We start from the raw sequence: 72089 nt of genomic DNA, 5'->3' as shown, positions 1-72089 counted from the left end.
TGAATTTACTTTTGTGTATGGTGTCAGAAAGTGGTCCAGTTTCATTCTTTTGCATGTTGCTGTCCAGATTTTCCTACACCATTAGTTGAAGTGACTGTATTTTTCCCACTAGATATTCTTTCCTGCTTTGTCGAAGATTAATTGACCATATAATTATGGGTTCATTTCTGGGTTTTTTACTCTGTTCTATTTATCTATGTGTCTATTTTTGTGCCAATACCATACTATCTCAATCACTACAGTTTTGTAATATAACTTGAAGTCTGAATTTCTGATGCCTCCAGCTTTGCTTTTCTTTTTTCAAGGTTGATTTGGCTATTTGGGGTCTTTGTGGTTCCATACAAATTATAGGGTTGTTTGTTCTAGCTCTGTGAAAAATGTTGGTGTTATTTTGATAAGGATTGCATTAAATGTGTACATTGATTTGGGTATTATAGACAGTTTATCATTTGTTCTTCCAATCCATTAGCATGGAATGCTTTTCCATTGCTTTGTATCCTCTTCAATTTCTTTCATTAGTGTTTCACTATTTTCAGAGTACAGATCTTTTACCTGTTTCAATAGGTTTATTCCTAGGTATCTTATTTTTGGTGCATTATTTTTTTTAAGAGTTTATTTATTTGACAGAGAGAGACACAGCAAGAGAGGGAACACAAGCAGGGAGAGTGGGAGAGGGAGAGGGAGAAGCAGGCTTCCCGCTGAGCAGGGAACCCGATGTGGGGCTTGATCCCAGGACCCTGGGATCATGACCTGAGCCGAAGGCAGATGCTTAACCATCCGAGCCACCCAGGTGCCCCTTTTTGGTGCATTTGTAAATGGAATGGTTTTCTTAATTTTTCTTTCTCCTGATTCCTTATCGTTTTATAGAAATGCAGCAGATTTCTATACATTGATATTGTATCTGCGACTTTACTCAATTCCTTTATCTGTTCTAGCAGTTTTTTGGTGTAGTCTTTTGGGGTCTGTTTGAGTCCTAGAAAAACATTGTAGCTTTTTATTTTTTTTAATTATGTTCAATTAGCCAACATATAATATAGAGTATCATGTCATCTGCAAATAGTAAAAGTTTGACTTCTTCCTTGCCAATTTGGATGTCCTTTATTTCTTTGTGCCCTGGTGGTATTTTCATAGGGATTGCATTAAATGTATATATTGCTTTGGGTAGTATAGACATTTTGACGATGGTTGTTCTTCGATTCCATAAACATGGAATGTTTTCCCATTTCTTTGTGTCATCTTCAATTTCTTTCAACAGTATTTTATAGTTTTCAGAATATAGATCTTTTACCTCTTTGGTTAGGTTTATTCCTAGGTATCTTATTGTTTTTGGTGCAATTGTAAGTGGAACTGATTCCTTGATTTCCTTTTCTGCTGCTTCATTATTAGTGTATAGAAATGCAACAGATTTCTGAATGTTGATTTTATATCCTGTGACTTTGCTGAATTCATATGTCCATTCTAGCAATTTTTTGATAGTCTTTTGGGTTTTCTAAATAGGGGATCATATCATCTACAAATAGTGAAACTTTGACTTCTTCCTTGCCAATTTGGATGCCTCTTATTTATTTTTGTTGTTTGATTCCTGAGGCTAAGACTTACAGTACTATGTTAAAACAAATGGTAAGAGCGTATATCCCTTTTTTATTCCTGACCATAGAGGAAAATTTCTGTTTTTCCCCACTGAGAATGATAAATAGCTGTAGTTTTTTGTATATGGCCTTTATGATGTTAAGGTATGTTCCACCTATCCCTACTTTGTTGAAGTTTGTTTTTTTTTTTTCAATCAAGAATGGATGCTGTATTTTGTAAAACACTTTTTTTTTTTTGCATCTATTGAGAGGATCATATGGTTCTTATCCTTTCTTTTATTAATGTGGTTTATCACATTGATTACTTTGCAAATATTGAACCAACTCTGCAGTTCAGGAGCAAATCCCACTTTATTGTGGTGAATAATTTTATCAATGTATGTAGGATTTGATTTGTTTGTAACTTGTTGAGAATTTTTGCATCCTTGTTCATCTGGGATATTGGCCTGTAATTCTCTTTTTTAGTGGGGTGTTTGTCTGGTTTTGGAATCAAGGTAATGCTGGCCTCATAGAATGAGTTTGAAAGTTTTTCTTCCATTTTTTTGGGGGGAACATTTTAGAAGAATAATTGTTAACTCTTCTTTAAATGTGTGGTAGTGGGGTGCCTGGGTGGCTCAGTTGGTTAAGCATCTGAGTCCTGTTTCAGCTGAAGTCATGATCTCAGGGTTGTGGGATCAAGCCCCATGTTGGACTCCATGCTAAGGAAGGACTCTTCTTGAGATTCTTCTCTCTCTCTCCCTCTGCCCCTCCCCCCTACAGTTTCTCTCTCTCTCTAAAATAAATAAATCTTAATAAATAAATAAATGTCTGGTAGAATTCCCTGGGAAGATATCTGGTGATGGACTTTTATTGGGAGATTTTTGATTACTTATTCAACTTCCTTGCTGGTTATGGATCTATTAAAATTTTGTAATTCTTCCTGTTTCAGTTTTGGTAGTTTGTAGGTTTCTAGGAATTTGTTCATTTCTTCCAGATTGCCCAGTTTGTTGGCATATAATTTTTCATAATATTCTCCTATAATTGTTTGTATTTCTGTAGTGTTGGTTGTGAATTTTCCCCTTTCATTTTTGATATTTGTATTTATTTTTATTTTTTTTAATATTTTATGTATTTATTTGAGAGAGTGAGTGACAGAGAGAGCACAAGCAGGGTAAAGGAGCAGGGGGAGAGAGAGAAGTAGAATCCCTGCTGAGTAAGGAGCCCGAAGTGTGGCTCGATTCCAGAATCCTGGGATCATGACCTGAACCGAAGGCAGACACTTAACCTATTGAGCCACCAAGGTGCCCCCATTTGTGATATTTTTAAATTTGAGTCTTTTCTCATTTCTTTTTGATAAGTCTGGCCAGAGGTTGATCAGTTTTATTAATTCTTTCAGTGAACCAGCTCTTACTTTTGTTGATCTGTTATGCTGGGTTTTTTTGTTTCTATATCATTTATTTCTGCTTTTATGTTTTCCCTTCTTCTGCTGGCTTTAGGCTTTATTTGCTGTTCCTTTTCCAGCTCTTTAAGTTGTTAGGTTAAGTTGTGTATTTGAGATTTTTCTTGCTTCTTGAGGTAGACCTGTATTGCTATATACTTCCCTCTTATGACTGCCTTTTCTGCATCTCGAAGTTTTTAGACATTGTGTTTTCATTTTCTTTGCTTATAATATATATATTTTATATACAATTATATATATATAATTAATAATATATATCATTTTATTTGCTCTTATGTTTTATTTTTTAAATTTTCTTCTTTAATTTCCTGGTTAACCCATTCATTCTTTAGTAGGATGTTCTTTAATCTCCATGTATTTGAAGTCTTTCCAAACTTTTTCTTGTGGTTGAGATTCATAGCTTTGTGGTCAGAAAATATGGATGGCATTATCTTAATCTTTTTTATACTTCTTGAGGACTAATTTATGCTTTAGTATGTGATCTATTATGGAGAATGCTCCATGTGCACTTGAAAAGAATATGCATTCTGCTGCTTTAGAATGAAATGTATATATCTGTTAACGCCATCTGGTCCAGTGTGCCATTCAAAGCCATTGTTTTCTTGTAGCATTTCTTCTTAGATAATCTGTCAATTGATGTAAGTGTGGTATTAAAGTCCCCTGTTTTATTGTATTATCAATGAGTTTCTTTATATTTGTTATAAATTATTTTTTATATTTGGGTGCTCCCACATTGGGTGCATACATATTTACAATTGTTACATATTCTTGTTGGATAGTCCCCTTTATTATGATACATTGCCGTTCTTCATCTCTTGTTACAGTTTTTGGTTTAAAATCTCATTTTTCTGATATGGGTATTGCTACTCCAGCTTTCTTTTGACGTTCATTGGCATGATAAACATTTCTCCATCCCCTCATTTGCAATCTGTAGGTGTCTTTAGGTCTGAAATGAGTGTCTTGTGGGCAGCATTTAGATGGGTCTTTTTTTTTTTTAATCCATCCTGTCACCCTATGTCATTTGATTGGAGCATTTAGTCCATTTATATTCAGAATAATTATTGGCAAATATGTATTTATTGCCATTTTATTACTGTTTTGTTGGTTCTTGAGATTTTCTCTGTTCCTTTCTAGTCTTTGTCACTTTTGGTTTTTCCTTGTCCCTCAAAGAGTCCCCTTTAATATATCTTGCAGGGGTTGTTTAATGGTTATGGAATCCTTTAGTTTTTGTTTGTCTGGGAAACTCTTTATCTCTCCTTCTATTCTGAATGATAGCCTTGCTGGCTAGAATATTCTGGGCTACTGATCTTTCCCATTCAGCACATTGAATATATCATGTCATTCTCTTCTATCTTGCCAAGTTTCTGTGGAGAGATCTGCCACTAGGTTTATGGGTCTTCCCTTGTAAGTTAGGGACTTCTTTTCTCTTGCTGCTTCTAGGATTTATTTTTCCTTACCACTATATTTACCAAATTTAACTAAAATATGGCTCGGTGTTGGCCTACTTTTGTTGATTTTGGTGGGAGTTCTCTGTGCCTCCTGGATCTGGATGTCTGTTTCCTTCCCCAGATTAGGAAAGTTTTCTGTTATTTCCTCAAATAAATTTTCTGTCCCCTTTTTCTCTCTTCTTCTGAGACTCCTATAATGTGAATGTTATTACATTTGATGGAGTCACTGAGTTCCCTAAACTTATTCTCATGTTACATAATTTTTCTCTCTTTTGTTCATCTTCATTATTTTCCACTATCACTTATTTCCCCCTTGCTTCTCCCATACTCTTACTCATTGCATCAAGTCCTTTTCAAATTTCAGTTAATGTATTTTTCATTTCTGACTGATTTTTTTTTAACTCTTTTATCTCTGTGGTAAGGGCCTCCCTGAAGTCTTCCATTCTTTTCTTAAGCCCAGCTAGTATCCTTTTGATGGTTGTTTTAAATTCTCCATCAGTTGGAGCACCTGGGTGGCTCAGTTGGTTAAGCATCTGACTCTTGATTTTGGCTCAGGTCATGATCTCGGGGTCATGAGATGGAGCCCCACATCGGGCTCCACACTCAGTGTAGAGTCTGCTTAAGAGTGTCTCTCTCCCTCTCCCTCTGCTCTAACCCCCGTCTTGTGCATTCTTTCTTTCAAAAAAACAAAAATCTCCATCAGGTATATTACTTATCTCTGTTTCACTTAGGTCTCTGTCCATGACTTTGTCTTGTTCTTTCACTTGGGATGAATCCCTCCATCTTGGCGTTTTGTCTAAGTCTCTGTTTTCTTCTCTGTGTTAGAAAATCTCCTTATGTTTCCTACTCCCGAGAGTATTGATTTTATGAAGAGGTCATATACTGTTAGGGCCTGGCACTTCAGGAAGTTCTCTGTTGTGTGCTGCTTTCACTCTGTTGTTGTTTTGGCTGCTGTATCTTCAGGCCAGTCATCTGCAGAGTCTCTCCTTGTGTACAGTGGGCAGTGCTTGGTCCTTGGCCAGAATGTGGCAAATTTTAACCAGGTGTGCTCTGATCTGCTTTTCAAATGAGACCTGATACTATTTCTGGTAGAACTGAGGCCTTGCAATTCTCTCTAGTCAGGAGACATGGTGTCGGCAGGGTTTTCTGTTGGTCTTCTAGGGAAGAGCCCATTGCACTGAGACTGAAGCATCCTTGACTGAGAAGGGCAGTATTGCCAGAGCACACATGTATGGGTCTTGGTGTAAGTAGATTAGACATCCAGTGCTGGCTCTATGCTGTTTACCTTAGGTGGTTCTGTGTTCGTGCAGAGGGGCTGAGGAGGGAATTGTTGTCAATCAACTACTTTGTCCCTAGATAGGAGTCTCCATGAATGTTGTCTCTCAGGGAATCTGAGAAGAGCAAATAATATCCCCCATGTGTGCCCCAGGCATTTTTCAGATCACTGTTCCACATGGTTTGCCTCCAGGTTGTTTGCCTGCCTTCTTTCCAGGAACAGCACAATGCCCTCCAGTGCTCTATCCCAGCCAAGCTGCTGAGTTTTAAAACTTCAGGCTTTAGGTATGCAGTGTGGGCATAAGCCTGAGCTATTCTTCTGGAGGAGGGTCTCGCAGTGTGGGGACTGAGGTAGGCTTGACCAGGAAGGGCAGACACACCAGAGCACATAAGTGTGGGACTTGGTGTAAGTGGGTTAGGTAGCCAGTATTGTGGTTGAGCTGAGCTGCTTTCTGCAGGTGGCTCTGCATTTATGCTGAGGGGCAAGGGAAGGAAATGATACCAGCTGTCTCTTCTGTCCCAAGAGAGGAGTCTTTGTCAACACTACCTCTCAGGAATGCACTCCATCAAGAAAGAATCATCTCCCCCATGTGTGCCCCAGAGATTCTTCCGATTGCTGTTACCATGTTGCCTACCCATGGCTTGCTTGCCTGCCTTCTCTCCAGGAACAGGGAAGCACCCTCAGGGCTCTATTCCAGTCTTGCCTGCTGACCTTTAAAACTCTAGTCTTTAAGCCCTGCAGCTGCAAAAACTCACTAAAATCTGCCCCTCTCACTTCCTCAAACAATTGCTTTGAGGAAATGTTCTCCTTGTGCTTCACCCTTCACCCCGACATGACATGTGCTCCTCTCTGTCTCTGTGACCACAGTTCCCTCCTTTCCACAGGACCTGCCATCTATTTCTCCCTTAAACCAAGTCTCTGCACTTCCTACTTCTTTGATGTGGCTTCTTCTCTCCTTTTAGTTGTGGAGTTTGTTCTGTCAGTCTTCAGGTTGATTTCTGGGGTATTTAGAATGATTTTATAGTTATTGAGTTGTGTTTGAGGGATAACACTAGCCTAGGGTCCTCCTACTATGCTGCCATCTAAGTTCCCCTTATCCATAACAACTTTTCATAAGCAACCTAAGCAGTAAACATTAACATTCCTAATTTAGTGTTACCTGATTTGATGTATAAAGAACTCTGCATTTGAGAGTAAGTAATATAGTTTCATATAAACTATAGAAACATAATTTGAAGATTGTTCAGAAATACTGGTTCTAACATATATAGAAAATAAACGTTAAATTTAATTTGGAACAATGTAAATAATATTTTTTAGTAGCATGCTATCATTAAGCTTTTTCCTATTTATTATTTATTTGTCATAATGTAAATTGTCACAGCAGGGAATAAATTTCCAGATGGTCTCTTCCATCTAGCTGTTAAAATGAGTTAGACTGACCAAAACCACTTTGTTACTTTTATTATCTAAGTAGTTGAATATTATTGACCTTCCAGTATCCCATTCAATTCTTGGTGATCTTCTATCAGCTGAACCTCTAGTTAAGCTGAATAATAGCCCAAACTTTGATTAATTTATAACATCACATTGACAGATAAGAGAAAGAAGACCCTTAGAAAGTAAATAAAGTACCATCTGGTAAATTCTGATTAGAGTGAGGAGAACAACTAGAGATGGGAATGGGACCAGTAAGCACCTAAAATAAGAAGGTCTGAAAAGAGTTCAGGATACATGCAGAAGGTTGTGCTGAAAACTACAGATGAACTTCACTCATAGTATAATTTTTGCAGGTCAGTTCAATAACCAAGTCAGAATGTCTCACAATTCCCCAAATGATCAAATGATTAAAACTTAATTGTATTTTAGAATGTGATACAAAGAATGTTCTACTAAGGCTCTTCAGTGTAGCATACCTCCTTCTCCTTTTAAACATGAACACAAATATCTTTGTGTCTATATATGCAGGCATTCACTACTTACATATTTATATATTCCTTCACCCTCTGTTCATCTGTTGGTCCAACCAACTATGCAGCTACCCTTTTGTCTATTCTAATTCATTTGTTTATAGAAATACAGAGCCACTTGGGGAAGGGGGAAGAAGAGTTCAGGTGCCCTAGCGAGGATATAATGGTGGGGTGGGAGTAGAGGTATAAAGGAATTTATTTCCTAAGATCATGCTATGAACTGAACTGTATCTCCTCCAAATTCATGTATTGAAGTTCTAACCCCCAATACCACTATATTTGGAGATAGGGCTTTTCGGAGGTAATTAAGTTTAAATGAGGTCAAAGAATAGAGTCTTAATCTCATAAGGTTGGTGGCCTTATAAGAAGAGGAAGATATATATATATATATATATATATATTTCTCCTTCTCCTACCCCCATCTTTCCCCCTTCCTCTCCCCCACAACCTGTCTCTCTAGCTCTACCTATCCCTCTCGCTTTTTCTCTCTCCCGTGTAAGGACACAGTGACCCATCTGCAAGCTAAGAAGAGAGCTCTCACCAGAACCCAACCATACTGGCACGCTGATCTCAGATTTCCAGCTTCCAGAACTGTGAGAAAAGAAATTTCTGTTGTTTAAGCCACTCAGTCTATTGTACTTTGTCATGGCAAGCTGAGCTAATACAGACTGGGACTCAAATGGTAATTCTTTTAGAGCCACAATCTCAAGCTGACTTTTTCTCTGCCTGAAATTGCAATCTGTGGGGCTACATTACCCATTTTATCAATACATCCCACTGTTTTCTTCTATTAAGAAGTGGAGACCAAGTCATCCACTGTTTATTTTACCTATATCTTTTCATGACCCTCCCTCTGCCTTACATAGGAAGATATTGATGATGAAGAAGTGTAACTAATTTCCTGTATTTTAACTTCTCACTGAATTAGCTTATGTAATTCAAGTTTCATTACACCCAAGTTTTGTATATACAAACCAGAGAAAATAAGTTATATAATGGAAATTCCGACAGATATTTAACTATGGAACCATGAGTTCTGACACTATTATTATAGTTAAAGATGTATTAAACAGTTCACTTATGAAGTGTCAAGCAACGAGCTGCATGAATCAGATTACTGCTTATGCACATTACTGGAAATCAGTTCTGCTGAAAACAAAGCTGAATGACAGTAAGCTTCTTAGTTTAGGAGGCCAAATATGACAAGAGACTTTTATTTAGTAAAAATAAGATATGCACTATCTCTCATCCCTTGTATCTATCTGGAAGATTAAAAGGACAGAGTGAGAAAAGTCTTGTTGATTACACAGCTTTTGGTTTTGATTTGCTGAGAAAGAAATTAATATACACAGTTCTTTCATAAATCTAATATTTTTATCTTTGTGACTTTGCTTATAGCATGTACTAAAACAGTAATAAAATAAAACAAGCATTTCTCCAGAAGAATAGGTCCATGCCTGTTTGCTCAGCACTATATTCTTTAGTTGGAAAAACCTGAATTCAAATCGAGATTCTTATATTTAAGAGCTATGTGAAAATGAGTAAATTATCAACTTTTGCACCTCAGCTTTCCGGTTTGTAAAATAGGGATATTATCCCCCTCACAGAGATCCTGTAACAATATGGGCAAAACATGGTAACAGGCATACAGAAGTGACCCAATGTTGATTCTGTTGTTCTGTTCTGTTAGATAATTTTATGTTTTTTATGTCCTGCTGCAAAGCCAACTCAATTATCAAATGAGCTATGAGATATTTGTGGCCCAACCTTCAAGATCCCTGATTCAAACTGGATGTGCCAATGCCCAGGGATTAGAGCCTCAGACATCCCCAGTTCTAAGAAGCACTGATAGGGTAGTCATAGCCTGCACTCTGAATGGATTGAATTATATAGCATCCCTGGCAAAGAATGGGTAGAGGAAATTGGCACAAGGGTGACTCTATGTGGGGAGTACAATATACTGTAGATATAATGTTTTGATGAGGGGGTAAGCGGCCTTGGCCATCTATTTTTTTTTCCTTGCACAAAACACTACATTTTCTAAATAATTCCTAGGACCTGAACAATTGATAACATTATATAAAATTGCTCACCTCAACAGAGAAAAGGTCTTGTCCATTGTGCTTAACTGTGGGCAACCCTCTTGTTCTCTATTCCTCAAGAAAGTGGCAATGTGGCCTTGAATCTCTGCTTAAAACTGAAAGTTTGTGATGGTTACTTTTTGTTTCATTTTGAAGTATAATTGACAATGCTGTACTAGTTTCAGGTGTACAACATATTGTTTAGACAATTTTATACATTACTCAATGTTCAACACAATAAGCATGGTCACTATCTGTCACCATATATTATGACATATTATTGACTATATTCTTTATGCTGTACTTTTCATCTCCATGATTTTTTTTTTATAACTGGAAGTTTGTACCTCATAAACCCCTCAATACCATAAAAGCAATCTGATTTAAAAATGGGCAGAAAACCTGAATAAACATTTTTTTTCAAAGAAGACATACAGATGATAAACAGTCACATGGAAAGATGCTCAGTATCAGTCATCATCAGGGAAATACAAATAACCACAACGATATATCATCTCACACTAGTCAGAATGACTAGTATCAAAAAGACAAGAAATAACAAGTGTTGGCAAGGATGTGAAGAAAAGGGAACATTTGTGCACTGTCAGTAGAAATGTAAATTGGTGCAACCACTGTGGAAAATAATATGGAGTTTCCTCAAAAAATTAAAAATAAAAATACCATATGATCCAGTAGTTCCACTACTGGGGATTTGCCAAACAAAAATATGGAAATACTAACTTGAAAAGTTATATGCATGCCTATGTTTATTGCAGCATTATTTACAATAGCTAAGATATGGAAGCAACACAAGTGTCCATCAATAGATAAATGAGCTAAGGAGATGTTATACACAAAGACACACAAAATTGAATATTAGTCAGCCATAAAAAAGAATGACATCTTGCTATTTGTGAACACATGGATGGATCTAAAGGGTATTATGCTAATTTATTTTTTATTTTTTTATTTGTTCATATTGCCTTTTATTTTTTTTATTTTTTTATCTTATGTTAATCACCATACATTACATCATTAGTTTTTGATGTAGTGTTCCATGATTCATTGTTTGCATATAACACCCAGTGCTCCATGCAGAACGTGCCCTCTTTAATACCCATCACCAGGCTAACCTATCCTCCCATTCCCCTCTAGAACCCTCAGTTTGTTTTTCAGAGTCCATAGTCTCTTGGTATTATGTTAATTTAAATAAGTTAGAGAAAGGCAAATCTAAAAAAAAACAAAACAAAACAGTGACACCCGGGTGGCTCAGTCAGTTAAGCGTCTGCCTTCAGTTCAGGTCATGATCTTGGAATCCCAGGATTGAGCCCTGCATTGGGCTCCATGCTCAGTGGGCAGTCTGCTTCTCCCTCTTTTTTCTGCCCATCCCCCTACTCCTGTGCTTGCTCTCTCTCTCAAATAAATAAATTATTTTAAAAATAAATAAATAATAAATAAAATAAATAAAATTAAAAAAACCAAATAGACAAAAAAACAGACTCTTAAATATAGAGAACAAACTGGTGGTTGCCAGAGAAGAGGTGGGTGAGCAAAATAGATGTGGTGGTTATTTTTATGTGTTAAATTGGTTAGGTCAGGGTACCCACATATTTGACCAAACACCAGTCTAGATATTGGGGTGAAGATATTTTTTAGATAAGTTTAAAATTTAAATCAGTGGACTCTGTGTAAAGCAAATTATCCTACATAATGTGGGTGGGCTCATCCAATTAGTTCAAGGCCTTAACAAAAGAAGACTGAGGTCCCTCAAAAAGCAAGGAATTCTGCTTCCAGATTGCTTTCAACATCAACACGCCACCCTGTATCACCAGCCTTTAAGCCTGCCCTGCAGAATTTGGATTTCCCAGGCCCCTCAATTACATGAGCCAATTCCTTAAAATAAATCTCTGCCTCGCCTTCTTTCACTCTTTCCCTTCACCCCTTTCTCTCCTTCTTTCCCTCTCCCTCTTCCTCTGTCTCTTTCTATAAATAGATAAGTAGGTAGGCATATAGATAGATGATAGATAGATGATAGATAATAGATAGATAGGTGGATAGATAGATGATATAGATATACACATGTCTTATCTACATCCTATTTTGTTGTTGTTGTCACTCTGTTCTCTGGAAAGCCCTAATAGAAAGTTCAAGAGTTAAATAGAGAAACTTTACTATTGAAGGGCCAAGAAACCCATCCAGGTAATATCTGAGCATTTCTTCATCTTACCTCTGGTAGAAACTAAAGAGAATCTACTGAAAAATTTTTGACTGATATCTACCTTGGTTGTGAACCTTTCACTCACTGAGTCCTGGAAAAGAGGAGTCTCCCAATATTGTCCTAAAATTTAGAATAAAAAGTTACTATTTTAATAAATGTTTATTGAATAAAAAACATCATTTTGCTGACATTTTTTAAATTTGAAACTTGCAATTCGTAAGTGATGTGAAGGTAAAAGTCTCAAGGATTTCATGTCATATGAGGATATTAATTTTAAAAACCGACCTTGATTTTTTCAAATAGCCTTTGTTTGAAAGAAAAAAGGAAAGGTAAAGTACCATCTGTAAGGTAACAAAGTTCGTGTCACCATTTTTCTCCATTTAGCCATAAAAAATCTTAACAATACCTCAGTATTCTCAGTCATTCTAATAACATCCTTACAGTAGGCACAGAGAGGATAAGTAATTATCTTTACAAGTTAGAGGAGAACCAGGAAATTATATTTCTGGCTTCCAGCCCAGTAGACCTGAACACCTCTCCAGAAAAACCTTATCTCATTCAGAGGTGCTCATTCACATTCAGAATTTAAAAGGAATCTTTATATCCTCAAAAGAGTACATTAGATTTTATAGCTTTAGCTAAAAATGTGAATTAAAAATGTATAAATGTATTTCAGCAATTAGTTTTTTTTCTAATTAAAACTATTAATTTATCCTTCTCAGTATAAAGATTTGAGAGCATGTTATTCTGTTATTTTCCTCACTTTGGAACTTATCTTGCATCAGGCCTTGAATATCATTAATTTTAATCCTTTTATAGAGATTTGTTTGCAATGTGTAAAAATTGATGGCCATAACACAGAGCAGCCCAGTAGGAATTATTAAAAAAAAATCAAAGAAGTATGTAGGGAACAAGGACAGGCCACTCCAAAATGTACAACTTTGGCCTATTGATTATTCTAAATAAAAGTTACATAAAAGATAGACAATGCAAAAAAAAAAAAAAGCACAAAAAACAAAAAACAAAACAAACAAACAAACAAACAAAAACACTCTGATTCCCCTTTTTTGTCTCCGGAAAGCAAGAGATAAATCTCCCATATAAAAGGTACCCTCTCCATACCAGAAAGTAAAGAGACATCCTTATCACTAGAGATGGGAAATTTAGAGCAGAGAAGGCTGTATAAAAAACCTTAATTACTTTTTACCAATTTATTACTCCAGGTCAAATTCTGTTTAGAATTCCTTATTAATTGAAGCTCCCAGAGTTTTCATTTTCCTGTCAATTCCTCACAGATTTATTCTCTTTGCCTAAAAAGTATAAAAATTACCTGCTATAGTCATTTATATGGGTCTCGATTTCATTATTGGGCCTCTGTGCACATATAATTAGACTTTGTATTTTTTTTCTCCTCTTAATCTGCCTCATGTCAACTTAACTCTTAAACCAGCTAGAAGATTTTGAAGGGTAGAACTAAAATTTGTCTCTTTCCCTACAGGTATTTCTCATTAGGCCATGATATTGTTAAGTGTGGCATTACAAAAACACATGAAACCTGATATTATTAAAAAATATTTTCCAAATTTGTTTTTTTAAAGATTTTATTTATTTATTTGACAGAGAGCACAGCAGGGAGAGCAGCAGGCAGAGGGAGAGGAAGAAGCAGGCTTTTTGCTGAGTGGGGAGCCTGATGTGGGGCTCGATCCCAGGACCCTGGGATCATGACCTGAGCTGAAGGCAGACACTTAACTGACTGAGCCATCCAGGTGCCCCTCCAAATTTGTCTTAAGGAACATATTTAGAAGAGAGGGGGAAGGAACCAACCCAAGTTTATATAAATCTTAAGTACTATGAAAACAATTTTATTGATCTGAAACTCTTGTCATGTACTTTTGACTTTAAAGGCTCACTGCCATTTTCCAATAAAAACAGCCTGAAAACATTCCATCTTTCTAACCTATGATGGATGAGCTTTAATTAAAAGTAACTAAAAGAAGAAAAGCCACTAATGCATTTTATACAGTCACTGATCAGTAATTGATATGTAATATTTCATTTTCTTGAGGACATTAAGAGATGTTGTGTACCTAAAAACAAAAGCTTGCATGACAGTACATCTATCATTATATGCATCTTAAAAGCAAGAAGGACATAAATTCATTTCTGCCTGTTAAAGTCTAATTATTTGTAAAATCACTATTTGGCCCTTTAACAAATTGATACAGTGAAGTTAATGATCCTCAACATATTAAAATTTGCAGTGTGTTTTTACTTACTGAATTCCTAAACCTTAGTAAATGTTTAATGGTGTGGATGACATCATATGGATGATATTTAAGTAACTTAAATTTCTCTGCCAAGTAATAGTAGTGCCACTACTATTATTCATACATGCATGTGTTTATACAACTCTTAATGAAAAGGTCAGTGTTCATTTTACATTACATTGCTAACCCTTATTGATAATATAATTTCATGGATAATCACAGTATAAACTCTAAATGAGGGTATTATCTTGGCATAGAAAATAACCAGGAATAAAAGATTTTTAAATATTATGAAGTAGATTTTTAAATTTTTAAATTCATTTTGAGACAATATGAATTTTAAAAAGACAATAGAGCTAAATCTAAAATTAAAATATACAAAGTTTCTGTACACATTTGGCTTAAATGCAGAAGGTATAACATCTTACCACATGTATTTACTGGGTTTTGGGGTTCAAAAACTCAAAGTTCAGCATTTGTACAACTGATTAGAAAATGTCTGATCTTAACAAATGTCCAAGAATTTAAGTGTGAATAATCTGCTCAACCATATATAATAGATATATTTGAATACAGTTCCAAAGTTTTAGACTGTGCCAAGTATATTAATAGTGTTAATGAACTCTAGATTTTCTTAGAACCTTAGATTTCTTTCAGAATCTGTGGTACTATTGTTTCAGGTCCCACAGAGGTTTAGTTTGAAATCTATAGTGATGGATCACATAGAGAGAAAAGCAAATTTTTTTCCCTATTACAGGAAGGCAATGTGGAGTAGAAACAAAGAATGAGTGCCAGGCTGCGTATGTTCAAATCCTAGTTTTGACACTTACCAGTTTATACAAGTTAATATTCCTGTATCTCAGTTTCTTTATATGTAAAATGGCAATGAAAGTACCAATTTCATAAGGTTATATAGACTCAATGAAGTAACACAATCAAGTTGCTCAATAAATGTTTGCTTTATTTTACTGCTCTGCTCTACAGACAATTTGCAAATATTCTTTTACATAAACCTATTAGAATAAAACAAAATAAGATACAAGAAGACCTATATAGTGAAAAAAAATATTTTGTCACATGTAAATTATTTTTGGGAGCAACCAGAAAAGGACATAATACCCTTTTACAGTTTAAAGAATTATTAGAAAATTAGGGAATTATTGTTGATTTCCTAAATTTGGGTCCAAGGTCGATTCTCCATTGATACATATGTACAAGAATTCCCCAAACAGGATGAACAGTGAGTAATTTGGAGAATTCATCTCAATTCGTTTTAATAACCCCTAATTCTTGGGCGCCTGGGTGGCTCAGTTGGTTAAGCGACTGCCTTCGGCTCAGGTCATGATCCTGGAGTCCCTGGATCCAGTCCCGCATCAGGCTCCCTGCTCGGCAGGGAGTCTGCTTCTCCCTCTGACCCTTCCCCCTCTCATGTGCTCTCTCTCTCTCTCAAATAAATAAATAAAATCTTAAAAAAAAAATAACCCCTAATTCTTACTAATTTTTATATGTAAAAAATTAACAGTACATCAGCAAACTTCCATCAGTCAATTCAAGACAGAACAGTAATAGAGTGTTCTTTCATTTTGCTCTAAACGTGACATTTTCCTACTGATAGTTCAATTCTTGAAAATTTTATTAGCCCCCAAATTTAGCATACCTCAGACATGCCAGGGACATCTAAGGTTTAAGCTGCTGGTATTTATTCTAAAGTAAAATTTTAATACCAGAAATAAGCAGTAACAAGCCTAAAGAATTTTGACATTACCACAGGAGATAATGAACAGTTTTTTAAATAGTTAAAAAAAAAAAAAAAAGCACAACACCTTAAAAAAGCCCAACCAAACTGTTACAGCAGTGTATCCACTTGGAGATTTTTTTTAAATATCCCCCCTCCCTCTCGGGCTTGCCCTAAAAAAGAGAAAGCACAGACATGTGTGCACGCACACACACACGGAAGGTGGGGAAAGGTGGAAGAGAGAAGGTAAAGAGAGGGGAGGGGTGGGGGTGGGGGGAGTAGAGGTGGTGAGTTAGAGATAAAAAAAAAAGTAAGGTCAGAAAAAGACCACTGAATTACCTGCTTTTTACTGCCTGCAAGCATATTTCTTGTCTCCAAGCAGCCCACTGAGCAGTTATGGCTGCTGCCCTTGGCCACCTGAGGCAAGGAACTTCTGGGTTTAGGGACCAGACATAGACGTCATAAAGGCTGCCCTACGCACGTGGCGCCTACGCACATGACGTCAAAGAATCACAGATTGCATCACAATCTGGGATGCTGGGTATCTATTGGCAATGTTCGTGACTCACCATAACCTGGGGTCTATAGTCTGTTTCCGAGGGCTGAGCTCCCCCCTGGGACTGTGGCTGGGGCCAAACAGAGTGTTCCCGGCCTCCATTCCTCCTTTCATTGACTGTTTCAATGAAAGAGATCCTGTCTTGGTGCCTGCTTGAGACCTCCCTCAAGATTTTGCTCGAGATCTAACTTAAGATGAGTGCTTCAGTTCCCCACTTTGAAATGTCCACACTCTATGTCGGAGACCTGCACCCTGAAGTGAATGAGGCAATGCTGTATGAGAAATTCAGCTCTGCTGGGCCAATCCTTTCCATTCGGGTGTGCCGTGATCTGGTAACGCGCCGCTCTCTGGGCTACGCTTACGTGAACTTCTTGCTGCGGGCTGATACTGAGCGGGCTCTGGACACTATGAACTTTGATATTATCAATGGCAAGCCACTGCGTATTATGTGGTCCCAGCGTGACCCATCACTTCGTAAGAGTGGAGTGGGCAATATATTCATCAAAAATCTTGCCAAGTCTATTGATAATAAGTCCCTTTATGATACATTTTCTGTCTTTGGAAACATTCTTTCTTGTAAAGTAGTAACCGATGAAAATGGATCAAGGGGTTTTGGATTTGTGCATTTTGAGAAATCAGAAGCTGCTAAAAGGGCCATTGCAAAGATGAATGGTATTCTGCTGAAAGGTAGCCGAGTTTTTGTTGGGCAGTTTAAACCTCGCAAAGAAAGGGAAGCAGAGCTGAGAGCTAAAGCAAACATATTTACCAATGTTTACATCAAAAATTTTGGAGATGATGTAGATGATGAATGTCTTAAAGAGGTTTTTGGTGAGTTTGGTTCTGTATTAAGTGTAAGCGTTATGACTGATGGAAGTGGAAAATCCAAAGGGTTTGGATTTGTGAATTTTGAGAATTTTGAAGATGCCAAGAAAGCCATTGAAAAGATGAATGGAAAAGTCCTTAATGGAAATCAAATTTATGTTGGTAGAGCCCAGAAAAAACTAGAGAGACAATCTGAACTAAAACATAAATTTGAACAAATAAAACAGGGTAAACTGACCAAGTGCAAGGGTGCTAACCTTTATGTGAAAAATCTTGAAGATGATATTGATGACAGACGACTGAGAGAAGAACTCTCCCTCTTTGGCACAATCTCTAGTGCCAGGGTCATGATGGAGGCAGGTCACAGCAAAGGCTTTGGTTTTGTTTGTTATACATCTCCTGAGGAAGCTAATAAAGCTGTCATGGCAATGAATGGAAAAATTGTGATCACCAAACCACTGTATGTGGCTATTGCACAAAGTAAGGATGAGCGCCAGGCTTTCCTCACCAAGAACTATATGGAAAGAATCTCAGCTGTGAGAGATGGAGATAATGCTATACTCAACTATCGAAAGATAACATCATTCAATAACTTCATACCAATTCTTCCTCAGTCTCAATGTGGCAATGTACATCTTTACAAGCCTGTGGTAAGGGCCAAATATCATCCATCTCAGAATTTACATTATGCTACCCACTCAGTAGGAGCGCCTAAGCCATCAATCAGCACTTTCATACAGCCACAAGTGCCAGGGGTCAAGTCAACTTATCAAATCACCAATATGACAACCCCGAAAATGGCTGTTTACCCTCAAACTTCTGCTTTAAGACCACCTGCAAACCAAAGATTCAAAAAAGTTACAGCTATTGCAAATGTCCGCAGGCCTCTTAAATTTAAAGTAGGAAGGCCAGCATCCAACCAGAAGCCTATCCCCGTTGGTCATGATATTTCAAATGTGTCTGTGTTGGCATCAGCTACTACTCAGAAGAATATCTTGGGTGAAAAGCTGGTACCTCTGGTTCAATCCATTCACCCAACTCTGGCTGGAAAAATCTCTAGAATACTGTTGGAGATGGATGATGCTGAAATTCTTTATATGCTCAAATATCCTGAGTTTCTCCGTGCCAAGATTAATGAAGTGATCCTTATTCTGCAGTCCAACCAAGCTTAAGATATTGCCCTGAAAGCTACTAACAGCACTCCCAGTATCCAATTTATGTAAAATGAAATTCCTGCTTGGAGAAATGAAATTTTCAAACAATGAAAAACATAAATATTGGAGAAAATGATGAGAATAAAAACAAATTTTTAAGAAAAATAAATTTATACTTTACCAAGCAAATGTCAAGTTTCATTACTGGTATTTGATTATTCAGAGTTTAAAAGTAAATATAGAGGGGTGCCTGGGTGGCTCAGTTGATTAAGTATCTGCCTTTGGCTCAGGTCATGATCCCGGGGTCCTGGGATCGAGCCCCAAGTTGGGCTCCCTGTTCAGTGGGGAGCCTGCTTCTCCCTCTCCCTCTGCCACTTCCCCCTACTTGTGCTCTCACTCTCAAATAATTAAATAAGATCTCTCAAAAATTTTTTTAAAAAATAAAAGTAAATACAGAATATAAGAACAGGAAATTAAAAAAAAAAAAAAAAAGAGAAAGAGGAAAGAAAAAGAATTAAAATGCCGGGGCACCTGGGTGGCTCAGTCGTTAAGTGTCTGCCTTCGGCTCGGGTCATGATCCCAGGGTCCTGGGATCGAGCCCCACATCGGGCTCCCTGCTCGGCGGGAAGCCTGCTTCTCCCTCTCCCACTCCCCCGCTTGTGTTCATGCTCTTGCTAACTCTCTCTGTCAAATAAATAAAATCTTTAAAAAAAATTAAAATGCAGAATTTTCAAAGGATGTAGAAGGACTATGGCAAAATTACACAGAAAACAATAAATCAGTCTTTATTTTTAATATTTTTCTTACCTTTAAGTAGTATAAAATGACACCAGTATTTTATATTCTAGAATGTGGTATTTGGATTTTACTTGGTAATTACTCAATAATTCCAAAAGGAAATGTAACTTGAGTTTTAAAATTTTTAGTAAAAGTTTAACAGAAGGTAAAAATATGAAAGATTCCAATAGCTACAACTATTTCATGAATAGCTTCACAAAATATTACAATATAAAATGGAAAATGCTGAAGAGAAATGCAATATATATAAATACATAATATTGACCTAAAATAAGGCATTTTTTTTTTTTTTTTTAGAAAACAAACTGAAGAGACTTAGGGAATAAGAACAGAGACAATAACGTAAATTTTTTTAAAGAACAATTTCCTTTTTTATTATTATACTAAATCCAAACTGTTAACCAAAGACAAGAAAAATAGATCAGAAAAAATAATGCCGTCTATAAAGGTTTATATTTTTCTTTGTTTTAAAGTTAAATACATTATTTTGTTGACAAAGGAGAGTTTTAGATTTCATACTAACAGTTTTTAGTAAAAATTGCTGTTCTGTATAAAAGATAAAATTTCAGGATTTTTCATAAAGCAGTTGTTTAGTTAAAAATTGTGTAAAGATATGAAATATTTGATGTCATTTTTTTAAGTTGGGTTATTTGCATTTTTACTGATGTATTTTAAGAGTCTGTTAAATATTTTTGAGACTAGTCCCTTATAATATGTTCTAAGTATTTTTTCCCATTCTATGGGTCATCTTTTTCCTTTTTTTTTTTTTTAATTTTATTGTTATGTTAGTCACCATACAATACCTCATTAGTTTTTGATGTGGTGATCTACGATCCATTGTTTTCATATAACACACAGTGCTCCATGCAGTACGTGCCCTCCTTAATACCCATCACCAGGCTAACCTATCCCCCTCCCTCTTCCCCTCTAAAACACTGTTTGTTTCTCAGAGTCCATAGTCTCTAATGGTTCATCTCTCCCTCCGATTCCCTCCCCTTCATTTTTCCCTTCCTTCTCCTAATGTCCTCCATGCTATTCCTTATGTTCCATAAATATGTGAAACCATATGATAATTGCCTTTCTCTGCTTGACTTATTTCACTTAAAATAATCTCCTCCAGTCCCATCCATGTTGATGTAAAAGTGGGGTATTCATCCTTTCTGATGGCTGAGTAATATTCCATTGTATATATGGACCACATCTTCTTTATCCATTCATCTGTTGAAGGGCATCTCGGCTCTTTCCACAGTTTGGCTATTGCAGACATTGCTGCTATGAACATTGGGGTGCATATGGCCCTTCTTTTCACTACATCTGTGTCTTTGGGGTAAATACCCAGGAGTACAATTGCTGGGTCATAGGGTAGCTCTATTTTTAAATTTTTGAGGAACCTCCACACTGTTTCCAAAGTGGCTGTACCAACTTGCATTCCCACCAACAGTGTAAGAGGGTTCCTTTTTCTCCACAACCTCTCCAACATTTGTTGTTTCTTTCCCTGTCCATTTTTGCCATTCTAACTGTTGTAAGGTGGTATCTCAATGTGGTTTTGATTTGAATTTCCCTGATGGCTAATGATGATGAACATTTTTTCATGTGGCTGCTAAAAACAAATGCTTTCTTTCAAGAAAAACTTCTTCTTTTTGGGGATATACTGGGTAAGATGTACTAACTTCAGAGATTTGTCAGAGACCTAATTTGGATGGGACTATATGCCAAATGGCAGTGGTAATGGCAGAGATATCTTCTTGGATAAGGAACTGATATTTGTAAAGGAGGGAAGGAGGTAATGGGAAAAAGTAAGCAGAAGCAACAATCATAGGTGATAATAGTTTAATAGACATGTCAGCCCAAAAAATGCCAAAGATTTTAGACTTGAGAAAGAGAAGAGAAAGGGCAGGACAGAGTAGAAATAACAGAGCAAGAATAGGCAGCATTTCTATAGTCAGCACTTGGATATAATTCTAGAGATGCACAAATTCAAGGTTCAGATAAAAAGGGAAATACTAAATTTGAGGCATTTTTGTTCCATTGTTTTGAGCAGAAGTTGCTCGCTATCTGACATCTGCTTATTCCAATTTTTATGAGATAGCTGTCTCCTTTATGTCATCATGTACTTCAGAGAAGTTTTGAGAAACCTCAGTTTAGGGACTCTGGTTAAAGTAGAAGTCGAGTTGATAAGAGGTACATATTTCTTTAGCTGCGACACAAGGGACCAAAGATATATCCCGTGTAGGTTTGCTGTCCTGTTAGTAATAAGGAGGACCTGGTACAGGTCTTTCCAGTGGGGTTCCAGAGCAGTTTTTTGTGTGTGTGTGTGTCTATTCCAGTAGATTAAGTGTCCTGATTGTAAGTCCAGAAAGTAGGGTGGCTTCTTTAGAAAGACGAATTGACCCTGTTGATGATAAGTCTGAGTATATTGCATTAGCCCTTTACATTATTGGGTAATATTTTCCTGCAACAAAGTAGAGCTTAAAATAAGAGTGTAGTTCCTAATCTCTTTGGTCTGCCTGTGACAAACATATAAGCTCATAATCTACATTTGCTATTAGGGTCAACAGGACAAACTTAGGCCAAAGTAGTTTTATGTCTTCAGAAAGCTTAGCAAGTTTTGATTTTAAAGTATTAGCTCTTTCTATTTTTCCTGAGAATTGAGCATGGTGAGGACAGTATAATTTTTGGCCAGCAGGCAACACATTACAAAATTCCTTAATTATGGTCCTGGTAAAATGAGTAGCTCTTTACTAGAAAGTTAAGTAGGAAAACAAAATCTAATCATTTTTCAGCCACAATAAAAATAGCTTCTTTTCAGCAAATTTAGAAAGCCTTTCACCATTTGAAAGAGCAGACAATAATAAGCACATATTCAAAGTCTTGTGATGTAGGGTGTTATATAAAGTCCATTTGAGAATATTCAAAGGTTCCCTTGTGGTTCCTATCTATGTACCACCTTGACAAAGTTTTCTAGAGTTATGAGTCTGGTAGGTAAGACATACACTGGAGACCCTTATCTGCTATACAATTAAATCTTCCCCTTTAATGTTGTTCCAGAAGAGTTTTTATGTTTTCTTTACTGTGGTGGGTCATAGTGTGCACATTTTTTCGCCAAGATCCATTTCAGAGTGTCTGGAGAGACTAACCAGTCATCTTGCTACCTCTATAACTGGTCGGATTAGAGAGCACACCCAGATTTCTCCAGTTATCTTTTTTCACAGTCTGATCATTGTGATTTCAGTTTGCTCATAAACTTCATGAAGTGATCTGGATTAACCAGATTAACTTTAATTTGCTGACTTAATTAAACCTGGGTGAGAGTAACTTGGTTAACATACTGGTCTGCTGAGATATTTCATTTTCCTTCACAAGTTTATTCTCTAGTATGAGCTTCAATGTTAATTACAACCAATTTTTTAGGGAGAAACAAGGCATTTAGTAAAACTCAAACTTGCTCACTGTGCTTAATGGGTGCACCATCAGCAGTTGAGAAACCACGTTTCCATAACATTTGGAAACACACGCAAAGCATATGCTGTCTATTTATGTTAGCCATTTCATCCTTTGCTAGTTGACAGGATCTAGTCAAGCTACTTTATCTAGTTGTGCTGATTTGACTTCAGAAAAAGGATTATTCAATAAATTCTTGGAAAGTGATAACAGTATATCCAGCTTGAAAATATTCTGTTCATTCTTAAGATGTGACCCATCTACAAAGAATTATGAGTCTAACAGAGGAGTTCAGAGTGAGGTGGGGAAAATTTTGGGGTTAATGGTAAACTATTACTTTCTCTGGAAGAGGGAAAAAAGATAGGTAGCTGGATTAAGGGTATGATAACTATGGATATGTTATGATTCACCTTGGCCCTTTGTTGGATCTGCTGTTCTTTTCCATTAAATGGTATCAGATGTCAAAATATTCCACACAGGAACCGCTGACTGCAAGTGATTCAAAGGTTTATTACTCTTTCAGGAATTGGCAAAGTAAGGGGAATCCCTGGGCAAGAGTACCAACCAGTTATAGGACCTTCTGATATCCAGAAGGAGAGAGGGAAAGAGCCTGGTAGGGACGTTTATAGGACTGGTGCCCATGGCTAGGATTTTGTTGAATAATGTTTGGGGTGTACTAATTTCAAACCACCCACCCCTTTTTTTGGGGGGGGGGATGAAAAATCAAATGGATAGTACCCCTAATGTTTTGGGATTTAGGGTTCCTAGGGTAATAAAAGAAGAGGCTCTATGGGTTGTATAATGACTCATTAAAGTTCTATATTTTTCCCACATCCGTAGATGAGGTAACCTAGAGGACATTAGGTATTAAGGCAAGCAAATAAGAAATTTTAGGTAATTCTAGAGTAGAAAAGAGTTAGAGACACAAGAGTCCAAAGTAGTCAAGTGGAACCACATAATATGGTATATTTGACTATCAAAGTCTGGGGAATCAAGAAAAAGTCCTTTGAATGTGCACCTAATAGTAGGTAACCATTGAGCAAATTTTACCCATTTATCTAATTTTAATAAATTAGTAGAGTTGTAAAGACTTAGAAAAAAGTCATCTGGAGAAGTTAAGGTTCCCAAGGAGATAGGCAGTGTGGGAGTGGACAGAAAAATGAGAAAGAAAAAATGTGTTTGGTAAGTCCCAACACCAAGACCTTTTTATTGTTGAGGAAGGGTGGTAGGAAATTAGGAGAGATTATTGGTGGATAGTGTGGCTTTAATGTCTACTAAAAACAAGATTGGATAGTCATTTACTAATATAGTTAGTTTTGGGGTTTTTTTGTTTTTGTTTTTGTTTTTTGTTTTTTGTTTTTTGTTTTTTTTTACTGATACAGAGACAGTTAGGACACAGGAGGAAGCCTTCCTCAGAGAGGAATTGTTCTGTTTCTGATTAAGCAGCCTGTTGGGTGACTTGTTTCCTGGCCAAAGAAAGACAACTATGGACCCAGTAGCCTTTTTATTTGTAATATCTTCAAGTATCGATCCTTACCTGCATTGTGTCTGTTTTAAAATGACAGTGCTATGATTTTGCAGTGTGTGGTTTTCTCTATGTTTATTATGCTATCCTCAAAACATTGGGCCATATGGTCTTCCAGCCTGTATTATGCTTCAAAATAGCATATATTTTAGGCTAAAGGCCATTAACAAAAAGGTGAAGATTGCCTGTGGCAGTGTTAATGTGAATGTCAAACCCTGAATATTTCCTAAAAGTGGTTTCCAGTTGATGCTTAAAATTAAGAGACAGATTGATTTGTTGACAGAGTTGGATTATTCCCCAGTGAATTTGAGGGGAAATCCTCAGGAATTGCCTTTAAAAAACTTTCTTGTATCCCCAATGCTTTCACTTATTTGAAGGAGAAAGGATAAAGGTTCTACTCTAAAGGTTAAAAGGACCTGGGAAAGGGAAGAAGGAGAAGAAAAGTAATGGAGGTTGAGGAACAGCCTCTCCCGGAAACTAGCAGAGTGGCACTATAAGGCACAGAAACAGAGTTAGGAGCAGGTCTTTGGGGAGAGAGAGGTTGAAGTTGTTTTAAGAGAGGCCACAATAGACTGGAATCTCTTGAATTGTTTTCTTTTCTCAGCTTCTTTGTACTAGTTAAAGAAAGTTGCCCATTGTTAGTTGGCTATCTTATTTTCTTTTTGTTTTAAGGCACCATGAAAGGAGCCACTAAGTTCAAGTTTATCTTCCCTGAGGTCACTACTTAGCCCATGATAAAAGATTGCAGATAGAAGAAGGGAGAAAGGCCTTTTTGTACCTTAGGACAATTATCTAATTCTCTGCTTGGCTAGATATTCCAGAAAGATTAAAGGAAACAGAGGTAGTGCCTTTAATCAGACAGTAGATTAACCTTTTCAAAGATTCAAAGCCACAATATCTATGTTGCGGGACAAATTTAAGCACAGGAGTAGGAGGAGGCCTTAACACCCAACCTACCTATAGTTCCAGAAAAGGGAGGAAGCCTGAGATCCTTGATGCACTCTGTTCTAGTGTGAAACCTCAGCAGGAGAAGGGTTCATTCAGACTGGCTCTGCATCACAGAACAAAATTGTCAAGAAAAAAAATAGTCAAAGTGACTTAAAAAGATGTTAAAGACTTTATTTAAGTGATGCACATCAGAAAGCAGCTTAAGACCTCGTGACTCTGAACCAAAGCAGAATTGGAGTTTTTATTGGGTGAGAAGAAAGGGGTGTGTGACTGAATTTGTTCTCTATCACTGTGTAACAAACTACCACAAATTAAGACTTAGCAACTTAAGACAACACATATTTATCATCTCACAGATTCTGTGGGTCAGGATTCTGAGCATGGCTTAGCTGGGTTCTTCCATTCAGGGTCTCACAAGACTGCAATCAAGGAGTCAGCTAATCTACATTCTTTTCCGAAGCTTGAGATCCTCCATCTCACATGATTTCCAGCAGAATTCAGTTCCTTGTGATTGTGGAACTGAGGCTTTAAGCTTCTAGAGGCTGTCCTGAGGTCCCGGCCATATATACCTTTCCTTTTATGTCAGCTTGCTTCTTCAAGGTCAGCAAGAAAGCCTCTTGCTCCATTTTGTGAAAACGAAGTCTTCTATAATATAATCAAGGGAGAAATATACCATAACCTTTTGTCATAATTTTTATTGGTTAAAAACAAATCAAGGATTCTGTCTGCAATCAAAAGAAGATTCTATAAGGGAGTACATCACTGGAATTCACCTGAGAGTATGTCTGCCACAGTGATTGTAGTCCTGCCCAAGGTTTTAGTTTTTAGTTTGTTTGTTTTGCTTTGCTTTTGCTTTTGTTTTGTTTTGTTTTGTTTTGTTTTATCTGTAACTTCTACAAAACTTGCAGCTCGAATTGTTGGAGAGGAGATGTACAGTTTTTCATGCTGCCTGCTAGGGATTGTTGGTACAATCTCACTTTTGCAGCTGTAAGAACAATTCGATAGAGAGCTCTCTTTATAAGATGTGAAGGCTATCTGCTAACTTTCTAATGCCAGTTGAAGTTCAGAGGAAGGTGAGATAAAAAGTGAAAAAGTAGTAGTAGAAGAGAAAGACAGAGAGAAAAGAAAGAAGGCAAAAGTAGAAGCAAGGAAAACTGGGGTTTGTTTTAATTCTTTTACAGTGCCAAATAAATGTTAATGTTTTATTTTTTTATTTGAGTGCACTTGACACACAATACATATTAGTTTCAAGTGTAGTGTACAAATAGTGATTCAACAAGTTTATAGATGATGTTATGTTCACCACAAGTGTAGTTACCATCAGTCACCATACAACACTGTTACAATATCATTGACTATATTTTTTATTCTCTGTTTATAACTGTGACTTATTCATTCCATAACTAGAAGCCTGTATCTTCCACTCCCCTTTACCCATTTTCCCATTCCCCTAATCACCTCCCCTCTGGCAACCATCAGTTTGTTCTCTGTATTTACAGGTCTGATTCTGCTTTTTGTTCATTCATTTTTTGTTTTGTTTTTAGATTTCACATATAAATGAAATCATATGGTATTTGTCTTTCTCTGTCTGACATATTTCACTTAGCATATTAACCTCCATCCATGTTGTTGGAAATGGAATGATCTCATCCTTTTTATGGCTGTGTCATATTCCATTATGTATGTGTATGTGTGCGTGTGTGTGTGTGTGTGTATACCACTTCTTCCTTTTCCAGTTGTCTATTGATGGACACTTAGATTGCTTCCATATCTTGGCTATTGTAAATAATGCTGCAATAAAAATATGTTTTTTTCTCCTCTCTTGTTTCTGATTTTATGTATTTGGGTACCTTTTTTCTTGATGAGTCTGGCTAATGGTTATTAATTTTATCTTTTCAAAGAAGCAGCATTGATTTTTTTCTTTCTCTCTCTCTCTCTCTTTTTTTTTTTTTAGTCTCTATGTCATTTCATTCTGCTCTGATCTTTATTATTTCCTTCCTTTTACTCACCTTGGGCTTTGTTTGTTCTTTTTCTAGCTCCCTTAGGTATAAGTTAAGATTATTTATTTGAGCTTTTTATTTGTTCCTTAAGGTAGGCCTGTATCACTATGTATTTCTATCTTAGAACTACTTTTGCTGTGTCCCAAAGATTTTGACCTGTTGCATTTTCATTTTTATTGTCTTTAAGTAGTTTTTTTTTTTATTTTTTTCTTTGATTTCTTTGTTGACACATTGATTGTTTAGGATCATGTGGTTTAGCCTCCACATGTTTGTGGGGTATTTTAGTCTTCTTTCTTATGATTGATTTCTAGATTTATACCATTGTGATTGGAAAAGATACATGGTATGATTTCAATCTTCTAAAATTTATTAAGGTTTGTTTTGTGGCCTAACATGTGACCTATTCTGGATAATGTTCCATATGCACTCGAAAATAATGCATATTCTGTGGTTTTTGGATGAAATGTTCTGTATATATCTGTTATGTCCATCTGGTCTAATGTGTCATTCAAAGACACTGTTTCCTCATTGATTTTCTGCCTGGACGATCTATTCATTGGTGTAAGTGGAGTTTTAAAATCTCCTACTATTATCATAGCACCATAAATTTCTTTATTTATGTTCATTAATATTTGCTCTATATACTCAGGTGTTTCAGTGTTGTTTGCATAGATATTTACCATTGTTATATCCTCTTGTTGGATAGATACCTTTATCATTATGTAATGCCTTTTTTGGTGTTACAGTCTTTGTTTTAAAGTCTACTTTGTCTGATATAAGTTTTGCTACTTTTTTTTCTTTGCTTCCAAGTGCACAATAAATGGTATTCTACTCCTGCACTTTCAGTCTGTATCTGTCTTTAGGTCTGAGATGAGTTTCTCATAAGCAGCATATAGATGGGTCTTGTTTTTTGTTTTGTTTGCTTTTTGTTTGTTTTGGTTTGGATTAAATCCATTCTGCCACTCTATGTCTTTTGATTGGAGTATTTAGGCCATTTACATTTAAAGTAATTACTGATAGGTATGTACTTGTCATTTTGTTATCTGTTTTCTGGTTGTTTTTGTGGTTCTTCTCTGCTCCTTTCTTCTTCTCTTGGTCTCTTTCTTTGTGATTGAAGAATTTCTGTAGTGTTTTGTTTGGCTTTCTTCTTTGTGCACATCTTCAGTAGGATTTGGGCTGATGGTTACCATGAAGTTCTTATATGACATCATAACTATATAGAAGTGTATATTAATTTGATGGTCATTTAAGTTCAAACACATTCTTAAAAATAAACTTCTTTTTTCTCCCTCTTCCACGTTTTCCCACATTTTATGTATATGTTGTCATATTTTACTTATGTTATTCATAATCTTCTTATGTCTAATTACAGCTATTTCTTTTCCACTTAAAGAGGTGCCTTTACCATTTCTTGAAAGGCTGGTTTAGTGGTGATAAAACCTTTTGTCTTTTGTTTGTCTGGTAAACTCTTAATGACTCCTTTAAATCTAAATGATAAAGTTGCCAGTAGAGTACTCTTCACTGTAGGTATTTTCCTTTCACATTTTGAATATATTATGCCACTCCCTTCTTTATGTCCTTATGTCCCTTTGGGATTGCAAAGTTTCTGCTGAAAAATCAGCAGATAGCCTTACACATTTTTTCTTATATGTAACTTTTTGCTTCCCTCTTGTTACTTTTAAAAATATCTCTTTATCTTTAGATTTTGAGATTTTAATTATACTGTGCTGTAGTGTGGACATCCTTGGTTTCATTTTGTTTGGAACTCTTTATACTTCTTTGATCTTGATGTCTATTTTCTTCCCTACATTAGGGAAGTTTTCATGTATTCTTTCTTCAAATAAGTTTTTTACCCCCTTCTCTTTCTTCTTCTTTTTCTTCTGGAACCGCTATAATCTGAGTGTTTGTTTTCATGATGTAGTCCAAGACATCTCTTAAACTATCCTCATTTTATTTATTTATTTATTTATTTATTTATTTATTTATTTATTTAAAGATTTTATTAATTTATTTGAGAAAGAGAATGAGCAGGAAAAGGAACAGAGGGAGAGAGAAGGAGACTCCCTGCTGAGCAGGGAGCCTGACGGGGCTCAATCCCAGGATCTGGAGATCATGACCTGAGACAAAGGTCTGAGCCTTAAAAGAATAAGCCACTCAGGTGCCCCACAATCTTCATTTTCTGAAAAAATCTTTTCTCTTTTAGCTGTTCAGCTTGGGTGTTTAACATTACACTGTCTTACAGATTGCTGACATGTTTTTTGCATCTGCTAGTATGCTGTTGGGTCTTGCTAGTGTGTTTTCAATGTCAGTTATTATATTCTTTAACTCTTTAAATTTTTTTCTTTTTTTTTATTATGCTATGTTAGCAACCATACAGTACATCGTTAGATTTGAGGTAGTGTTCCATGATTCATTTTTTGCGTATAACACTCAGTGTTCCGTGCAATATGTGCCCTCCTTAACACCCATCACCGGGCTAACACATCCCCCCACCACCTCCCATCTAAAACCCTCAGTTTGTTTCTCAGAGTCCATAATCTCCTATGGTTTTTTCTCCCCCTCCGATTTCCCTCCATTCCTTTTTATACTTCCTTCTCATAATGTCCTCCATGCTATTCCTTATGTTCCACAAATAAGTGAAACCATATGATAATTGACTTTCTCTGCTTGACTTATTTCACTTAGCATAATCACCTCCAGTCCCATCCATGTTGATGTAAAAGTTGGGTATTCATCCTTTCTTATGGCTGAGTAATATTCCATTGTATATATGGACCACATCTTCCTTATCCATTTATCTATTGAAGGGCATCTTGGCTCTTTCCACAATATGGCTATTGTGGACATTGCTAAATGAACATTGGGGTGCATATGGTCCTTCTTTTCACTACATCAGTATCTTTGGGGTAAATACCCAGGAGTGCAATTGCTGGGTCATAGAGTAGCTCTATTTTTAATTTTCTGAGGAACCTCCACACTGTTTTCCAAAGTGGATGTACCAACTTGCATTTCCAACAACAGTGTAAGAGGGTTCCACTTTCTCTACAACCTCTCCACCATTTGCTCTTTCTTGTGATGTCAAATTTTGCCATTCTAAATGGTGTAAGGTGGTATCTCAATGTGGTTTTGATTTGAATTTCCATGATGGCTAATGATGAACAATTTGTATGTCTTCTTTGGAGAAGTGTCTGTTCATGTCTTCTGCCCATTTCTTGACTGGATGATTTGTTTCTTGGGTGTTGAGGTTGAGAAGTTGTTTATAGATCTTGGATATCAGCCATTTATCTGTAGTGTCATGTGCAAATATCTTCTCCCATTCTGTGGGTTGCCTCTTTGTTTTGTTGACTATTTCCTTTGCTGTGCAGAAGCTTTTTATCTTGATGAAGTCCCAAAAGTTCATTTTTGTTTTTGTTTCCCTTGTCTTTGGAGACATGTCTTGAAAGAAGTTGCTGTGGCCGATGTCGCAAGAGGTTACTGCCTATGTTCTCCTCTAGGGCTTTGATAAATTCCTATCTCACGTTGAGGTCTTTGATCCATTTTGAGTTTATCATTATGTATGGTGTAAGAGAATGGTCGATTTTCATTCTTCTGTATATAGCTGTCCAATTTTCCCAGCACCTTTTATTGAAGAGACTTTTTTCCATTGCATAGTTTTCCTGCTTTGTTGAAGATTATTTGGCCATAGAGTTGAGGGTTCATATCTGGACTCTTTATTCTGTTCCATTGATCTATGTGTCGGTTTTTGTGCCAGTACCATGCTATCTTGTTGATCACAGCTTTGTAATATAGCTTGAGATCAGGCAGCGTGATTCCCCCAGCTTTGTTTTTCTTTTTCAACATTTCCTTGGCGATTTGGGGTCTTTTCTGGTTCCATACAAATTTTAGGATTGCTTGTTCCAGCACTTTGAAAAATGCCATTGGTATTTTGATTGGGGTGGCATTGAAAGTATAGATTGCTCTGGGTAGCGTAGACATTTTTACAACGTTTGTTCTTCCGATCCATGAGCATGGAATGTTTTTCCATCTTTTTGTGTCTTCTTCAATTTCTTTCATGAGGGTTCTGTAGTTCCTAGAGTATAGACCCTTTACCTCTTTGGTTAGGTTAATTCCAAGGTATCCTATGGTTTTTGGTGCTCTTGTAAATGGAATCGATTCTCTAACTTCTCTTTCTACAGTTACATTGTTAGTGTATAAGAAAGCAACTGATTTCTGTGCATTGATTTTGTATCCTGCCACATTACTGAATTGCTGTATGAGTTCTAGTAATTTGAGGGTTTAGTCTTTTGGGTTTTCCACACAAAGTATCATGTCATCTTCAAAGAGAGAGAGTTTGACTTATTCATTGCCAATTTGAATACCATTTATTTCTTTTTGTTGTCTGATTACTGTGGCTAGGACTTCTAGTACTATGTTGAACAACAGTGGCGAGAGTGGGCATCCTTGTGTTTCTGATCTTATGGAAAGGCTCTCAGTTTTTCCCCATAGGGAATGATATTCGCTGTGAGTTTTTCATAGATGGATTTTTTGAAATTGAGGAATGTTCCCTCTATCCCTATACTCTGAAAAGTTTTAATCAGGAAAGGATGCTGTATTTTGTCAAATGCTTTTTCTGCATCAACTGAGAGAACCATATGGTTCTTCTCCCTCCTCTTATTAATGTGTTCTATCACATTGATTGATTTGCAAATGTTGAACCACCCTTGCATCCTGGGGATAAATCCCACTTGGTCTTGGTAGATGACTCTTTTAATGTACCGTTGGATCCTATTAGCTAGGATCTTGTTGAGAATTTTGGCGTCCATATTCATCAGGTGTATTGGTCTGAAATTCTCCTTTTTGATGGGGTCTCTGCGTGGTCTGGGGATTAAGGTAGTGCTGGCCTCATAGAATGAGTCTGGAAGGTTTCCTTCTCTTTCTATTTCTTGAAACAGTTTCAGGAGAATAGGTATTATTTCTTCTTTGAATGTTTGGTAGAATTCCCCAGGGAATCCATCAGGCCCTGGACTCTTGTTTTTTTGGGAGGTTTGGATCACTGCTTCAATCTCGTTACTGGTTATTGGCCTATTCAGGTTGTCAATTTCTTCCTGTTTCAGTCTTGGTAGTTTATAGGTTTCCAGGAAGGCATCCATTTCTTCCAGGTTGTTTAATTTATTGTCATATATTTGTTGATAATAATTTCCAATAATTGTTTCTATTTCCTTGTTGTTAATCATGATCTCTCCCCTTTCATTCATAATTTTATTAATTTGGGTCTTTCTCTTTTGGATAATTCTGGGCAGTTTTTTATCGATCTTTTTAATTATTTCAAAGAACTAGCTTCTAGTTTCGTTGATCAGATCTACTGTATTTCTGGTTTCTAATTCATTGATATCTGCTCTAATCTTAATTATTTCCCTTCTTGTGTGTGAGTTAGGCTTAGTTTGTTGTTGATTCTCCAGTCCTTTAAGGTGTAAAGATAGTTTTTCTATTTTTTTTGAGTGACGTTTGGATGGCTATGTATTTTCCCCTTAGGACCAACTTTGAAGTATCTCATAGGTTTTTGACTCCTGTGCTTTTGTTCTCATTGGTTTCCATGAATTTTTTAGGCTCTTATTTGATTTCCTGGTTGACCCATACATTCTTGAGCTAGATGTTTTTAGCTTCCAAGTGTTTGAATTTCTTCCAAAGTTTTTCTGTTGATTGAGTTCTGGTTTCAAAGCCTTTTGGTCTGAGAATATGCAGGGAATAATCTCAATCTTTTGGTATCAGTTGAGACCTGATTTGTGACCCAGTATTTGGTCTATTCTGGAGAAAGTTCCATGTGCACTTGAGAAGAATAAGTATTCTGTTGCTTTAGGGTGGAATGTTCTGTATAGATCTACGAGGTCCATCTGGTCCAGTGTGTCATTTAGAGCTCTTGTGTGTTTTTTGATATTCTGCTTAGATGATCTGTCTTTTGCTGAGAGTAGAGTGTTAGGGTATCCTACCATTAATATATTATTATCAATTTGTCTCTTTATTTTGGTTAACAGTTGGCTTATATAGTTGGCTGCTCCCATGTTAGGGGCATAGATATTTATAATTATTAGATCTCCTTGTTGGATAGACCCTTTAAGTGTCCTTCTGTGTCTCTAACTACAGTCTTTAGCTTAAAATCTATTTTTCTGATATGAGAATTGCTACCCCAGCTTTCTTTTGAGGTCCGTTGGTGTGAAAGATGGTTTTCCATTATTTCACTCTCAGTCTAGATGTATCTTTAGGTTCAAAATGAGTCTCTTGTAGGCAGCATATGGATGGGTCCTGTCGTTTTATCCAATATGCAATTTGAATGTTGTTGTGCCATTTTATGGGAGCATTTAAGCCATTCATGTTGCGAGTGATCATTGAAAGATATGATTTTATTGTCATCCTGTTGCCTATGAAGTCCTTGTTTTTATAGATTGTGTCTGTAAATTTCTGTTGTATATCACTCTTGGGGTCTTTCTCCTTTTATAGAACCCCCCTTAATATTTCTTGCAGGGCTGGCTTAGTGGTCACATATTCTTTCAATTTCTGCCAGTCCTGGAAGCTCTGTATCTTTCCATCCATTCTAAGTGACAGCCTTGATGGATAAAGTATTCTTTGGTGCATGTTCTTCTCATTTAGTACCCTGAATATGTCTTGCCAGCCCTTTCTGGTTTACCAAATGTCTGTGGATAGGTCTGACATTATTTGGATGTTCCTCCCTCTCTATGTAAGGAATCTCTTCCCCCTAATTGCCCTTAAAATGGTTTCCTTGGTTCTAAGATTTGCGAGTTTTACTATCACATGCTGGGGCGTTGGTCTGTTCTCCTTGATCTTGGGAAGGGTCCTCTCTGCCTCTCAGACATGAATGCTTGTTTCATTCCCCAGATTAGGGAAATTCTCAGCTACAATTTTCTCAAATATATCTTCTGCTCCTCTCTATCCACCCCCTCAGGTATCCTAATAATTCTGACACTGGAACGTTTCAGGGCATCATTTATTTCTCTAATTCTCTTTTGATGGATATTAAGTTATTTGTTCCAGGTCTTCTCCTCTTCCTTCTTTCTACCTTTAGAGAATCTATGTTGCCATTAATGTTTTTCTCCAGCTTAGCTATTATCTTCAAAACTGTTACCCTGAAGTCTATTTCTGACATCTTGCTTATATCAATATCCATTAGGTCTGTGGGAGAAACCATTGTCTCTGGGTAATTTCTTTGTTGGGAGTTCCTCCTAGTCATTCTGTTGAGTTTTGGTTGAGGGGATGTACAGTCAAAAATATCAACCACAATCCAGGCAAGGTGCACCCTTGATGTGAGCCTCCTCTGTGTCTCTTGCCTCTAACCTGCCACTAGAGCAGCATTTTAGTCCTTACAGTTTGACGAGTCCAGTGCCTTCCCCTGGTCTTTGCTCTTTCTTTCTCTTTTCAGCTGGTGTCTCTCCTGGAAAAGAATCCTGTCTAACTCTTTAACTTTTTAATTGGTTCTTTTTTTTTTTATGTTGTTTTAGTCACCATACAATACATCATTGGTTTTTGATGTGGTGATCCACGATCCATTGGTTTCGTATAACACCCAGTGCTCCATGCAGTACGTGCCCTCCATTATACCCATCACTGGGCTAACCAATCCCCCCTCCCCCGGCCCCTCTAAAACCCGGTTTGTTTCTCAGAGTCCATAGTCTCTAATGGTTCATCTCTCCCTCCAGTTCCCCCCCCATTTTTCCCTTCCTTCTCCTAATGTCCTCCATGCTATTCCTTATGTTCCACAAATAAGTGAAACCATATGATAATTGACTTTCTCTGCTTAACTTATTTTACTTAGCATAATCACCTCCAGTCCCATCCATGTTGATGTAAAAGTTGGGTATTCATCCTTTCTGATGGCTGAGTAATATTCCATTGTATATATGGACCACATCTTCTTTATCCATTCATCTGTTGAAGGGCATCTCAGCTCTTTCCACAGTTTGGCTGTTGCAGACATTGCTGCTATGAACATTGGGGTGCATATGGCCCTTCTTTTCACTACATCTGTGTCTTTGGGGTAAATACCCAGGAGTACAATTGCTGGGTCATAGGGTAGCTCTATTTTTAAATTTTTGAGGAACCTCCACACTGTTTTCCATAGTGGCTGTACCAACTTGCATTCCCACCAACAGTGTAAGAGGGTTCCCTTTTCTCCACAACCTCTCCAACATTTGTTGTTTCTTTCCCTGTACATTTTTGCCATTCTAACTGCTGTAAGGTGGTATCTCAATGTGGTTTTGATCTGGATTTCCCTGATGGCTAATGATGATGAACATTTTTTCATGTGTCTGTTAGCCATTTGTATGTCTTCTTCAGAGAAGTGTCTTTTCATATCTTCTGCCCACTTTTTGACTTGATTATTTGTTTTTGGGGTGTTGAGTTTGAGAAGTTCTTTATAGAACTTGGATACCCGCTCTTTCTCTGTAGTGTCATTTGCAAATATCTTCTCCCATTCTGTGGGTTGCCTCTTTGTTTGTTGACTATTTCCTTTGCTGTGCAGAAGCTTTTTATCTTGATGAAGTCCCAAAAGTTCATTTTTGCTTTTGTTTCACTAGCTTTTGGAGATGTATCTTGAAAGAAGTTGCTGTGGGCGATATCAAAGGGGTTAGTTAATTGGTTCTTTATTTATATTTTCTAGCTCTTTATTGAAGGTCTCACTGAATTCTTCCAATTTTCTCTCCAGACTGGTGAGCATCTGTATGACCATTACTTTAAATTCCTTATCAGGCATATTGTTAATCTCCATTTCACTTAGTTCTTTTCCCCAGATTTTGTCTTGTTCTTTCTTTTGGAGACTATTCCTCTGTCTCCTCATTTTGCTTGACTTTCTGTTTGTTTCTATGGATTAGGTGGAACAGCTACTTCTCCTAAACTTGAAGGAATGGTCACATGTGTGGTTGTACCTAATTAGACTGTGTGTGGTTGTTGTCTTTTGCTTGCTGGCTCGAACTATATGGCTGGGGTGGGTTGGCAGTCCTAGGGCTTTCCCAACAGTGGGTGCAATGCCAGGACAGTTAAAGTTGAAGTGGATGCAGGCTGGGGTGTCCTGGGGTTCTTTGTATTGAAAACACCTTGGCGAAACAGCTGAAGCTGAAATAGGTGCAAGTCAGTATCCCTTGGGTCACTCTGTGCAGAAGATGCCCTGGCAGTGTGGTTGGAGCTGAAGCAGGGTATGGGCTGGGAGGTCCCTGAATTGGGTGCAACCAGGAATGTCCCAAGGTGCTTAGCATGGGGGTTTGCCCTGGTAGAATGGCTGGAACCAATGCAAGAACAGGCTGGGATTTTGGGGGGTGGGTACTCCAAGCAGTGGGCATGCTTGGAGGGCAGCTGGATCTGAAGCAGATGTCAGCTGAAAGGTTCAGGAGCACTCTGCACCAGTGTTGCCCTAGAAAGCCATCGAAAGTTGAAGTGGTATGGGCCTGGAATGTTCTGGGTTGCTCTGTACCTGTGTCACCTTGGCATGAAGACTGGGGCTATAGTGAGCTCTAACCAGGGTTGTCCCAGTGTGCACCACCCTGTGGCTGCCTTGTTAGGACAGTTGGCACTGATGTGGGCTATGGGCCCTAGGATCACTGAGGCAACAGGACAGTTAGGGCAACCAGATGGAGCACTGATGTTTTCAAGGAGGTAAGTGGAGCACAAACCATGTACATCAGCCTCTTTTACCGAGAGTGTTCCAGAAGCCCCAGAGTCATTTGGTAGAGTTCTAGGTCTGGCTTTTTTTTTTTTTTTTTTAAGATTTTATTTATTTATTTGAGAGAGAGAGAGAAAGCATTAGCAGTGGGGCTAGGGGCAGAGGGAGAGGGAGAAGCAGACTCCTCACTGAGCAGGGAGCCTGATGCAGGGCTCATCCCAGGGCCCCAAGAGCATGACCTGAGCTGAAGGCAGATGCTTAACCAACTGAGCCACTCAGGCGCCCCTAGGTCTGGCTCTTTTATATGGCCACTGCTCTTTTAAACCATGACTTTTTGAAGAAAGAAAATTTTTAAAAGAAAAAAAATTAAAAAACAAAAAAATAAAAAGAGGAAAAGCTAAGATTGCAGCTTATTTTATCAATAAAACAAAATTTATCATTTTTCTGGAACAGTTTTAGATTACCAAGTGTTGAGACATAATACAGAGTGTTCCATATACCCTTCCCTCAACTTCCTTTTACTTAACATCTTACAAAAACAATGTATTTATCGAAACTAAGAGATTAGAATTAGTACACCAATATTAACTAAACTACAGACTTTATTAAGATGTCACCAGTTTTTTGTTTGTTTTTTTACTAATATTTCAGGAGATAGAGGGAGCTGAGATGGCAGCATAGTAAGAGGACCCTAGGCTTGCCTTATCCTTTGAACACAGCTAGATAACTATCAAATCATTCTGAATACCCAAGAAATTGCCCTGAAGACTGATAGAACAACTGCACAACTAGAGGTAAAGAAAAGACAGCATCAAGGAAGGTAGAAAGTGCAGAGACATGGTTTGGGGGAGAAACAGATCACAGGTACTGCAGAGGGGAAGGAGCCCTGGTCATGGAGAAAGGTGCAAGAGAGTGGAGTGCACAGGGATATGCACAAGGAGAACACTTCCCCAAAGCCATTGGCTGGGAAAACAAGAGGGGGGATTTTCGTGAGTTTTTGCAATAAGCAGGGTTCAAAGAATGGAGTTTTAAAGGTCAGAAGGTTTGGCTGGGATAGAGCCCTGAGGGTGCTGCCCTACTTATGGAGAGAGGGCAGAAAAGCAACCCCGGGGGGGGGAGGGGCAGGAGGTACAGACAGTGGCATCTGAGGACTGTCTAAGGCACTGGGGAGAGACTGTTCACTCTTCTTGTAGCACATCTGTGAGGGGTGGCATTTGCAGAGACATCTCTCCAGAGACAAAAGAGCCAGTGGGCATGAAATCCCTCCCCCACTAGTAAGAGATTGGTTTACTGAGATAGAATAATCTACCAAATTCTGGACTGTGAAGCTTCTTGGAGAAATTTCAAAGGCAGGACCGCAGGGTCCAGAGCAATTCTCCCAAAATGTGCCACTTTGTCATATGGTCTATTTTGAGCTGAATTCAATTAAGACCCAGAAGACTGAAGAAAACCTTTTACTCTCTGTTAAATTACCTAAAATAAATTTTTTAAAGATTTTTTATTTACTTTGACAGAGAAAGACACAGCGAGAGAGGGAACACAAGCAGGGGGAGTGGGAGAGGGAGAAGCAGGTTCCCTGCTGAGCAGAGAGCCCGATGTGGGCCTCGAACCCAGGACCCTGAGATCATGACCTGAGCCAAAGGCAGACGCTTAACAAATGAGCCAACTAGTTGCCCTAATTACCTAAAATAATTTAGATAGGGATACTGGATCAGAAAGAGAACTATTACCAAGAGATAACTTTTTTTTTTTAATCTAAATGACCTATATTTATGGCAGGACAAACATCTAATTACCAAACATCTGCTCTTCTTATCTTCCTGTGACTCACCCTCCCCCACCCCATTTGAAGCTCCCACACCTTTATACCATTCCTTAGCTCAAAATTACACATAAGCCTCAATTTCCTAGCTTTTCCTTATGTCTATTCTTATGGGGCCCTTGTATGTATGTAAATAAAATTTTTTCCTGTTAATCTGTTTTATGTTAATTTGATTATTAGAAGAGTTAAAGAGACCGAGAAGGATAGAGGAAACATTCACAATATACTTTTTCATGCTTTTGTACCTTTGTGTTATATTCCTTCTATCCACAATGCCTTTTCTGTCCCTTATCTACTAATGAAATACGCTCAACCTCAAGGTTCAACTTAGGGATAATTAAATCACACCACCTTCTCATCGCTATTCCAGAATTGGGCCGCTTTTGGTATCTCTAGGTGAGTAAGAATAGAGAAGACATGTATTAAAACACTTCACAAAAATGCTTATCAAATAAGACATGCTTAATCGATATTTACTTTTCTTACTATAGTGTGGAAATCCCTGCTTCTTTTCAGTGCCTTACTATAAACATTAAATGCTTGTGAAGCTTCATTCACACAGTTATCTAAGGTAAATTTTGTGGGAAGGAGGGGAAAGGTTAGTATAATGTAATGTGTCATAAATGCTGTATTGATATAGATTTGTTTGTTTGTTTATTTATAATGATTTTATTTATTTATTTGAGAGGGAGAGAGAGCACGAGTGCGAGTGCACACCCAAGGTGGGGAGGGGGGCACAGAAGGAAAGAATCTCAAATAGACTCCCCAGTAAGCAGGAAGCCCAAGAACGCAGGGTTTGCTCTAAGGGTCCTGAGATCATGACCTTAGTTGAAATGAAGAGTTGGATGCTTAACTGACTGAGCCACCCAGGTATCAGGTATTGATATAGTTTTAAAATCATTCCTAAAATCTCTCAGTTCCTATGTGCTGGCAGTTTGCTAAGCCCCCAACTTAACCACCTTCCTCATTAGGCTCCCACACTCCAGAGCTAGGTACCAGACAAATAGGGACAGCCCCTATGCCCAAGAACATGAGAAATTATTCAGTTTAGCCAATCCACATCAAGCCTAGGAAAACTAGCTAACCCCACCCCCACTCCCCATACATCAACTGCTCCTTGTTACTCTGCTCCTGAGTGCAACTCTCTGTGTGGCAGCCTTGTCTAGTTTGTAAATATAAGTAACACAGACTTCTGCATTTCATCTATCCAAGATTAGTTTGTTCTATCCCACCACTGGAAGAATCTTTAAATATTATTAAATAGTAACGTAATCTTTAGTCTTAATTCTTAGAATAATCTCACTGAAGGACTTTCAAACAGAATTGAGTTACATGTCCACAGATTTAGTAAAGAAATGCTACTTCTTATAGTAAGTAATGATGGATAAAGAGAATTCAAATTGATATTTTAAATGAAAGACAATATTCTTTTCAAGAGCTCACTCAGAAATTTTCATAATTTCAACATTAATTGCACTCATCATTTGATGAATCCAAGGCTACACTTAATTATTGCCTTTCATGTGATCTGTAACAAGGGCAAATAGCTCAAATTCTCATATCTGCAAAGCTATAAAGTATGTAAGCGATGTCTATAACCATAAATGGGTTTGAATATTGACAGGAAAGTTAAACAAAACAGTGTATGCAAAAAAAATCCACTCAGGGAAGAGGTACACTGGCAACTAAAGCAAAATGCATTAAATCTTGGCAATCTGAATACAGATTGTTACCCTATTTTGTTAATAAATAATAATTCAATAAAAAATGAAGTGAAATCTACTGTTTATCAAAGGCTGCTCATTTTCCATCTGCCTAAAATTACTTTTGATTATTACAAATGCAGATTACTGGGCCCTTCTAGAGGTAGAACTCAAGAATCCACTTTTTAAAAAAACCTTCATGTTGATTTTTGTGTACTCTACAGTTTATGTGTATTTCTTTTTTTTTCACTGTTTAAGGAATTTTTATTAAAGCAAGAATTTTATAATCCAAATTACGTTTCCTTGCTCAGTTATCAATTCTGTTATTTAAAACAGAAGTGACATTCTGAGCTATTCCACAGTAAAGAATTACAAAATTAAAGAAAGGAATGTTTTAAATTTTTGTACTTTGCTGAAAATTCTTTTTCCCAGGGTCTATAAAACATTAATTTATTTTTATATTTTACTATTTTTTGTGGGTTTTTTTGTTGTTGTTTTTAAATCAATAAGTAATCTAGGACTAGCATTATGTTTGCTAGACCTGGCATTTGCTCGGTACATAAGGTTCAAAGTTTCCTTTCCTTTTTTTATTTATTTTATATTTTGCAATGTTTTTTTTTTTTCCATAATGTTTAAGTTTTTCGATGTTTAGAACTTCATATGCTTGAGTCTCCAGAGTCTCTCCGTTCTAAAGTTGATGAAGCTGTAGTTGTACTACAAGCCCACCAAGCTAAAGAGGCTGCCCAAAAAGCAGTTAACAGTACCACTGGTGTTAAAACTGTTTAAAATTGATCAGGGACCATGAAAAAAACTCGTGCTTCACCGAAGAAAAATATCCGAATTACCAATCTCCAGCAACATGCCAGTGATTTTACCAGCAAGAGTAGGGTGCATGGCTTGAATTAGAGGAAAGAGCCGTTCACCCAACATTTGCTTTTGCTCTTGAGGAGGGGCAGATGCCAACGTGAAAGCAGTCAAAGGCTCCTGACCTTGTACATGAAGAGCAGGCTGCTGCATGGTAACTTGTGGCTGTGCATTAAGATGCTGTTGAGGATCGCAAACTCCCGCAGTGTACTTATACTGTGGAACGGTGCAGACAGCAGATGTATTTCTAAAAAAGTTGGGGGTAGATAATTTGTGTGACATCCTTGTCAATGCACCCTTTTATGAATTCCCAAATCAATTTAATTCACAAATTATCTTAGTCCCTGCCTTCTCTCCCAGCCATTTTAGGAGTATCAGAAATATAGTTTTGGGCAGTCAAATCATCTTGCTGGCATTCCAGCACAAAGTTATCTGAAGAGAATAAATGAAAAAAAAATAATAAATACAATTCTCATTATTGAATGTGCATTAAATGGTACAGTTTAGGTGTTTTTCATATATCATCTTAATTTTATTTATTTTTATTTTTTTTAAAGATTTTATTTATTTGACAGCGAGAGACACAGCGAGAGAGGGAACACAAGCAGGGGGAGTGGGAGAGGGAGAAGCAGGCTTCCAGCCGAGCAGGGAGCCCGATGCGGGGCTCGATCCCAGGACCCTGGGATCATGACCTGAGCCGAAGGCAGACGCTTAACAACTGAGCCACCCAGGCGCCCCTATCATCTTAATTTTAAAACTCTAAGTATTATAGGTAATATTTTCATTTAGTACAATTAGGATCATAGAGATTAAGTAACTTGTTTATGGTCATATAACGAGTGATTGGGTCTGGATTAGAACACAGGGTTTACTTCAAACTCTCATTCCTTTTCCACACAGCCTCTGATAATTAAAAAACAAACAATCAATCAATCAATAATCAGGGAAAGAAAAAAGAAAGGTAAAAGACAAAATGTCATTATGTCACCAAAATACTCTGTTTTATAATAGCTAAAATATGACTTACCTTTTAAGACTTCCCTACTCTCTTCACTCCAGGAGTTCTCTGCTTTTCCAGGTTCTTGGCTCAGTCCTGATAAGTCCCATGGTAAATTTTTCCACCTCTGGTATGTCATCAGCTAAGTCATTGACTCTCTGAATTACACTAATATCAAAAATATATACATTTTCCCATCTTAAACTCTGATTTTATGATACAGTAGCCACTGGCTATATGTGACTATTTTAATGCAATTAATTTAATTTAATTAATACTTTAAAATTAATTAAAATTGAAGAAAATAAAAAAAATCAGTTGCCTGGTCACACTCACCAAATTTGGGGTGGTCACTAACTTCATTGGATAATAGCTATTGAATTGGATAGTACAGATCTATAACATTCCTATTGGGTAGCATTGACTACAAGTAAAAGGAAATTTTATATTTGAGGGATGTGTATCTTTGGTACAAAAAACATTTTTCTCTATATTTGAAAACTTATTTTGATAAAAAAAATTTAAAAATCTTTAACCATTAATGTTTTTAGGTTTTTACTTGAAATTATAATCCATCTCCATCCTTAAAAAAAATAGATTAAAGGGTTTTTAAAGGTACAGATGGTAAAAATCTGCTATTACACTGACTGAACATTACAGAATGTTAGTTCTAAAAGGAAAATTGATTCATAATTAATTTTTATTTTTACAACCAGGTAGATTCAAGCAGTTAAGACTGTCATGGTGCAATTTTGTGTGGTTTTCCACACATTTTGTGACAGCATTTTTTCTGGACTGTCATTTCAAGGACATTTGTATAGCAAACAGCCTTAAAAGATAGAGGTCCCTTCAGGGCAGAGGGTAGATTTGTTTCCTTAGCAGATTAATAAAGATGACATCTCTTTCTGGAGCCAAAGTTGGTGAGATTTTCTAGAATTCCCCTTTCAAATACTGAGGGTTTCCTAAGTTTGGGGTCACTTAGCTGTGACACAAACCCACTGTGTGTGCAGCACCCACCTGGTCTGCTCCATATCTTCACCTTGGGTCTTGGGGGCCAGGCGACTGATGTCAGTGAAGCTGCCTGCTGGGCCATGACTCATAATGTCTTGTTTCTAACCCAGGAGTCTGTGTCATTATGCTAGACTACATTGTGACAGTCTCATGTGTAAACTTGCAAGCTGGGTAAAATCTCAAGACCTTACACAGTTCTTCAAAAAACCTTAAGATAAATTAGAGCTTGTGGCTATGTCCTGAGAACCAGCCTATAACCCAGAGTGTGGTGGAGAGGCAGAATGGCCAAAAGGGTGGGGATTGAAGATGTGGAAGGTGGAGATGGCTGGTAACAAACACATCATTTTATTTTATTTTATTTTATTTTTAAGATTTTATTTATTTATTTGACAGAGAGAGACACAGCGAGAGAGGGAACACAAGCAGGGGGAGAAGGAGGGGAGAAACAGGCTTCCCCGTGGAGCAGGGAGCCCGATGTGGGGCTCGATCCCAGGACCCTGGGATCACGACCTGAGCCGAAGGCAGACGCTTAACGACTGAGCCACCCAGGCGCCCCCATCATTTTATTTTGTAACAAGTCCTAATCCATTTAATTTTTGGCCAGTTAAACCTAGACTCACTGAAATAGGGGATATGGGCTAATACTAATCTTGGTCAAAAACGAAGCAAAACACCTGAAAACACAGGTTTTTGAGAATAAAATAGATCCCTAAATAGTTTTGCAATCTTCACCCATTTTTCCTCACCATTATCAGTTCTAAAAGACTCCACATTAAAAATCATCCCACTGGTTGGTAGAAATTCTCTTCTTCCCATCCTAAAGCCACCATCCCCTTGTTCTTGCTTTTCCAATCCTAAATCAGTAAGAAAACTTAGTCAAAACTAGATTAAAAGTGGTCTCTTGGATTCACACTCACCCCCCCCACCACCTTGTATCCCTCTCCCACTCCAGACTTCCCTCACCCCCTCCACCCCCTCCATGCACACCCTGATAAGGAAGGTGTACAATATGTGCCCAGAAGGATGGGGAAATATTGCTTCATAGAAAGAAAGTAGTCAAAACACAACCAATTGACTGCTAACTTTATTAAATTGATGGATTATCAAATTTTTAAACTCACAACTGTAGTTTATTTCAGTATATAGCTAAATAAATATATTCAGATTTTTACATTTGATTCCCCTTTTTAGACAAAATTCAGACTGTTTCTATCATTTTGAATAAAATAAATTATAACTGACATTGTTTTTACTTTTCCCAGCACTGAGTTTGTTTTTTATTTATTTTTTATTTTATTTATTTATTTTTTTTAGTGTTCAGTGATTCATTAGTTGTGTATAATACCCCAGTGCTCATCCCAACACGTGCTCACATTAATACCCATCACCAGTCACCCATCTCTTCACCCCCCCCCCCTTCTGTAACTCTCAGTTTGTTTCCCAGAGTCCAGAGTCTCTCATGGCTTGTCTCCCTCTCTGATTTCTTCCCATTCAGTTTTCCCTCCCTTCCCCTGTGGTCCTCTGTTCTATTCCTTATGTTCCACATATGAGTGAACCGATATGGTAATTGTCTTTCTCTGCTTGGCTTATTTCACTTAGCATAATCCCCTCCAGTTCCATCCATGTTGATGCAAATGGTGGGTATCCATCCTTTCTGATGGCTGAGTAATATAACATTGTATATATGTACCACATCTTTAACCATTTTCTGCTGAAGGACATCTCAGTTCCTTCCATAGTTTGGCTATTGTGGACATTGCTGCTATAAACATTGGGGTGCATGTGCCCCTTCTTTTTACTATATCTGTGTCTTTGGTGTAAATATATAGTAGTGCAATCGCTGGGTCGTAGGGTAGCTCTATTTTTAACATCTTGAGTAACCTCCACAGAGTTTTCCAGAGTGGCTGCACCAGCTTGCATTCCCACCAAAACTGCAAGAGGGTTCCGCCTTCTCCACAACCTCACCAACACTTGTTGTTTCCTGTCTTGTTAATTTTGGCCATTCTAGCTGGTGTAAGGTGGTATCTCATTGCGGTTTTGATTTGGATTTCCCTGATGGCTAGTGATGTTGAACATTTCTTCATGTGTCTGTTAGTGATGTGTATGTATTCTTTGGAGAAGTGTCTGTTCATGTGTTCTGCCTATTTCTTGATTGGATTATTTCTTCTTTGGGTGTTGAGCTCGGTAAGGTCTTTATGGATTTTGGAGACTAGCCCTTTATCTGATATGTCATTTGCAAATATCTTCTCCCATTCTGTCGGTCATCTTTTGGTTTTGTTGACTGATTTTTTCCTGTGCAAAAGCTTTTTATCTTGATGAAGTCCCAAAAGTTCATTTTTGTTGTTGTTTCCCTTGCCTTTAGAGAAGTGTCTTGAAAGAAGTTGCTGTGGCTGAGGTCAAAGAGGTTACTGCCTATGTTCTCCTCCAGGATTTTGATGGATTCCTGTCTCACATTGAGGTCGTTCATCCATTTTGAATTTATCTTTGTGTATGGTGTAAAAGAATGGTCTAGTTCCATTCTTCTCCATGTGACTGTCCAGTTTTCCTAGCACCATTTATTAAAAAGACTGTCATTTTTCCATTGGATATTCCTTCCTACTTTGTTAAAGATTAGATGACCATAGAGTTGAGGGTCCATTTCTGGGATTTCTAATCTGTTCCACTGATCTATGTGTCTGTTTTGTGCCAAATTTTGTTAATTTTTTTATTAACATATAATGTATTATTTGTTTCAGGGGTACAGGGGTACAGGTCTATGATTCATCAGTCTTACAAAATTCACAGTGCTCACCATAGTATATACCATCCCCAGTGTCCATCACCCAGCCTCCCTATCCCTCCCACCCCCCTCCACTCCAGCAACCATCAGTTTGTTTCCTGAAATTAAGAGTCTCTTATGGTATGTCTCCCTCTCTGGTTTCATCTTGTTTCATTTTTCCCTCCCTTCCCCTATGATTCTCTGTCTTGTTTCTCAAAATCCTCATATCAGTGAGATCATATGATAATTCTCTTTCTCTGACTGAATTATTTCACATAGCATAATACCCTCTACTTCCATCCACACCGTTGCACATGGCAAGATTACAATTTTTGATGGCTGCATAATATTCCATTGTATATATATACCACTTCTTCTTTATCCACTCATCTCTTGATGGACATCTAGGCTCTTTCCATAGTTTAGCTATTGTGGACATTGCTGCTATAAATATTGTGGTGCATGTGCCCCTTTGGATCACTACATTTATATCTTTGAAATAAATACCCAGTAGAGCAATTGCTGGGTCATAGGGTAGCTCTATTTTCAACTTTTTGAGGAACCTCTATACTGTTTTCCAGAGTGGCTGCAACAGCTTGCATTCCTACCAACAGTGTAAGAAGGTTCCCCATTCTCTGCATCCTCACCAACATCTGTCGTTTCCTGACTTGTTAATTTTAGCCATTCTGACTGGTGTGAGGTGATATCTCATTGAGGTTTTGATTTGGATTTTCCTGATGCCGAGTGCTCTTGAGCACTTTTTCATCTGTCTGTTGGCCATTTGAATGTTTTCTTTGCAGAAATGTCTGTTCATGTCTTCTGCCCATTTCTTGATTGGATCATTTGTTCTTTGGGTGTTGAGTTTGACAAGTTCTTTACAGATTTTAGATACTGGCCCTTTATCTGATATGTCATTTGCAAATATCTTCTCCCATTCTGTTGGTTGTCTTTTAGTTTTGTTGACAGTTTCCTTTGCTGTGCAAAAGCTTTTTATCTTGATGAAGTCCCAATCATTCATTTTTGCCCTTGCTTCCCTTGCCTTTGGTGATGTTTCTAGTAAGAAGTTGATGCGGCTGAGGTCGAAGAGGTTGCTGCCTGTGTTCTCCTTTAGGATTTTGAAGGATTCCTGTCTCACATTGAGGTCTTTCAACCATTTGGAGTCTATTTTTGTGTGTGGTGTAAGGAAATTGTCCAGTTTCATTCTTCTGCATGTGGTTGTCCAATTTCCCAACACCATTTGTTAAAGAGACTGTCTTTTATCGATTGGATATTCTTTCCTGCTTTTTCAAAGATTAGCTGACCATAGAGTTGAGGGTCCATTTCTGGGCTCTCTATTCTCTTCCATTGATCAATGTGTCTGTTTTTGTACCAGTACCATACTGTCTTGATGATGACAGCTTTGTAATAGAGCTTGAAGTCCAGAATTGTCATGGCACCAGCTTTGGTTTTCTTTTTCAACATTCCTCTGTCTATTCGGGGTCTTTTCTGGTTCCATACAAATTTTAGGATTATTTGTTCCATTTCTTTGAAAAAAGTGGATGGTATTTTTTTTTAATTTTATTATATTATGTAAAAGTGGATGGTATTTTGATAGGGATTGCATTAACTGTGTAATTGCTCTAGGTAGCATAGACGTTTTCACAATATCTATTCTTCCAGTCCATGCGCATGGAATGTTTTTCCATTTCTTTGTGTCTTCCTCAATTCCTATCATGTGTATTCTATAGTTTTCTGAGTACAGATACTTTGCCTCTTTGGTTAGATTTATTCCTAGGTATCTTATGGCTTTGGGTGCAATTGTAAATGGGATTGACTCCTTAATTTCTCTTTCTTCTGTCTTGTTGTTGGTGTATAGAATTGAAACTGATTTCTGTGCATTGATTTTATATCCTGCCAGTTTACTGAATTCCTGTATGAGTTCTAGCATTTTTGGGGTGGAGTTTTATGGGTTTTCCACATAAAGTATCATATCATCTGCAAAGAGTTAGAGTTTCACTTCTTTGCTAATTCGGATGCCTTTTATTTCTTTTTGTTGCCTGATTGCTGAGGTTAGGACTTCTAGTAGTATGTTGAACAGCAGTGGTGATAGTGGATATCCCTGCCATGTTCCTGATCTTACGGGAAAAGTTCTCAGTTTTTCCCCACTGAGAATGATATTCTCTGTGGGTTTTTCATAAATGGCTTTTATGATATTGAGGTGTGTACCCTCTATCCCTACACAGTGAAGAATTTTAATCAAGAAAGGATGGTGTACTTTGTCAAATGCCTTTTCTGCATTTATTGAGAGGGTCATATGGCTCTTGTTCTTTCTTTTATTAATGTATTGTATCACAGTGATTGATTTGCAGATGTTGAACCAACCTTGCAGCCCTGGAGTAAATCCCACTTGGTTGTGGTGAATAATCCTTTTAATGTACTGTTGGATCCTCCTGGCTAGTATTTTGGTGAGAATTTTTGCATCCATGTTCATCAGGGATATTGGTCTGTAATTCTCCTTTCTGATGGGGTCTTTGTCTGGTTTGGGGATCAAGGTAATCCTGGCCTTATAAATTGAGTTTGTATGTTTTCCTTCCATTTCTATTTTTTGGAACGGCTTCAGAAAAATAGGTATTAATTCTTCTTTCAATGTTTGGTAGAATTCCCCTGGGAAGCCATCTGGCCCTGGGCTCTTCTTGTTGGGAGATTTTTGATTACTGCTTCAATTTCCTTAGTGGTTATGGGTTTGTTCAGGTTTTCTATTTCTTCCTGGTTCAGTTTTGGTAGTTTATACATCTCTAGGAATGCATCCATTTCTTCCAGATTATCTAATTTGCTGGCATATAGTTGCTTGTAATATGTTCTTATAATTGTTTGTATTTCTTTGGTGTTGGTTGTGATCTCTCCTCTTTCATTCATGATTTTATTTATTTGAGTCATTTCTCTTTTCTTTTTGATAAGTCTGGCCAGAGGTTTATCGATCTTATTAATTCTTTCAAAGAACCAGCTCCTAATTTTGTTGAAATGTTCTACTGTTCTTTTGGTTTCTATTTCATTTATTTCTGTTCTGATCTTTATTATTTGTCTTCTCCTGCCGGGTTTAGGCTTCATTTGCTGTTCTTCTCCAGCACCTTTAGGTGTAGGGTTAGGTTGTGTACTTGAGACCTTTTCTGTTTCTTGAGAAAGGCTTGTATTGCTATATACTTTTCTCTTATGACTGCCTTTGCTGCATCCCAAAGATTTTGAACAGGTGTGTTTTAATTTTCCTTTGTTTACATGAAGTTTTTAAATTCTTCTTTAATTTCCTGGTTGACCCATTCATTGTTTAGTAGGATGCTCTTTAACCTCCATGTATTTGAGTACTTTCCAACTTTCCTCCTATGATTGAGTTCTAGTTTCAAAGCATTGTGGTGTGAAAATATGCAGGGAATGATCTCAATCTTTTGGTACCAGTTGAGACCTGATTTGTCACCCAGGATGTGATCTATTCTGGAGAATGTTCCATGTGCACTAGAGAAGAATGTGTTCTGTTGTTTTGGAATGGAATGTTCTGAATATATCTGTGAAGTCCATCTGGTCCAGTGTGTCATTTAAAGCCTTTATTTCCTTGTTGACCTTTTGCTTTGATGATCTGTCCATTTCAATGAGTTGGGTGTTAATGTCCCTACTATAATTGTCTTATTGTTGATGTGTTTTTTTGATTTTGTTATTAATTGGCTGCTCCCATGTTAGGGGCATAGATATTTACAATTGTTAGCTCTTCTTGTTGGATAGACCCTTTAAGTAGGATATAGTGTCCTTCCTCATCTCTTATTATAGTCTTTGGTTTAAAATCTGATTTGTCTGATATAAGGATTGCCACCCCAGCTTTCTTTTGATGTCCATTAGCATGGTAAATGTTTTTCCACCCCCTCACTTAAATCTGACAGTGTCTTTGCATCTAAAATGAGTCTATTGCAGACAGCATATCGATGGGTCTTGTTTTTTTTATCCAATCTGATCCCATGTGTCTTTTGATTGGGGCAGTTAGCCCTTTTACATTCAGGGTAACTATGAAAGATATGAATTTAGTGCCATTGTATTGCATGTAAGGTGACTGTTACCGTATATTGTCTCGGTTCCTTTCTGGTCTATGTTACCTTTAGGCTCTTTCTTTGCTTAGAGGACACCTTTCAATATTTCTTGTAGGGCTGGTTTCATGTTCACAAATTGTTTTAGTTTTTGTTTGTCTTGGAAGTTTTTTATCTTTCCTTCTATTTTCAATGACAGCCTAAATGGGTATAGTATTCTTGGCTGCATATTTTTTCTCATTTAGTGCTCTGAATATATCATGCCAGTCCTTTCTGGCCTGCTGGGTCTCTGTGGATACGTCTGCTGCCAATCTAATGTTTCTACCATTGTAGGTTACAGACCTCTTGTCCCAAGTTGCTTTCAGGATTTCCTCTTTGTCTCTGAAACTTGTGAGTTTTGCTATTAGATGTTGGGATGTTGACCTATTTTTATTTATTTTGAGGGGGCTTCTCTGTGCCTCCTGGATTTTGATGCCTGTTTCCTTCCCCAAATGAGGGAAGTTCTCTGCTATAATTTGCTCCAATACACCTTCTGCCCCTTTCTCTTTTTCTTCTTCTTCTGGGATCCCAATTATTCTAATGTTTTGCTTCACGGTATCACTTATCTCTCAAATTTTCCCCTCGTGATCCAGTAGTTGTTTGTCTCTCTTTTTCTCAGCTTCTTTTTTCTCCATCATTTGTTCTTCTATATCACTAATTCTCTCTTCTGCCTCATTTATCGTAGCAGTTAGAGCCTCCATTTTTGATTGCACCTCATTAATAGACTTTTTGATTTCGACTTGGTTAGATTTTAGTCCTTTTATTTCTCCAGAAAGGGATTCTCTAGTATCTTCTATGCTTTTTTCAAGCCCAACCAGTATCTTTATAATCGTCATTCTGAACTCTAGTTCTGACATCTTACTAATTTCTATATCGATTAGGTCCCTGGCAGTTGGTACTGGCTCTTGTTCTTTTTTTTTTTTTTTTTTTTTTTTTTTTTGAGGTGGGTTTTTCCGTTTTGTCATTTTGTCCAGAGGAGAATAGATGAATGAGAGAACAAAATGCTAACAGGGTAACAACGACCCCAGAAAAATAAACACTAAACAAATCAGAAGAGACTGGAAACTTCCAGAAAGTGGTCACTTTTCTGCTCATAGAATTTCTGCTATTCTTTTCTTTGATCTCCTGTTGAGTTTGTAGGTGTTCTGAATGGTTTGATAACTATCTAGCTGAATTCGTCAGACCACATGAAATTTAGGTGTCCTACTCCTCCACCACCTTGCTCCTCCCCCCTTCCCTCAATTTCTTTCCTAAGTGTTCTGTAGTTTCTAGAGTATATTTCCTTTATCTCTTTGGTTAGGTTTATTCCTAGGTATCTTATGGTTTTTGGGGCTGTTGTAAATGGAACTGATTTCTTAATTTCTCTTTCTTCATTGACTTTGTTAGTGTATAGAAATGCAACTGATTTCTGTGCATTTGATTTTGTATCCTGCCACATTGTTGAATTTCTCTATGAGTTTTAATAAGTTGGTGGTGGAGTTTTTTGGGGGTTTTCCACATAAAGTATCATGTCATCTGTGAAAAGAGAGAGTTTGACTTCCTCTTTACCAGTTTGAATGCCTTTTATTTCTTTTTGTTGTCTGATTGCTGTTGCTAGGACTTCTAGTACTATGTTGAACAATAATGCTGAAAATGGGCATCTTTGTCATGTTCCCGACCCTAAGGGAAAAGCAACTTTTCCCCACTGAGAATGATACTTGCTGTGAGCTTTTCATAGATGGCTTTTATGTTATTGAGGTATGTTCCCTCTATCCCTGTACTTGAAGAGTTTTAATCAAGTAAGGATGCTGTATTTTGTCAAATGTTTTCTCTTCATCGATTGAGAGGATCATATGGTTTTTGTCTTTTCTTTTATTGATGTGCTCTATCAGGTTGATTGATTTGTGAATATTGAACCACCTTTTCATCCCAGGAATAAATCCCACCTGGATGTGGTTAACAATCATTTTTATGTACTGTTGGATCCTATTGGCTAGAATCTTGTTGAGTATTTTGGCATCCATGTTCATCACAGATATTGGTCTGTAATTCTCCTTTTTCATGGGGTCTTTGCCTGGTTTTGGGATCAGGGTAATGCTGGCCTCATAGAAGGAGTTTGGAAGTTTTCCTTCTGTTTCTACTTTTTGAAACAGCTTCAGTAGAATAGGTATGATTTCTTCCTTAAATGTTTGGTAGAATTTCCCTGGGAAGCCATCCAGCCCTGGACTCTTGTTTTTTGAGAGGTTTTTGATTACTGCTTCAATTTCCTTGCTGTTTCCTGGTCTGTTCAGATCATCTATTTCTTCCTGTTTCAGTCTTGGTAGTTTGTAAGTTTCCAGGAATGCGTCCATTTCTTCTAGATTGTTTAATTTGTTAGCATATAGTTGCTGGTAATAATTTCTAATAATTATTTCTATTTCCTTGGTGTTAGTCGTAATCTCTCCCCTTTCATTCATGCTTTTATTAACTTGGGTCCTTTCCCTTTTCTTTTGAATAAGTCTGGCCAGCAGTTTATCAATCTTATCAAGTCTTTTGAAGAACCAGCTTCTAGTTTTGTTGATCTGTTCTACTGTTTTTCTGGTTTCTATTTCATTTAATTCTGCCCTAATCTTTATTATTTCTCTTCTCTTACTTGGATTAGGTTTTATTTGCTGTTCTTTCTCCAGGTTGTTTAGGTGTAAGGTAAGCTTCTATATTTGGGATTTTTCTAATTTTTTGGAAGAGGCTTGGATGGCTCTGTATTTCCCCCTTAGGACTGCCTTTGCAGTATCCCATAGGTTTTGGTTCAACATGTTTTCATTCTCATTATTTTCCATGAATTGTTTAAGTTCTTCTTTAATTTCCTGGTTGACCCAATCATTCTTTAGCAAGATGCTCTTTAACTTCTACATGTTTGAGTTCCTTCCAAATTTCTTTTTGTGGTTGAGTTCCAGTTTCACAGCATTGTGGTCTGAAAATATGCAGGGGATAATCTCAATCTTTTGGTATCTGCTGAGACCTGATTTATGACCCAGTATCTTGTCTATTCTGGAGAAAGTTCCATACGCACTCAAGAAGAATGAATATACTGTTGTTTTAGGAGAGAATGTTCTGTATATATCTACGAAGTCCATCTGGTCCAATGTGTTATTCAAAGCTCTTCTTTCTTTGTCGATCTTCTGCTTACATGATCTGTCCATTGCTGTGAGTAAAGTGTTGAGGTCTCCTGTTATTAATGTATTATTATCCAAATGTTTTTGTTTTTTTTTTTTTTTTTTGGTTATTAACTGGTTTATATAATTGGCTGCTCCCATGTTGGGGGCTTAGATATTTACAATTCTTAGCTCCTCTTGTTGGATGGACCCTTTAAGTATTATATAGTGTCCCTCTACATCTCTTACTACAGTTTTTAGTTTAAAATCTAATTTGTCTGATATGAAAATTTCTACCCCTTACCTTCAATCTAGTGGTGTCTTTAGTTCCAAAATGAGTCTCTTGTAGACAGCATATGCATGGGTCCTACTTTTTTATCCAATCTGATACCCTTTGTCTCTTGGTGGAAGCATTCATCCCATTCCCATGGAGAGTAACTATTGAAATATATGAATTTAATGCCTGTATTGCCTGTAAGGTCCTTGTTTCTATAGATTTTCTGTTTCTTTCTGGTCTATGTGACTCTTGGGGTTTCTCTTTGTTTACAGAATCCCCTTTAATATTTCTTGTAGGGCTGGCTTGGTTGTCACATATTCTTTCAGTTTCTGCCTGTCTTGAAAGCTCTTTTTCTCTCCATCCATTCTGAATGATGGTCTTGCTGGGTAAAGTATTCTGGCTGCATGTTCCTTTCATTTAGTGCCCTTAATATGTCCTGCTAGCCCTTGCTGGCTTGCCAGGTCTCTGTGGACATGTCAGCTGTTATTCTGATGTTCCTCCCTCTGTATGTAAGAGATCTTTTCCCCCTACCTGCTCTATGGATAGCTTCCTTTCCTCTAAGATTTGTGAGCTTCCGTATTACATGTTGGAGGTGTTGCTCTATTTTTATTGATTTTGGGGGGGAGCCCTCTCTTCTTCTTGGACTCGAATGCTTGTTTCCTTCTCCAGGATAGGGAAGTTCTAGCTATGAATTGCTCAAATATACTCTCTAGTCTTCTCTTTCTCTCCACCCCCTCAGGAATCCCAATATTTCTGACACTGGAGTGTTTCATGGAGTCGTTGATCTCTCTAATTCCAATCTCATGTTCCACTAGCTCTTTATCCCTTTCATCTTCATTTTCCTTCTTTTTTATCAACTTATCTTCTAGGTCACTAATCCATTCTTCTGCCTCATTTACCCTGGCTGTTAGAGAATCCAGTTTAGACTGCATTTCATTCATAGCATTTTTTGGTTCAGCCTGATTAGATCTCATTTCTGCCCTTAGAAATTCTATATTGTCACTAAGGCTTTTCTCCAACCTAGCTATTGACTTCATGATTGCTATCCTAAAATCTGTCTCTGACATCTTGCTTATATCCGTATACATTAGTTCTGTGGCAGAGGACATTGTCTCTGGTTCTTTTTTTCTAAAGATTTTATTTATTTATTTGAGACAGAGAGATACAGAGAAAGAGAGCATGAGCAGGGGGAGAGGCAGAAGCAGGCTCCCTGCTGAGCCAGGAGCCCAATGCAGGGCTCAATCCCAGGACCCTGGGATCATGACCTGAGCTGAAGGCAGATGTTTAACTATCTGAGCCACCCAGATGCCCCTGGTTCTTTTCTTTGTTTGGAGTTCCTCCTCCTAGTCATTCTGTCAATGGATGGTTGAACAACTAGACAGAGTCCAAAATACCAACCACAACCCAAGCCAGATGTACCCTAGCAGTATCTGGATGGTGAGATGTCACCACTGAAAAAACAAAGCCAAAATGAAACATAAGAATTACATTTAAAAAAATTGAAAAAAAAGGAAAAAAATATATATATAAGAAAATAAAGGGAAAAACAGAGGCAGAAAGATGGGGGGCTATTATCTCTCAGTGTGGACAAAACAGGGAGTTTCAGTTGTTCCTGGGTGTATTTTGTTCTGTGTGTTAGAGGACATTACGTCCCAAAATCACTAGGAAAATAAAACTTATAAATATAAAAAGGTAAAACTGAGTAGAGTGAAAAATGGGCTAAAATAAAACATATATCTATAAAAAAATATAGGTGTGCAAAAATACAAGTTAAAAAGCACCTATGCAAAAATGAGTAGGTATAATAGATATCTAGTTGAAATGAGGAGAAGGTATAAGGAAGAATTCAGCAGGGGAAAATGGCATGAGAAAAGGAAAAAAAAGAAAAAAAGAAAAACAAAAAGAAAAAGGAAGAAACAAAAGGAAAGGAAAATTATATCTGAAAAGTAAACAAGTCATGAGGCCACACCTGGAGCTCAATATACAGTTTTTCCCTTGTGTTGGGATTTTACAGTCTTATAAGGTCCAAAGGATTGTCATCCACCTGTTCTTCCAGCCTGTCTTTTGGGGGAAGGGCCTGTCACTCTGTTTCTCAGGTAATCCTGTCTGGGTGGGGTCATCCCTCCCCCAATCTGGGGGGTGGGCTCAGTGAAAATCAGACTTCTAGGTGGCTTTTATACCCTGGGGCCTTTCTGAGCCTCTTCAGGGGATCAGAGCAAAAATGGCCACTGCTCTAGCCCAGAGCAGAAAGTTCACAGTTTGCCCTCTTTAATAAACTCTGCAGGACTGAGAGTCTCAGCTTCTGCTTGCACCACTGAAAACTGCAGCTTCCTGAGTTGCGTGCCCACAGCTACTCTCAGAAGTGTTTTCAGGGGCCTGGGTTTGTCTCTGCCCTTTGTGCTTTTAAAACCCCAAGTGGCTGTGGGCTTGTGCGTTTACCCGTGGCTGCTGAATCTGGTCGGGTTCTGCCCTAATGCCCTTTCTCAGTCACTACTGCTCTGCGAGTTTTTACCCTTTTGTGGGCGCTATTTCCAGATTTTTTTCAAGCTGTTTAAGGAAAGAACGCCTATCAACCCACCCAGTTTGGGGTTTCTGGTGATCCTAGTTTCAAGTCCCTTCCTGGTCTCACTGACCAAGACCTGCTTCCTGGCTCCAACGCTCAGGCCCTCTACCATTTAAGGAATCTCCTTTTGCTCTGTGTGTTATGAACCTGGACTGGATCACCCAATGGAAGAACAAAGCGGCACCCAGAGATCTTGGATGATAGGAGCCGGCAAGCTCAGAGGAGAGTGATCTCCAAAGGTCTGAGCCCCAAGCACAAACAAAGGGGGTAATTTATACACTTCTGCTTCTGCATACTGGACACTCTTGGCACGAGCATGAAGCGGGGCAGGGAGAGGAACCCAGATTGGTGCACATGGGAAGCAGAGCAGAGAGAAGAACGGGGAAGAGCCCTGGGGCAGGGGCTGGGACTCCCTTGCTGGCTCTGTTGGCCATCTTAGGACACAGATTTCCCTTATCATGTGGTCCCCTGTATCTTGAGACCACAATGCCTTACCTAGAATTCTGCCTTTTCATTTCCAGAGCCCCTTTCAGAGTAGGATGTCTCTCACTAGAACAGATTTCCAAAGATTCTGATTTTGTACTCTGGTGTTATATCACTCTCAAAGCGTCAGCTTAAGGCACCTCCCTCCCCCTTCTGTTAATTTTACGATAATTCCCTGTAGATTCACAACTCCACCCTTCCTTCCTCTCAAAAAGCTGTGCTTTTCTGCTTGTAGAGATCCAGATATATATATTCTTATATCTCAGGCTGATTTCATGGGTGTTCAAATGGTTTGATAGATATCCAGCTAAATTCAGGGGACCAGTTTAAATGGGGTCCCCTACTCTTCTACCATCTTGCCCCTTCTCTATTTTTTTTATTTTTAAAAAAGATTTATTTTATTTATTTGAGACAGAGAACATGGGGGGAGGGGCAGAGAGAGAGGGAGAGGGTCTTAAGCAGACTCCATGCTGAGAGTGGAGCCTGATGTCAGGTTCAATCTCACAACTGTGAGATCATCACCTGAGTGGAAATCAAAGTCGGTTGCTCAACTGACTGCATCATCCAGGCACCCCCACTGTGTTTGTTTTTTAATTGTACTAGTTTTATCATGAAAAAGATTGACTTGCATAAAACCAGCTATGTCTTTTTTTCTTGTATTTTTCTTTCTTTTTTCTTCTTTATTATTATTAAAGAATAATAATTCTAATGTAGTTAACATACAGTGTTATATTAGTTTCAGGTGTATAATACAGTGATTCAACAGTTCCATATATTACTCAGCATTCATCAAGATAAGCATTCTCTTAATCCCCATCATATATTTCACCCATCCCCCCACCCACCTTCCCCTCTGATAACCATTTGTTTGTTCTCTATAGTTAAGAGTCTGATTTTTTGGTTTGTCTCTCTCTTTTTATTTTTCCTTTGTTCATTTGTTTTGTTTCTTTAATTCCACATAAGAGTGAAATCATATGGTTTTGTCTCTGATGGGATTATCATTTATTTAAAAATTACATGACTGTATTTCTGAGTCTATATTTGGGCTATTCTGTCATATTTCCACCTATCCTTTGTGTAAATCTTCACACTTTCAGGAACCAAAGTACCATTGGGGTTGGGGTTTCACAACATGGAACAGATGGATAACAAACTTTGAAAATGGTCAGTGCTGAAAATTGCTTGGATCTAAGAATGTCCAGAAAGTTGTTTTTGTTTCTGTTAATGTTCAGATGGTAAATCTGGGTGGTGAATGAGGTCTTTGGTAGTTTGAAGAGGTAATCAGATGGAAATTGGATCATTAGGAAATAGACCCCTCCCTGGTAGAGGCTGTCATTGGGCCACATTATGGTTGCCTGCCAGTGGAACATGCTGTCTCCCACAGGCTCTGCTGAGCACTGGGAAAAGGGGTTGAAGGATAGCAACACGTGGCCAATCCACATGCAGGGCCTGATGACAGGTAGAAAGAATGGAGACTGACCACACTGGCAGATAAGTGGACTGAGGGACAGCTACAGGGTAGAAGGGGGCATCCGGGGAGGAGGAAGGTGGCAGAGAGTGGGACTAAAGAGTGGATGAGTCAGACACTTGGTCTGACCTGAGGGGCTACTGGACACCCCTGGCTTGCACCACTGCTGCCACCTCCCTGTTATCCAGAACTGGAGACTCTGCCACCTGGAGGCCTTGCCACCCTGAGACACTGGGTCCTCAGCACTGAGACACCACTGGTCCCACCTGAGGCCACCTGACTTGAACTTTCATCACTGCCACCCACATTGGGGGTCCCAGTGACAGGCAAGGTTGCACTCTGAGGTCCAGAGGCCACAATGATGATGCAGTACAGTGTCACCAAGGTGCTCTCCCAAGGGGTCTCAGGGTGGGGGTTTTATGGTAGAGGGGTGAGAGGGCAAGGGAGGTTAAGGGGGTGAAACCAACTTCCTGCCATGAAGGAAGCAGGTGAAACTAAGTGGCTTAAACAATAGAATTTATTTTCTCACAGTTCTGGAAGCAAGAAGTCTGAAGTCACGGTGTCAGCAGCAGCCCCTTTTCTCTTCAAGGCTCCATCTTTGCCTCCACCTAGCATTGGTGTTTCCCAATAATCTTTGTGGTCCTTTGGTTTGTGTAACATTTCTCCAATCTCTGACTCAGACTTCACATGGATTTCTTCCCTATATGTTTTTCTGTGTTTGTCCAAATTTCCCTCTTCTTATTAGAATGCTAGTCTTTGGATTTAGTGCCCACCCAAATCCAATATGATCTTATCTTGACTTGATTATATTATAAAACTGTTTCCAAGCAAGGTCACATTCTGAGGTTCCAGGTACATATGAATTTTGGAAGGATACTGTTCATCCTTGTAGTCTGCTCTCCGCCTCCACAAATTTACATCTGTCCAATGTGGAAAATATATTCACTTCATCTTGACAGTCTTAATCCATTTTGACATTAACTCTAAATCCAAAATTTCATCTACATATCAACAACTCGGAGACAGAAAAGATAGCAGAGGACTAGGGGACCCTATTCCAACTGGTCCCCAGAAATGAGCTAGATATCTACCAGACCACTCTGAGCACCCATGAAATCAGCCTGAGATGTAAGAAAATAGATCTGGATCTCTACAAACAGAATATCGTGGGTGGTTGGTTTCAAGGTATGAAGTAGGGAACTGTGATTCTTCGGGCAGATATCAGAGGATAAACGGCAGTGGGAGGGAGCCTGGCTGTGGGGATCCTACACCACCAGGGAGCGACAGCCTCACGTGCTGGGGATGGGGAACAGACTCGCATACCGGTAGCAGCAAGGAAAGGACTTTAGGGCAGCCCCCGGGATGGAAACCCGGTGAGGCGGGGTCACGTGTGTGAACAAGGAGCAGCTGGTGGTTTTAGAAGCACAAAGGGCAGAGACATGCCCCGACCTGGAGGTAGGACTGGGGGCAGTGTGGAGGGGCGCACAACCCAGGACACTGCAGTTTATAGCAACACAGACAGAAACAGAGAGAGTGTGGCCTGGAGAGCTCACTGAAGAACAGACTGTGATCTCTCTGCTCTGAGGCAGAGGGTTGGAAACAGTCTCTTCTGCTGTGAATCTCAGAAGAGATGTGGAAAGCCACCAGGGAAAGCCACCAGAGAACAAAAGACCCCCAAAACTGGATCCCATTGAGCCCATCCCCTGCCACAGTGGGGCAGGGCAACTCTGCTCAGACAGGGTTGCCTGAGTAACAGCATGGCAGGCCCCCTCCCCCACAAGACAGGCTGGGAAAACAAGAGGCAAGCAACCCTAAGGTCCCTAGAAAACAAGTGCATCTTGTTTTGGTTCTGGTTAATAATTTGGACTCTATACATTCCCTCCAACACCCATCAACAGAATGACTAGGAGGAGGAACCCCCAAAATAAAAAGACTCAGAGATTATGACTTACGCAGCAGATTTACAAATGGATGCAGACATAAACAAGATGTCGAAGATGGAATTCAGGCTCGCAATTGTGAAGACATTAGCTAGAATGGAGAAATCAATTAATGGCAACATAGAGTCTCTAAGGGCAGAAATGAAAGCTGAATTGGCAGAACTTAAAAATGCTATCAATGAGATCCAAACTAATCTAGATAATCTAACAGCTAAGGTAAGTGAGGCAGAAGAACGAATTAGTGACCTGGAAGACAATTTAATAGATAAAAAGGGAAAAGAGGAGGCCAGGGAAAAACAACTCAGAATCCATGAAAATAGAATCAGAGAAATAAGTGACACCATGAGGCGTTCCAATGTCAGAATTACTGGGATCCCTGAGGAGGTGGAGAGAGAGAGAGGACTAGAAGATATATTTGAGCAAATCATAGCTGAGAACTTCCCTAATCTGGGGAATGAAACAAACATTCATGTCCTAGAGGCAGAGAGGACCCCTCCCAAGATCAAGGAAAACAGGCCAACACCTCAGCATGTAAGAGTAAAACTCGCAAATCTTAGAACAAAAGAAACCATCTTAAGGGCAGTTAGGGGGAAGAGATTCCTTCCGTACAGAGGGAGAAACATCAGAATAATGTCAGACATATCCACAGAGACCTGGCAAGACAGAAAGGCCTGGCAAGAAATATTCAGGGTACTAAACGAGAACATGCAGCCAAGAATACTTTATCTGGCAAGGCTGTCATTTAGAATGGATGGAGAGATGCAGAGCTTCCAAGACCTGCAGAAACTGAAAGAATATGTGGCCACTAAGCCAGCCCTGCAAGAAATATAAGGGGGGTTCTAGAAAAAGAGAAAGACCCCAAGAGTGATCTACAACAGAAATTTACAGGGACAATCTATAAAAACAACGTCTTCACAGGCAACATGATGACAATTAATTCATATCTTTCAATAATCACTCTCAACATGAATGGCCTAAATGCTCCCATAAAACGGCACAGGGTTGCAGATTGGATAAAAAGACAGGACCCATCCATATGCTGTCTACAAGAGACTCATTTTGAACCTAAAGATACATCCAGACTGAAAGTGAAGGGATGGACATCCCTCTTCCATGTCAGCGGACCTCAAAAGAAAGCTGGGATAGCAATTCTTATATAAGACAAATTAGATTTCAAACTAAAGTCTGTAGTTAGAGACACAGAAGGACACTATATCATTCTTAAAGGGTCTATCCAACAAGAAGATCTAACAATTGTAAATATCTATGCCCCCAACATGGGAGCAGCCATACACATAAGCAAACTGTTAACCAAAATAAAGAGTCATATTGATAACAATACGGTAATTGTAGGAGACTTCAATACTCCACTCTCAGCAATGGACAGATCATCTAAGCAGAAAATCAACAAGGAAACAAGAGCTTTGAATGATACACTGGACCAGACGGACTTCATACATATATACAGAATATTCCACCCTAAAACGACAAAATACTCATTCTTCTCAAGTGCACATGGAACTTTCTCCAGAATCGACCACATACTGGGTCACAAATCATGTGTCAACTGATACCAAAAGACTGAGATTATTCCCTGCATATTCTCAGACCACAATGCTTTAAAACTGGAACTCAAACACAAGAAACAAATTGGCAGAAATTCAAACACTTGGAAGCTAAAGACCACTCTGCTTAAGAAAGTTTGGGTCAACCAGGAAATCAAAGAAGAACTCAAACAATTAATGGAAATCAATGAGAATGAAAACACATCAGTCCGTGACCTATGGGATACTGCAAAGGTAGTCCTAAGGGGGAAATACTTAGCCATCCAAGCCTCATTCAAAAAAATAGAAAAATCCTGAATTCACCAACTAACACTACAACTTAAAGAACTAGAGAAAAAGCAACAAGCGATGCCTAAGCCACACATTAGAAGAGAAATAATTAAGATTAGAGCAGAGATTAATGAATTAGAAAGAAGAAACACAGTAGATCAGATCAACAAAACTAGAAGTTTATTCTTCGAAAGAATTAATAAGATCGATAAACAACTGGCCAGACTTATCCAAAAGAAAGAGAAAGGACCCAAATTAATAAAATTATGAACGAAAGGGGAGAGATCATGACTAACACCAAGGAAACAGAAACAATTATTAGAAATTATTATCAACAACTATATGCCAATAAACTGAGCAATCTGGATGACATGGATGCCTTCCTGGAAACCTATAAGCTGACAAAACTGAAACAGGAAGAAATTGACAACCTGAATAGGCCAATAACCAGTAACGAGATTGAAGCCGTGATCATAAGCCTCCAAAAAACAAGAGTCCAGGGCCTGATGGATTCCCTGGGGAATTCTACCAAACATTCAAAGAAGAAATAATACCTATTCTACTGAAGCTGTTTCAAAAAGTAGAAAAAGAAGGAAAACATCCAAACTTTTTCTAAAAGGCCAGCATTACCTTAATCCCCAAACCAGGCAAAGGCCCCATCAAAAAGGAGAATTTCAAACCGATATCCCTGATGAATATGGATTCCAAAATCCTCAACAAATTCCTAGCTAATAAGATCCCTCAATACATTAAAAGGATCATCCACCATGACCAAGTGGGATTTATCCCTGGGATCCAAGGGTGGTTCAACATACGCGATTCAATCCATGTGATAGAACACATTAATAAGAGGAGGGAGAAGAACCATACGGTCCTCTCAATTGATGCAGAAAAAGCATTTGACAAAATACAGCATCCTTTCCTGATTAAAACTCTTCAGAGTATAGGGATAGAGGGAACATTCCTCAAGTTCATAAAATCCATCTATGAAAAACCCACAGCGAATATCATCCTCAATGGGGAAAAGCTGAGAACCTTTCCCTTAAGATTAGGAACATGTCAAGGATGCCCACTCTCGCCACTATTGTTCAACATAGTACTAGAAGTCCTAGCAACAGCAATCAGACAACAAAATGAAATAAAGTGTATTCGAATTGGCAAAGATGTCAAACTCTCTCTTTTCACAGACGACATGATACTTTATGTGGAAAACCCAAAAGACTCCACCCCCAAATTACTAGAACTCATACAGCAATTCAGTAATGTGGCAGGATACAAAATCAATGCACAGAAATCAGTTTTTTGGGGTTTTTTTTAAGATTTTATTTATTTATTTGAGAAAGAGAGAATGAGAGACAGAGAGCACGAGAGGGAAGAGGGTCAGAGAGAGAAGCAGACTCCCTGCTGAGCAGGGAGCCTGATGTGGGACTCGATCCTGGGACTCCAGGATCATGACCTGAGCCAAAGGCAGTCGCTTAACCAACTGAGCCACCCAGGCGCCCATCAGTTGTTTTCTTATACACTAACAACGCAACTGTAGAAAGAGAAATTAGAGAAATGATTCCATTGACAATAGCACCAAAAACCACAAGATACCTCGGAATAAACCTAACCAAAGAGGTAAAGGATCTATACTCTAGGAACTACAGAACACTCATGAAAGAAATTGAAGAAGACACAAAAAGATGGAAAAATATTCCATGCTCATGGATCGGAAGAATAAACATTGTTAAAATGTCTATGCTACCCAGAGCAATCTATACCTTCAATGCCATCCTGATCAAAATTCCAATGACATTTTTCAAAGTACTGGAGCAAACAATCCTAAAATCTGTATGGAATCAGAAAAGACCCTGAATCACCAAGGAAATGTTGAAAAAGAAAAACAAAGCTGGGGGCATCACGTTGCCCAATTTCAAGCTATATTACAAAGCTGTGATCACCAAGACAGGATGGTACTAGAACAAAAACAGACATATAGACCAATGGAACAGAATAGAGAACCCAGATATGGACCCTCAACTCTGTGGTCAAAAACTCTTCAACAAAGCAGGAAAAAACATGCAATGGAAAAAAGACAGTCTCTTCAATAAATGTTGCTGGGAAAATTGGACAGCCACATGCCGAAGAATGAAACTTGACCATTCTCTTACACCATTCACAAAGATAAACTCAAAGTGGATGAAAGAGCTCAATGTGAGACATGAATCCATCAAAGTCCTAGCGGAGAACATAGGCAGTAACCTCTTTGACATCAGCCACAGCAACTTCTTTCAAGATACATCTCCAAAAGCTAGTGAAACAAAAGCAAAAATGAACTTTTGGGACTTCATCAAGATAAAAAGCTTCTGCACAGCAAAGGAAACAGTCAACAAAACAAAGAGGCAACCCACAGAATGAGAGAAGATATTTGCAAATGACGCTACAGATAAAGGGCTGGTATCCAAGATCTATGAAGAACTTCTCAAACTCAACACCCAAAAAACAAATAATCAAGTCAAAAAGTGGGTAGAAGATATGAAAAGTCACTTCTCTGAAGAAGACATACAAATGGCTAACAGACACCTGAAAAAATGTTCATCATCATTAGCCATCAGGGAAATCCAGATCAAAACCACATTGAGATACCACTTTACACCAGTTAGAATGGGAAAAATGGACAGGGAAAGAAACACCAAATGTTGGAGAGGTTGTGGAGAAAGGGGAACCCTCTTACACTGTTGGTGGGAATGCAAGTTGGTACAGCCACTTTGGAAAACAGTGTGGAAGTTCCTCAAAAATTTAAAAATAGAGCTACCCTATGACCCAGCAATTGCACTCCTGGATATTTACCCCAAAGACACAGATGTAGTGAAAAGAAGGGCCATATGCACCCCAATGTTCATAGCAGCAATGCCCGCAATACCCAAACTGTGGAAAGAGCCCAGATGCCCTTCAACAGATGAATGGATAAAGACGATGTGGTCCATTTATACAATGGAATATTACTCAGCCATCAGAAAGGATGAATACCCAACTTTTACACCGACATGGATGGGACTGGAGGAGATTATGCTAAGTGAAATAAGTCAAGCAGAGAAAGGCAATTATCATATGGTTTCACTTATTTGTGGAATATAAGGAATAGCATGGAGGACATTAGGAGAAGGAAGGGAAAAATTAAGGGGGGGGGGGAATCGGAGGGAGAGATGAACCATGAGAGACTATGGACTCTGAGAAACAAACAGCGTTTTAGAGGGGAGGAGGGCGGGGGGATATGTTAGCCCGGTGATGGGTATTATGGAGGGCACGTACTGCATGGAGCACTGTGTGTTATATGAAAACAATGGATCGTGGATCACCACATCAAAAACTAATGATGTATTGTATGGTAACTAACATAACATAATAAAATTAAAAACAAAAAACAAAAAACTTTCCTATTTGTATTGCTCATCTGCTGTGTTGTATCTGTCCTTGAATTCTTTCTCATGATGAGGCCAGGAGCTTCCAATGACATCTTTTGGATGCGCTAAGTAGAGGCCTCAAGATTCAAGGTCTCTGCAGTCCACCCAGCCACAGTATGTGTAAATAAATCAGGTGCATGCATTGCAACTGATTGAGTTATCTCTTAAGTCTCTGAATTTGTGGATGCCTCCTTCTTCTTCTTGCCTTTTTTCCTCTTCCTTTCCTTTTTTCTTTCCTGTACAGTATCCCAATATCTGGATTTTTGTGATCATAGCAAAATAATGCTATTATATAATCCCTTACCTTGTGTATTTCCAGTAAATTTATATCCTAGATGAATGATCACATTCAGAGTTAGTTTTTTTTTTTTTTAAAGATTTTATTTATTTATTTGAGAGAGAGAGAATGAGAGAGAGTACATGAGAGGGGGGAGGGTCAGAGGGAGAAGCATGCTCCTCACTGAGCAGGGAGCCCGATGCGGGACTCGATCCAGGGACTCCAGGATCATGACCTGAGCCGAAGGCAGTCGCTTAACCAACTGAGCCACCCAGGCGCCCAGAGTTAGTTTTAAAGTAAAGATTACATTGTAAGTGTTGTTTCATTCTTTAATCATTGGACACATAAAGTCTGGTTGCTTTTTTGTGAAATTAGCATTCATTGATGATTAATGTCCAAATCCATTAATTATTTCAGGGACACAAAACTGTGGTATCAAAATTATATTAGCAATAAATACAAATTGGTTCTAGCTTTTCCACCGAACCTGATTTGCTGATCTTAAAATATCAACTTGTTTATTATTGCTTTGTGAAACTCATGAGTCCTTTATGATAATTTCAATATATAGATTAGTTCTTTATTTTGGTAATGTTTTTATATCACTAGAAAAAGGACAATGCTTAATATCCATTCACTTGTAAACATTCCCCATTCCCTTCCCCCCAGAGAAAGCAATGACATGATATCCTTTGTTCAAGATATTAAAACCTATGTTTCTGTATGTTTATATATCTTAGGTGAAAAATCAGAAAGATTCAGATCAAAGAGTAACAAAGGAGTCAATTTTATGAGAAAGGTGTAACATCATTGGATGCTGTTCAAAGGGGATTTTAATTAATTAATAAAACATTAGTGTTTTATCTTTTACAAGAGTGATAATGACGCATCTTATTAATATAAATAAATTACTACAGAGTGCTATGTTCTAGCCATCTCAGCCTTCTTTATGTTCCTTAAAAAGACCAAGATTTTTTCTCTTTCAAGACTTGCATATAATTTGGCTGTTGTTCCAACTTTCTAGAACACTATTTTTGTTAATATTTTAGGCTAGCTCCTTCTCATCATTCATATTTCAGCATGAATTTAATTTCTACAAAGAGACCTTTTTGACATAGCAGTCTAAAATTTAATGTAGTGTTTTGTTTTTTGTTTTTCATTTCCAAGCAAGTATTTGTTTAAAGACCTATTTTAAATTCTTTGAATATATACCTAGAAGTGGAATTGCTTGGTCACATGACAATTCTACATGTTTAACTTTGATAAACTTCGTTTTTTTTAAGATTTTATTTATTTATTTATTTATTTATTTGACAGAGAGGGAGCCCAAGCAGGGGAAGCTGGACAGAGAGAAGCAGGCTCCCTGCTCAGCAGGGCTTGATCCCAGGACCCTGGAATCATGACCCAAGCTGAAGGCAGATACTTAACCAACTGAACCACCCAGGGGCCCCAAACTTGATAAACTTCTAAATGTTATCCAAAGTGACTTGACTATTTTACATTTATAAGTTATTTCAACTTTTTCATGTTCTTGCCAATACTTGATATTTTCTGCTCTTATGACCTTTTTACTTCCCCAAAGTTTCGCCTCCTAATACTACCACAGTGGGGACTAATTTTCAACATATGAATTTGGGAGGGACATAAATGTTCAATCTACAGCAAATGGTAAGGAAATTTAAACAATAAAATACATTGCTTAAGCCTCTTTTAAAGTATTTAGCATGTACACAGAATCTCAAATCTGAAAGACAATAACAAATGTGGTTACCTACCCTTATCTAGGAATTTCTGCAGGACTTCTTTGATAGTTAATTTTATTTGTCAACATGACAGATGAAGAATGCCCAGAGAGCTGGCAAAATTATTGTTGGTGTGTTTATGAGGGTTTCTACATAAGAGATTAGCATTTGAATCAGTAGACTAAGTAAAAATGTTTGCTTTCACCAATGCAGATGGGCATTATCCAATCCCTTCAGGTTCTGGGTAGAACAATAAGGCAGAGAAGGACAAATTTGCTCTGTGCTTGAGCTGGAACATACATCTCCTCTCCTCAGACATTGGTGTTCCTGTTTCTCAGACCTTCAGATTTGAATTGGAAGTATACCACCCGTTTTTCTTAGCTTCCAGTTTGTAGACAACAGATCATGGGACTCCTTAGCTTCCATAATCATGTAAGCCAATCTCTCATAATAAATATATTTCTATGTATCTATATATATTTTATTGGTTCACTTTCTCAGAAGAACCCTAACTAATACAGATTTTGGTACCAAGAATATTCTAGAGAAACAGAATTTTAAACATGAGTTTTCTGAATTATTTCTGGATTTTTTTGGAATTTACTCTCTAATCTGATCATATTTAAAATGCTAACGACTGTATGTCAAGTATTAAAGAGAGCACCGATAGTTGATTGTATAAACTGTGTAGAGGGAAAAGCAAAATATCTTAACTGGATACTCCAATTAACCACTTAATAAGAAGCAAGGAGGTAAGTGACTCTGTATTTGACACTTCCAAATATTTTTTTAAACTAATTAATATAATGATTTTGGTTGATTGCTCCTGATATTAGTGGGCAGAGTAGTAAGAAAAAAGGATAAATGTAAAAGTTCAGATTCCCAACTAAAGTGCTGTGTGACCTAGGAACTTCTTTGTGTTCCCTGAGTCTCATATTTTCTGTAACCACAGGGCTGAAAAATCAAATGCAGAGTTTTACCCTGTGACTGGATGAATTACAATACAAGTTGAACTTCTGGCCTCAAAGGGTGTCTACTGTTAAAGTGAGGGCATTGATTTGGAAAAAAAATGGGGGGGATCCTATGAATTAGGATGGGGTTGTGTGGGAAGATCCTGATGAAGCTGGGGACATTGAGACCAGAAGAATTGGCTTCCACACCTCCAGCACAAGTGGTTTCTCAACCACAGTGTCAGTGGGCTCCTCACCCCCAGTGATATTGGCCTATTTACCCACAGCATTATTGGCCTTGTCACCTCCCTCTGAGGGGATTCACTCTGCATTGCAAACATTATGATGGCCTTACCTGAGGTAGTAGTTATGCAACACAATGCTGATTCTCCTGAGGACCAACCTCCACCACCACTATCTGCTTCTGTATTTATAACTAGATTCAAGTCCCAGTAGGACCAACTGAATATGAGGTACAAAGTATGACCCATGATGAAATGTGCTATCTCCAAAGATCTGGCTAAGTGTTCTAATTTATACAGACATAAATCCAAGTAACATGTGTGGGAATGGATGCTAAAGGTGTGGGATAATTGTGGAAGAAACATAAAGTTGGACTAAGCCAAAGTTATTGTCATGGCCCACTAAACAGAGTTTCTTTATTTAATGTTGCAGCCCACAGGAGTTAGAAAGGGCTCTACCAGTTTGCTTGTTTGGTTGGATAAAACGTGGAACAGAAGACAACCCAATGTGTTTAAATTGGAAATGATAGGCATGCCTTGGTTTAATGTAAAAGAAGAGATTCAGAGATTTGGGGTGATTAAAATGTTAGAATAGATGTTAGAATGGGCTTGTCATTTAAAACCTACTCACCCACATTGAGAGGGTCCAGAAGACACACCTTTCATGAATACTGTGAAAAATAAATTTGTAAAAGGAGTCCCTGCACCTTTGAATAGCTCTATGATTGTTCATCTCTGTAGGCTAGACCTCAGTGTTGGAATGCAGTCGCTGAACTGAGGAACCTAAATGCAGTAAGAATAATTGGATCTCAGTGTGGCAGGAGCCAAGTGGTGACACTCAACTGCCAAAGACAATGTGAGCATGATTATTGTAATGGGTAGCAGAGCCAAATTATAAATCAGAATAGTCTGACTTCTGCAGACCTATGGTGTTGAGTAGTTAATAATGGTATTTCTAGAAGTGAAAATGGTTGAAGCTTTGGTCTAAATTCAAATGTCTAAAAACAATGAATTCCAATGTCTGAGGACAAAAGAAGGTGGTATCTTTGTTCATGCAGAGAGGCGTTTGCCAAATCAATAGCTGCATATGAGGTATCTGACAGTGTGTTAATTTGCTCAAGCAATGAAACTACAGCTGCTACAATAGCTGCATTTGGAGTAACCACCTGGTTAAGCTTATAATAATTCACTGTCATTCTTTAATCTTTGTCTTCTGTATAGGCCATATAGGACAGCTGAATGAGAATGTGGTGGGAATCACCACCCCTTCACATTTCACAACCCTTTTCATCTTTCCTTGATAATGACACTAATATTTGCCATCCCTCCTTGGATGTAGTATTGCTTTTTAGTTTTAATGGTTTCCACTCGGTCTTTACCACTGTAATAACCATTACTACATAGGCCAGGGAACCAATGTGGGGGGTTTTCCAGTTGCTAAGTATGTCTATCCCAAATATGTATTTTGGATCTGGGGAAATAATCACAAGATGGGTTTGGGAACCCACTGTGAGATACAACTGAACTAAAACTCCATTGGCCATGTGACCACAATAAGGCCTACCAGAAGAAGTTTGTTTTCAGTTGGCAAAACCAGTAATACACACTTACTGTCCTACCCAAGGGATATATCAACTCTGAAGCTGTATGTCAAAATTTAGTTTGCAGGGACCTTGATCACCTTTCCCATCCACAAGCTACTATGTTACTCTATTACATTTATGACATGGTTGATTGGAACTATGAGTGAGAAGTAGTAACTACTCTAGACATACTGGTAAGACATTTGTATGTCAGAGGCTGGGAAATAAATCCAATTAAAATTCAATAGCTTTCTAATTTCATGAAATGTGTGGGGGTCCAGTGGTTTAGGGACATACTGAGATATCTCTTCTTTGGTAAAGGATAAGTTTTTGCATCTGGACAGTTTTGCAAGCAAGACAGAGACACAATGCCCAGTCTCTTTGGATTTGGGAGGCAACATATTCCACATTCGAGTGTGAAAATTTTGCACATCTATTTAGTAACACCAAAAAAGCTCCTAGTTTTGAGTGGGGCCCAGAACAAAAGAAGGCTCTGGAATAAGACCAGGCTGTTGCATAAACTGCTCAGCCACCTGGGGCATATAATCCAGTAGAACCTATGGTGCTTAAAGTGTAAGTAGCAGGTAAAGATGATGTTTGGAACTCTAAGAATGTTCCTATAGGTGAATTGCAGGCCTTTAGGATTTTGGAAGAAAGCCCTGCTATCATCTGCAGATAACTTCTTTCTTGAGATATACTCTTGGCCTGCTACTGGGTTTTAGTCTTGAGATATAGCACTTGGCCTGCTACTGGGTTTTAGTAGAGACTAAACGCTCTCTTTAGGAGCCACCAAATTACCATGAGACCTGAGCTGTCTATCATAAACTGGTTGTTATCTGACCCCACCCTCCCAAGCTATAAAGTTGAACATGAACAACAACATTCTCTTATCAAATGGAAATGGTATATAGATGACAGGGCCCACGTAGGGTACAAGTAAGTTACATAAAGAAGGGGCCTACTCCTGCTACACTGCCTTCTCTATCCCAGATTCTACCTATGGGTTAGTCCCTATGGTCAGTTAACAGAGGAAGAGAAGACTCAAACCTGGTTTAATAATGGTTCTGCATGATATGCCTGCACCTCCTGAAAGTGAGCAGCTGTAGCACTATAGACCCTCTCTGGGACATCCCTGAAGAACAGTGCTGAAGTAAAATCATCCCATTTGGCAGATATTTAGGCAGTGCACATGGTTATGTACTTTTATTGGAAGGAGATATGGCCAGACATGCAAACGTACTGATCCATCCATGGTCTGTGGATAATTATTCATCTAGACATTCAGGAACTTGAAAGGAATATGATTGGAAAACTGGTGAGAAAGAAATTTGGAGAAGAGTTATGTGAGCAGACCTCTCAGAATGGGTAAAGACATGAAGATGTATGTGTCCCATGTAAATGCCTATCAAAGGGTTGCTTCAGCAGAGGAGAAATTTAATAATCAAGTAGATAAGAAAACACATTCTGTTGATACCAGTCATTCTCTCCCCACAGCCACTACTGTCATTGACCAATGGACTTATAAACCAAGTGGTCATGGTGGGAGAGGTGAAGCTTGTGCATATATGCTCAGTAACATGTACTTCCATTAAAAAAACAAGAACAAAAACACAAAAACAACATGCACTTCCATTTAGCAAGACTGACCTGGCTACAGCCACTAATGAGTACTCACTCAGTTTGACAGCAGAGACCAACACTGAGCCCCATATATGGGATCTTTCCCTGGACTAATCAGCCAGCTACATGTTCTGAGCTTGATTACATTGGAATGTTTCTGTCATGGAAAGGGCAGTGTTGTGTCCTTACTGAAATAGATACTCTGTACATGGATTTGCCTTTCCTGCAGGCAATACTTCTGCCAAAACTATCATCCATGTACTTATAGAATGCTTTATCCACCACTCTGTTAATCCATACAGCATTGCTTTTGATCAAGGAACTCACTTCACAGAAAAGTAGATATGGTAATGCACCTATGCTCATAAAATTCACTGGTCATACTATATTCCCTACCATCGTGA

General features: G+C 38.1%; 2 protein-coding genes and 1 pseudogene across 3 annotated transcripts in view; 2 read left to right on the top strand and 1 right to left on the bottom strand.

Annotated features, from left to right (window-relative positions):
- Nucleotides 1–16772: 16772 nt before the first annotated feature.
- LOC144380558 (polyadenylate-binding protein 4-like) lies at nucleotides 16773–41265 on the top strand. Of its 2 annotated transcripts, none has more exons than XM_078064957.1 (2): nucleotides 16773–18490; nucleotides 41088–41265. In XM_078064957.1, the coding sequence occupies exons 1-2, from the start codon at nucleotides 16773–16775 to the stop codon at nucleotides 41218–41220; spliced, it is 1851 nt and encodes a 616-aa protein (XP_077921083.1). In that variant the 3' UTR covers nucleotides 41221–41265. The 2 variants fall into 2 exon arrangements, with proteins under 2 accessions (XP_077921083.1, XP_077921084.1); XM_078064958.1 differs by having other exon boundaries at nucleotides 16773–18495; nucleotides 41093–41265.
- LOC144380388 (ubiquitin-conjugating enzyme E2 D2 pseudogene) lies at nucleotides 41254–57952 on the bottom strand (annotated as a pseudogene).
- A 13474-nt stretch (nucleotides 57953–71426) lies between these two features.
- Nucleotides 71427–72089, top strand: part of CPXCR1 (CPX chromosome region candidate 1) — a 19694-nt gene continuing 19031 nt past the window's right edge. Inside the window, exon 1 of the mRNA XM_078064024.1 lies at nucleotides 71427–71613. Coding sequence (XP_077920150.1) covers nucleotides 71427–71613 — 187 coding nt within the window. The remainder of the gene's footprint in view (nucleotides 71614–72089) is intronic.

Source organism: Halichoerus grypus, chromosome X (assembly GCF_964656455.1).
Source record: "Halichoerus grypus chromosome X, mHalGry1.hap1.1, whole genome shotgun sequence".
NCBI lineage: Eukaryota > Metazoa > Chordata > Mammalia > Carnivora > Phocidae > Halichoerus > Halichoerus grypus.
The sequence above is the reverse complement of the archived record's forward strand: the minus strand, read 5'-3'. Positions and strand labels throughout refer to the sequence as shown.

Bases quoted from the DNA above. Each gene is read 5' to 3' on its own strand.
- LOC144380558 (XM_078064957.1), top strand. From the start codon at position 16,773: ATGAGTGCTTCAGTTCCCCACTTTGAAATGTCCACACTCTATGTCGGA. The intron at 18,491-41,087 runs TCTTTATATGCT...TCGATGTTTAGA, and splicing joins GAGATGGATGATGCTGAAAT to ACTTCATATGCTTGAGTCTC.